General features: G+C 36.7%; 4 protein-coding genes across 4 annotated transcripts; all 4 read right to left on the bottom strand.

Moving 5' to 3' along the window:
• Positions 1–35959: 35959 nt before the first annotated feature.
• On the bottom strand, positions 35960–36547 carry LOC138387319 (interferon omega-1-like). Its single transcript, XM_069474261.1, has one exon. The coding sequence runs from the start codon at positions 36545–36547 to the stop codon at positions 35960–35962; it is 588 nt and encodes a 195-aa protein (XP_069330362.1).
• A 15987-nt stretch (positions 36548–52534) lies between these two features.
• Positions 52535–53104, bottom strand: LOC138387318 (interferon alpha-10-like). The gene has a single exon (XM_069474260.1). The coding sequence runs from the start codon at positions 53102–53104 to the stop codon at positions 52535–52537; it is 570 nt and encodes a 189-aa protein (XP_069330361.1).
• Positions 53105–60072: 6968 nt separating this feature from the next.
• LOC138387317 (interferon omega-1-like) lies at positions 60073–60660 on the bottom strand. The gene has a single exon (XM_069474259.1). It carries the CDS (start codon positions 60658–60660, stop codon positions 60073–60075), a length of 588 nt encoding a protein of 195 aa, XP_069330360.1.
• An 8040-nt stretch (positions 60661–68700) lies between these two features.
• Positions 68701–69270, bottom strand: LOC138387315 (interferon alpha-10-like). The gene has a single exon (XM_069474258.1). The coding sequence runs from the start codon at positions 69268–69270 to the stop codon at positions 68701–68703; it is 570 nt and encodes a 189-aa protein (XP_069330359.1).
• Positions 69271–72089: the final 2819 nt, after the last annotated feature.

The raw sequence follows: 72089 nt of genomic DNA, 5'->3' as shown, positions 1-72089 counted from the left end.
TTCGAATTCAGAATGCTTCCTTTTGGATGGGTTCTTTTGGAATTGTGAAGCAGAATGACCATTTAGAGGAATGTTTCGGGGGGGAGACATAATATGAACAAAGTAGGAGTAGTACGTGAGAGGGGTGATGAGGAGATGAGTCCAGACCCAAAGGGAAAGCCCTGTTGGTGAGTAGAAAATAAGGGTAGTGGTGTTGGAAGTTAGTATGGGGTCATAGATGGAGTACAGACTCTGAAGGATAACATGCTGAATTCTGAGTCTAATGTTTACTAGCAGAGTGATTTTGAATTAATCACTTAACCTTTCTGAGGGTCAGTTTTCTCGTGTATAAAATGGAAAAAAATATTCCTCAGGAGTGCTTTGATTTGGAGGTTGGGTTTAATAAAAGAGTAGATATAAAGTGGTTGACATTTAACGTATTCTAAATTCATCCTTTTTGGTTTAGGCTCTGGAAAATAGAGTATATGAATTTAATGTGTAACTGTACAAAGATTTTATTTTTTAAGATATGTGTGTGTCATCTATTTGTGCTGCTATAACAAAATAACACAGACTGGGCAATTTACAAAGAACAAAACTTTGTTTTTCGTATTTTTGAAGGCTGGGAGTAAAAGATCAAGGCGCTGGGAGATCTGGTGTCTTCTGAGGGCCAGGTTTCCACTTCAAAGTTGGCACCTGCTGCTGTCTCCTCCTGAGGGGATGGACACTGCGTTCTCACATGGTAGAGGGCAGGAGGGCATAAAAGTGCTGCCTTCAACCTGGAGTTCTTTTATAAGGATTCTAATCCCATTCATGAAGGCGGAACCCTTATGGCTTAATCACCTCCCAAAGGCCACACTTCTTAATATGGTTGCATTGGGGATTAAGTTTCTACGTGAATTTGGGAGGGGACACCTTCTTTCAGACCATAGCAGCGCTGTACTAGATCTTTAAGGGTGGTGGCTATATAGTGATGTAAACCTGCGGTCCCCAACTCCCAGGCTACGGACTGGTACTGGTCTGTGGCCCGTTAGGAACTGGGTCACAAAGCAGGAGGTGAGCAGTAAACAAGCGAGCGAAGCTTCATCTGTATTTACAGCCGTTCCCCGTGGCTGGCATCACCGCCTGAGCTCTGCCTCAACCCCCCCACCCCAGTCAGTGGAAAAGTTGTGTTCCATGAAACTGGTCCCTGGTGCCAAAAAAGGTTGGGCACTACTAATGTAAAGGTTGGGCTTTGGGAAGCCGCATATAAGTACTGGTAAGTCACTTAGCTTCTCCTGTGACTCATAATGGCCCCAAATTCTCTACATTTTTACTCACAAAAATATTGCTCACCCACTATCAGAATGCTTTGATTTCTTTCCAGAAGTGTGGATGGGTTTGCATGAATCTATCCCTAGTCTCTGACCACCCTGGTCCCTTTAAGGCCAACAGCACACACTTTTTAGGTGACTGACTGGGATGGAGGTGGCAGTCCCTGGCCGTGAAATCCAGAGACAGCAGAATGGCTCATACCCAAATAAAGAAATGGCCCCTATTGGCGAATAAACATTTGAATTAATTAATAAGGTACATGTTCTAAAGTCTGGTTCAAGTTTTAGGTCCATGGAAAATTTGTAAAGCAGGAAAGGATTGATCGTTAGTCTCTAAAACTGATTTTAAATGAGGCATGTACACTCTTTCATTCTTAATTTCCTTTGAAACTTCAGTATAAGTCAAGAAGTTTTCATAATGGGGCTGTATTTTGGCTTCTCATGAAGATCCAGCACAGCCTTCCTTCAGGTCACGTTAGCCACATAAGGAAAATGAACTTTTCTAGTGCAACAGGGTATGATTTAGTGTTCAAGGAACATCAGTCTTCAAATAAATTGATTCTCCCAATGGTGGCCTAGGACCAGGATTAACTCAAGATCTCTCTCATCATGGCTCTGCATTTTTAAAGTATTTCTCCTAGTCTAGAGTTCCCTATCTCAGTGAAAGTCACCACTGCCCATCCAGGGGCAGAGACTGGAAAGCTGGTTTTTTTCTTGCTTCCTCCATTTCTTTAGGCCGTCAAGCATCAAACAAATTTTCGTTTTGCCTCACAAAATATATCTTGAATCTGTGTACTTTTTTCTTGTAATCCAAGCTTATACCACCTCTGCGTGGACATCCTTGGTGGCTCCTAGCTGGTCTCTGTGCATCCATTCTGGCCCTTCCTCTCCATTCACCACTAAAAACCAGCCAGAGTGATCTTGACAGGCACAGATCTTGTCGTGTTTCTTCCTTGTGGCCCTTTGGTGGCTTCCCATTAATCATAGTAAAATAACCCCAATTCATAGTATCCTTTCATTCAGCAAATACTGATGGACCTTTCTGCTAAATGCCTTTTATCACATTATATCCTGGGGATGCAGAGATAAATGCCTCCTACCTTCAAGAAGATTAGTGCAGCAAAGCAGTACTTGATCAAAGTTTGCTTATTCATCCATAAATATTCATTGAAATCCTATCATTTACTAGCAGAGTGCCAGAGTAAACTTAGGAGTCGGTTGACTTCGTTGTGCCTGTAGTGAAATGGGTAGCTTGAACACACATGGTCTCTTTGCTGCTCTAGTGATAATTTTGAACTGGTTTGCCTAAATCCAGAGCACATGGTCTATGATTATGGCAGTTATTTTTCTACAATAATACTGCATAACAACCAACCAAAAGCCTCAAATGAGTTCAGCAGTGAGTGTTTATTGCTTACACATCAAGGTGGTCAGCTAAGCAGCCCTGTTAATTCTGGTTGGCTTGGCTTGCTGTGGACTGATCTGGGCTGGCCTTGGCTGAGGTGACCAGGGCGACTTGGCTGTGCTTCGTGTGTCTTATTCTTCAGTAGCGTAGTCTGCGTGTATTCTCATAGTGACGGCTAAGGCTTGAGAGAGCAGGCAGGCCCAGTCTCACAAGTGCTTTTTAAGCTCTGCTTGCCTCGTATCTTGCTAACATCACAAGTTGACCAAAGCAAATTATACAGCTGACTCCACAGTCTACAAAGTCACATGGCCAGGATGTCAATACAGGGAGAACTGAGGCCATCACTGTAATTTATCCCAATGCCATTTTTGTCCTAATTGTACTTTAAGGATAACTCAAATCATAGGATTTACCAAATTATGTGGAAATATATGCTGTGTTAAGCATTTACCACCTTTCCCAGTTTCCGCTGGGGAACCCACTATGGGCCGAGGCCCTATCTTCAGCACACTGCCTGGCATGTAATAGATGCCCAACAAATGTTAAAGTAATAGAAATATTAGTATGTTGGTGACCTGGGACTGTTTACTTGAGATAATTAAACTTTCTCAGTTTCAGCTTAGTCATTTGGAAATAGGGGATAATAATACCTATCACAGCCATTTTTCTGAGGGTTAACTAGGGGAAAAAATGTGAAAGTACGTACTGTTTATTCAAAAAAGATAGTTGCTTCTCCTTTCCACCCTCCACTTTCCTTTTTCATTGTGTTAATATAAATTGGGGAAAATAGGAAATGGTTTAATTTTGGCCTATTTTGGGCAAGAGGTTGTAGGAGAGAGATCTCCCTATTAAAAGTATCTTCCATATTATCAACTAATTTTGTTTTTAATTACTCATCTCCTAAAAACTTTGAGTCCCCTTGGAGGCTTAAGCTTATTAACCATATGTACTTTGTCTTGAATTCCTGTAATGAAAGGATACATTTCCTCTTTCTCATTCCTATACACAATATACGCAAAGAGGAAAAGGGAGTTTAGAATGGGGAAAGGAATGTAATTTTGGGAAATGGGGCATTTTAAGGGAGAACAAGCCTAGTAGATACCACAATGTATATGTGTTGGGATGGGGCTGGGGTGGAGGGTATTGGATGGCAGGGGAAGGAGTGTGAGGTCTTCCAGCAGACAAGATGGGCCTAGTGGGGAAGGGGGGGAACAAAACCTTAACTGTGTTTGCCAATTTTTTTTCTACTTCAGTAGTTGCAGACTGGGGATTGTTTCTGCCACTTGATACAGATTTCAGCTGTGTTTTATTTTCCTCAATTAAAAAGTTATATTCTATCTTTGGTATTTTTCTTACATGGAAAGAATTATATCAAAATTATATATGCCATATCTGTGTATATATATGTATACACACATGTATATATATGAATATACAGTCTTAAAAATGTAAAGACACTTTAAAAAGCCTCATGTCTATGAATCCCATTTCTTAGTCATTCTTATAAGTTGCCTTTTTTACTCTCAAAGTATCTGTGATTTTTTCAGTATTTCTCCTCAGTACTTTGGCTGAGTGTTTAGCACAAATAAATTGAAAATATTTTTGCAGTAATTATATTTTCCCTCATTGGTACATTTTTGTACTATATCTATGAAAAGTGACCAAGTGCACAATGAATGCCTTAATACATGGGGTTCTCCATGGGTTGTAAGCTCCTCCAATGGCAATAATGTTGTCTTTGCCAATTTATAAGAGATGGTATTTATTCATTTGGATTTTTAAATATAATTTTACTCCTTTCTTTCTTGCAACCCCCCAGATGTAGGACAAACACACATCTGGCTTCTATCAGCTAGAGAGTAGCTTTAAGCATGTCCTGTTAAATTGTCTGTTCCCAAAAGCAATACCAGCACGTTCAGTGAATGTTATTATTTTCCCCACAGTTATGTTCTTGATTGGACCACAAATTTTTCCATAATATTATACTTGGAAAATAGGATGTTCTAGCTCTTTATACATAATCAATCACCTCCCCCAGCCTTATTTAGAAAACTTTTTTTAAAAAAAATGAATCGTTAAGTAGATTGTATTCCAGCTGTGGAAAGACAGATTATTAGTTACACCATTTTTTAAATTTCTTTGATTAAGTTGTTCTCATTTATAAGTTAGCTGGTATAGCTGATTCCCGTTCCTGTCCCCCACGTGTCTGGGACATGCTAGATTTTCTGCACAAATAGTTTTAAATCAATTATTTACAAATGAAATCAGAGTATTAATTTTAAATGAATTTAAAGTTATTTAAAATAATTTGAAAAATTCTAGACTTTGAACTTTATTTTGTTAGTTACAGTACTAAAGGCTTGAGATGTAAAAAAGAAAAAAAAAAAGAAATCTTTTAGGAAAAAAATTATAAATGGGCCCTGTATTCTCTCCAGGGCATTTTATCGTCAATGTTTTTCAAGGTTTAACCTTAACTGATAAGGGCTATAATCAGGTACCCATAATATTTTTTCTGTTTTTCAGTTATAACAGTTCATTGTTAGGCTAGGTTTTTGCAAGAAATTTATTTGAAGTATATATGGTGAGGATAGGTATTTTGCCAGTGACCTCGTGGAACCCTGATGTATTTCTCTGGATGCATCAGAGAAATTTAAGGATCCAAGTTTCAACAGCAATAGCTTCTTTAATAGGGACAGGGTACAGTCTTATTCTAGACTTTTAAATTACAAATTGAGAACTTATTTGATAACAATTAAATTTTTTTCCACTTTTTAAATATGTAAGTACATAAGAGGAAGTTAGGGCATACTTTATTGTATTGTCCTATCATTTCCCTTCAAGTGCCCGTATGATTTCTTGGGTATCTGATACATCTGACTGGTAAATTATATAATTGCTAGTATTCAGTTTTCTTTGCAAAATTAATCTGAAATTTTTATGTGAAAAGTGAATCTGAAAAAGTCACAAGAAATGATTGCTTTCAATTATGTAGCATGTACCTGTACCTTCTAAAATGATGTAACCTGCACCTGCTTCTCAATTATGAATATCAGGTATTAGTAATATTTTTTAAAAAGAATGAGCTTTTTGGAGAAACTTTATTGAATTAAATCTTCTTGATTCAGCAATATATTTTGTTACTTAATCTGTATTGTATGTGCCATTGATTTTGATCCAATACTGTATACTTGATGAACCAAAAATTCTTAAATACCCTTACATTAATAAATCATATTATCAAGTTGAATTGTATTCTAAGAAGTCAGTCAGTACCTCTTCTACCAGTTACCGAGCCCCAGGACAAGACTTTTGTAGGATCTTGTGCAATAGAACACTCATAAGCTTCTGCCTCCCCCAAAAAGAAATACATACCACATACTGCACATGTGTGAGTGATTGCATGTGTGTATACCTAGTATCAGGCTTAGGAAATGCTGAATTTTTGGTTTCTGGCAAACACAATTGATGTTACAGTCATATTCAAGTAAGTATGCTTCTTCCTTGTCTGTACCTTGGTAGCACTATGTAACTGAATCTTTTCCCTTTACAGGCTATCTTATGCTCATTTTTTGGGTAAATAATAGTTTTTAAATAGAAACATATAAAACATGAAAATAAAAATGATTTGTAATCCTATCTAATTATTTTCAAAATGATCATTATTTAAAATAATAAATCACTCATGTAGCCTTTAAGAAAAAATTTATATGTATACCCCAGGATATGTGTGTATGTATACATTTTCATTTACAGAAAAGTTATCATACATAGTATCATTAGTGTTATGCCTTAATCTTTTGTAAGGACCACAATGCACTCTATTGTATGACTATATCATAATTTATGTGGCCAGTATCAATCATATTGATGATTCATTCAGGTTGTTTCCAGTCTTTTACTATTAAAAACAGTGTTGCAGTGAACATCCTTGAACATATAAGTTAGTGGTACTTTTGCAAATGTACTTGTGGAATAAATTCTTAGCTGGGAATTATTGGCTCAAAAGAGCATTATTTTTAAGTGCATATAAAGCAATGAACTAACTACACACTGAAGGACAACAGTTTGTTAGTGTTTAAGAATTAGTACATCTGAGTGGCAGAAATTGACCTAGTAGAGTTATTAGAGTAAACATAAATTGTATTGAGAATTACTGGGATGTGCTGTGGACTGTAAGTATGGTTGTACTGTCCTATAACTAATGTTCATCACTTTGGACTTTATTGACTTGAATTTTTTTCAGAATTTTCTCCCTTTGTTTCACAAGCAATCAATAAACATTCTCGGGATTCATTTTAGATCAAAGAACATTAAAAAATGGAACTACCCGTAACCTTCATGTGCTTAACTACATCTTCAGAATTGGACACTTCAAGGAAGACTGTTACATTCAGAAACAAGCTTCAGTTTTCAATTAATGAGTGTGTTTTCCCTCCCTCAGGTGAAAGGGAAGATGTTGGAAAAGTAAAACACTGAAGAGGCGTAGTATTGCTCCTGTAACTTGGAACTGGAGAGGAGGCAAGATGCTGGCATAGCTGTTGAACTGAGAACCTGCTATGCCAACATATTGCCATCTTTCCTGTCTGACAGCAGCCATGGCCGCCTGCATGCTAGACCTTCCACGTATTGCTACAGACGTGTGCCCTTCCTTGTATGTGGCTGTCCATGACATGGCTTTGCTCACCTCGCCGACCTCTTCTCCCACAATGTGCTGAATCATTCCCTCCATTCTAGACACACTGGCCTTCCTGGGTGTTCCTGGACACACCAGAAATGTTCCTGCCTCAGCTTGCCTGCCTTTTTCTCATCATTTGGGTCTGAGTGAGGACATCTCATCCTCAGAGAAGCCTGCCTTAACCATACTGTCTACAGTACCCTGGGACCCTAGTCATCCTTCATCTTATTACCCTGCTTTATTTTTTAAAAAAACATTGGTCACTACCTGAAACATTGTAACATTGTTTACTTAATGTCTTTTGTCTTGCACTAGCATGTAAGCTCCTTAGGGGTTAGAGACTTTGCTTGTCTTGTTTAACCACTGTATCCCCAGAGCCTGACACATGGGGGCTCTCAATACATATTTTTGAAACTCCACCTCTGAATTTTATCATGCAAGAGAGATGTCAAATAATTATATTTTTCCTATTATAAATAGCTTTATTGTCAGCTCACAACTGACAATAAAGAAATAAATCTATAACGTTGAGTTCTGGGCTCATAAATCTAACTCTTTAAAGCAGTCACAATAATGTAACATTGGGTCACAGACTCATGGAAGTTGGCATATTACTGTGGGAAAAGCCTGGGTTTCAAAATAAAACTTAAGTTCAGATCTCACCACTGGTGTTGCCTATCTGTGCGTTCTTAGACAAGCTCAGTTGTAAAGGGAGAATAATAGAATTCTTAAAGAAATAAGATATTTTAGCCAGATGATTCTTACCTCATGTCTAAAAATTTAGTGTCTATAAAATTCCTGCCATATGCGTATTAGTAGACACTCAACAAATTTTAATTATTTCACTACCAAGAAAAAAAAAGTTAATTTTTCTTTAGAGACAGGTAGTGTCTTACATGAAATGTGTGGAAATTCTATGCCAGCACTATTGAACAACTAAGGAGTTAATTATCAAGGATCTCAAATTCTTCTCTTCTCCTGGTTAGTTCACATTCCTCACCTTTTTTTTTTTTTTTTTTTTTAATTTCTGGAGTTATTCTTTGTAGATTTCTGTTAAAAGTGACTTTTACAGGTTCACTTTACAGAGTAAAAATATTTAATAAATCATGTTTAAGCATTGACATTTTAGTAAAAAGCTTTGCTTTTAATAAACCAAGTTTTATATTAATTTGATGTTTTTCCATGAAATAAAATAGCAAGCACTAGTCTTGATTGTCAGTATTTGATGTTACTCGGGATATTATAACTACAACACCTGAAAAGTCTCATTATACCTTTATTTCATTCCTCCTAGAGTATATTAATCTGAGCTGTTAACAAAATGTATAGCACAAAAGTGTGGCAATTTTAATCTACAACTTTGATAAGCATTCTGTTTACACAAGGATAATTAGTTTAAAGACATCATTTAAAACTCAATATAATAATTAAGTACCTTAAGCAATATTAATATTTTTTAATCTAATGTTACTATGGATTTATCATTTCAGTCTTAGTGGCTTATGTATTCATCTCCTTGTTGTTTCAATTTTCGAAGTCATCAGCCAGAAATAAATATATAGAACAGCAAGTACTAGCCATGGAGGGTCATTGTACAAGCTGATCTTGCCCATGAAGACTTTCAAGAATGCACATAACAATTACAGCTGAAAATTGAGATCCATATTGCCTTATTCATTCTTTATCTTCGTAGTAAAAATAATTTGTTATAGAATTAATAGGCCAGGACATACAGTTTATTATAAGAACTGGTGTTAATTTTTTAAATCTATAACTTAGTTTTAAAAACTTGTTTCATGAGTTTGTTTGGGCTTCTTTTGCCTTTTTCAGAGTTCCATGTACCCATACCCACATCAGTTACAAAGATATCCACTGCCCGCTTGACCTCAATGCATTTGATGAGCTGGATTCCAATTATGGAAGTGACTTTTGCTGTCTTACATCAATCCTTCTCATCTGAATGTGTGTTACTCTAATTGCTAAACATATGAAGCTTGTTTTTCCATTTCAAGTGAACAGTCATGGGGGGGAAGAAAACCCAAAACTTAGGACATAGGAACATCAAAGTGAGAGGCTAAGAAATTAATATTCTAAAGCTTACAATAACTTCTCCAAGTTAGTGGTTTTCAAGATTTAGTGTTGCATTATTAGCCACCTGGAGACCTTGTTTAAAAAGGCAGATTTCCAATACATCTCCTAGACATTCTGATTTAATAGGTCTTGATTGAGACTTAAGAATTTTCATTTTTAACAAGCACCCTATTGATTTTGATCCAATTAGACAAGGAACTATACTTTGAGAACACTTAAGTCCTAAGCAGAGGGAAGACTTTTAAAAACTTACACAATTTCCAATATAGAACTTGGGCATGGTCTTGAAAGCAGCCTGCCTTCCCACTGTATCTGTCCTTATGGGAAACTGGAATGATGTTTTATAATTGTGCTTTATACTCTGAGGTTTCTTACTTGAACAGCCCTTATAACTAGACAACAGGAGCACTGCACCATGGGCTGCTGATGTGCTTCTGCAGAGTTGTTTTTAACTTCAAGCATCTTTTTCCCACTGGTTCACATTACAGTTTCCAAGATGTTTTATTTTCTTTTCTGATTGATTTGATATTGACCCCAATCCTTCACCTCTATTCATTGTTTAGGATTTCTGTCATACTGTAAATGATATATGAGCTCCTTGAGGGTACAGACTAGATCTAATTATGCAGAAGGAGAATTTTCAAGATTTTTAGAACTCTTACATTAGTAAACTTTTCTGTAAACTAAAGGATCATGTCTTAATTGATCTATTAAGTTTAGATTTTTGTGGATTTTTTTAAAAATTGGAACATCTTTTTCTTTGTAAGAGTAGTGCGGTATAGTAGGAAGAGCTTCAGAATGAAATGCACAAAGATCTGGGTCCTAATTCTAACCCTGCCATTTTGTAGTACTATGCATCACTTTGGGCAGATCATTTCATCTATTTTCTTATTTGTAAATTGGGGATAACAGAAGAGATTATATGATATATTAGAACAAAAAGAGGGGGAAGAAAAATACAGCTATGGAAACTAAGCATGTGAGCAAATTGGAAGATAAACTACAAAAAGAAAATAGTTGGAGTTTTTATTATTTAAATTTGTTTCAAAGTCTTAATTCCTTTGTGTTGTTACTGTCTAACTTAAATATGAGAAAAAAAACAAAGAATTTTGGGTGGAAAGCAGATAACTTTTGTTTTCATCCAACCTGAACCACTTATTTGCTAATTAATTCCAGTCAAAAGAGAAGAAATGTGGTGTTTTAGTTAGTTTTAGATGGAAAACAGGTCCTGCTTCTCTTAAGCTGTTTAGAAACCTAGAAACGACAATGATTCTATGACTTATATGAGTATACTTGCTTTCTATCTCATTAGCTTACTATGAGATTCAAATTAGGTAAGGTGTATGAAGCTACTTGGAAAATGGTAAGAAGCTATACAAATAGAAGTGCTAAGGTTTTGTTCATAAATCCCTTCTAACCCTCCCTCTCTCCCTTTACGTCTACAAAAGTTTGTTTTTGAAATGATGGAAATTATTTTATTCTAATTTTATTTGAGTTACTTTATTCTAAGGATGGCTTTAATGTTTTAATTTCTAGAGTTCTAATTGTTTGCTATTATATTTATAGCAGCTGGAATGATAGGTGGTGTGTGTTGGCCCCATCTTGTTTCAGCTGTGCTTACCCAGGAATGCAGAAACAGAAGGGTGGGCAGGCTGGGGGCATCCACCGCAACGGATTACCTATTCCATCCACACGTGTCTCAAAACCACATTAAAACCAAAGTATTGCTTTTAGTTTTCACTGAAATGTAGATGCTGTTTTTATTTCTATATAAATATTTTATGTATTTAATATATATTAGAAAAATACACATTAGATGGAATTTCCTTTTAAAAGTAAATTTGTTTTAATGTTTCAAAAGTTAATTACTTAAAATGTTCAGACATTTATGGTAAATGAATATGACAAAAATTGTGAAAGTGCTGCTCAGATAGCCAGAACTTGGGAACCCTAACGGAAGTTTCTGTAAGCCACTGTGGAATGGCAGGAGAAAGCTTTGTGGAAAACATGTTGGGTGTTACCTAAAGTTTCTTCAATGCATGGTTCAGTTTGAGAAGTATGTGTATTTATTATTCTTGGATGACTAAACTTTTAGTTTTAAATGAGGATTAATGGACTTTGCCCATGAATTGCATATATGGCCATATTTAGTTATTGTCAAGGATTATTAATATTTCTCAGATATAGGGACATTACATCTTAGGTCTTTGAAAGCAAAGCCCAGCTGGTAAATGATAATGAAGTTTACTTTTAAGTTGGTTAGTCAATCCGAGTGTTTGAGTAAGTATCTGTAAGTAGGTGTGCGTCTCTTTTTAGAGACAAGATGTTCCTTACTGCCAAACTGTGGCAGTTTACATTGACAGAGCAGGCACCTAAATTTGCATATATGCAACCAAAGCAGAAACCCTTTCTTAAATTAAATTGTCTAGAAAACTTTCAAAGCCTCAGCATATATCAGACAATAACAGTGGGAGCATTTGCCTTACAATGCCTACATAATGCCATGAGACATACAAATTAAGAAAATGACAGCAAAGATGGTTTGCTAAATTTGAAATTCAAAATCTAGAAGTGCAAAAAGATCTGTAGTGAGAATGATCAGGTGTGCATGAGGAAACAAAATTGGGATGGCATTACAGAAAAAATGATGTAGCTAATAGGAAGCAAGCCACCTCTGTGGTTTGGGATACCTTGGAAATATGTTCTATCTGATTCTTTAACTTTACAGAAAAATGAATGATTTGACTTGCTGATCCCAAATTAATTACCTGGCCATTGAAAGAACTTACAGAGAGAATTCTTGAAATTTGTGTGACCCAGAAATTTGTCTGCCCATGTTTTCTAAACTGCCTTTCCACTTGCAAACCTTTCCTAATTTCTAAAACTTGTATAAGAGACCCATATACCAGACTTCAGAGACTTGTCATAAAAAAGAAACTGGGCTGAATCTATTGCTGAATCATGGAGACAGAGAGAAAGAATGATATCTTGGGAAGGAGATCCAGGTCTCCTTGAGAAGAATCAGCATTTGAGAAGAAAAAGAGGTAAAAACAAAGGAAGCAAATATAATTGTTGATAAGGTCACAAACTGAAAAATAAGAAAAAGCCCGTTTTATAAATTAAAATGATTAGATGACTATTTTCCCTCAGTTTAATGCATTCAATAATTATATAGTGCTTTTAATTATTTTGAATTATATAACTCCCTTGCATCATTACCTGAACTGAATATAAAAGCTCTATCAGTTTTTTAGAAAATACAGAAAATCCTTACCCAGCTTCCTATGTAATGGCCTAGATTTTTTAAAGTTATTATTAATTATTCAGTATTTCTTAAGCACTTCCCATATACAGCTACATAGTCAATACCTTCCCATGGTGTGTAGTCTAAGAAAAAAATAAGCAAGCCATTGCAAGTTTGATTATGATGGGGAAATATTTCTTTGTGTGTGGAAACATGACAAGGAAATTTAGACAAGAGACAGTAAAGGAACACCACTTCAAGGAAGAGGTGTTTTTTAAGTTTAGTCAGGCAAAAAGAAGGGGAAAGAGTATCCCAGACAGCATATGTGAGAGCCCTGAAGCTAGGAATTTTGGCACAACAACAACTGAAATGTCTGGGCTGTTGAGAGCAGTGAGGGAAAGAGTGGATGGGGGTGTGCAGCATGGGGATGGGGCGCAGCACAGGTCTCCTAAGGCTCGCTCAAGAGTGCGTGTAATATCGCAAGCGTAGTGAGGGGACATTGAAGGATTTGAAGTCACTGCTCCATAAAATGAATTTTTTTTTCTCGAATATTTACATTCTCTCCACAGGTTTTATTCACTTGTGCCCTCTTGCATGTCCTAAAAATTAAACTTCCACTGGCCCATCCTTTGCCTTCTTTTTGCAAAAAGGGCTAATACTTATAGCCTCTCCTTCTTCATGACCTACTAACTGCTTGACCCCTTGCAATCTGTCCTCTGTTCTCACAACTAGATGGGAACTACCCTTTCCAAGGGCACTCATAACTTACTTACCAAACCCAGCAGTCACTCTGACATTGTTCACCACTAGTTCCCCCATATCCACCTTTTCAGTGTCTGGGATACAGTACTTCTTATTCATCATGACTCTAACAGTTGTCTCTCAATCTTCTGCCTTCACCATTCACTCTTCTAAAAGCATCTTTTCAAGTGTTTTTCTCCTCTTTTTCATCTTAATTTCTCTTATTCCTGAGATATCTGTATTGCCACTTGGTATTTCTAAGGTACCAGATCTACCTTTTTAGTCCAGACCTCTCTGTTTTACTCCAGTTTTGCATTTTCAGTTGCCTCATATATCCCCAAATGGCTGTTCCATTGGTACCACAAACTCAACCCTTAGAAAACCAGCAACCCGTTCCAATCAAATGGCTTCTCCTCTTCTCTTGGTTGAAAGCGTCTCCACTAATCCAAGCTGGGAATCTGAATGTCATCTTCCATTTCTTTCTCACCTATCCTCGTACTTCCCCGCCTTTTAATCAGGTGTCAAATCCTGTTGATTCATTATACCTCAGCAATGCCTCTCACTACAGTCACTGCTTCCCATCCCTGCTCCCTTGCTGTGTTTACACCCAGCCTCTAACCAACCATTGTGAAATCTTCTGATGCATTTCCCAGCCTCTCTTTCTCACCCTTCTCCCAATCCAAATCTATTTTCTATTTCTGCTAGAGTTATTCTCCTAAAACATACATTTGGTGATCTCAGAGTCTTGCTAGTTTATTGAATAAAGCCACAACTCCTTAGCCTGATGGTTAATGTGCTCCACAGGTTTACACCAACCATCTTTTCTTTTTCATCTTCTAGGCACTTGTACCCCACCCACAGCAGACTGTTCTAAAAATCTCATGCACATCCACACCTTCATTCCTTTGTGTGTATTTTTCCATGTTTCTTTTTTTTTTATTGCAAAGCTGTTCACAATGCCCAGTGAAAATGACTTTTTTTATTATTATTTTTTGAGACAGAGTCTCACTGTGTTGCCCCGGCTAGAGTGCAGTGGCATCATCATAGCTCACTACAACCTCAGACTCCTAGACTCAGCGATCTTCCTGCCTCAGCCTCCTGAGTAGCTGGGACTGCAGGTGTGCACCACCACACTCAGCTATTTTTTTCTATCTTTAATAGAGACAGGGTCTTGCTCTTGCTCAGACTGGTCTCGAACTCCTGACCTTTGGTACTAGGTATCATGAAGATACAGATATACGAAGATGACAGACATGCACTCTACCCTCAAAAAGCACTTTTAGAAGGTGCTAACTCTCTCTTTACTGTAAAACAAGCTGAAGAATAAATTCTCTCCTTTACACACAGCAGGTGCACAATGATGTCTTACAGGAATAAATGCTTCATATGATCAAACCTCAGTGCTAGGATTATAGGCATGACCTACCACACCCTGCCGAAAATGACTTCTTTGATCAAATTTTCCCTGATCCACCCAAATAAAATTAATTCCTCTTTCCTATATGTTCCAAAAGTATTTTGTATGTGATACCTAGTACAAAACCTTGCACATTTACATGTAAGTATCTGTCATGTTGATTATCAATATTTCTGTTGGATATACAAAGTACTTCCAAGGAGTCAGCTTTTATTAAGGTATAATCTCTCTCTCTCTCTCTCTCTCTCTCTCTCTCTCACACACACACACACACACACACACACAAGAAATACAGTTGCTACAGTCCTTTTTGCTAAATAAGGACATATTTCCCTGCTCAGGCGTTCCAGGAGCACTTTATTATATAAGCTGCTTTTGTTAGCTCTATTTATTTTATGGATCAGAGGCTTGCTCAGGCTGCCTTGAAGAGAAGGGGTACAGTGTAAGAATTTATAAGGCCTGGAATGAGAAGATGTTAGGAACCAAAGCATCTTTATGGTGTTCTCTTCTCTGCACCTGTCATTTTCTGCATGACTATTGCTCATTGCTTCCCTACTCCCTTCTGAGCACCTACTCCATTGTCTTCTTCAGCTCACTTTCCCTCTTCTTACTCATTTTTCTCTTACAACAGCCTTGTCTTAGAGGGGCTTATATGGGTACCACCACCTACTTTTTGGACTCTGTCTCTATATCATTACCTTTCAGCTTCACCTCCCACTGTTAATTGCAGCAGACTCTCCATATATCCCAATTCCAGTTTCCTAAGAGAGAACCTGATGGGCCCAACTCTCCTTGGGGCCAGGCCACATGTTAGGTTTCTTGCATAGGCAATCCCTGGGTCATGTACTACTACCTCTAGCCCAGCCACCTCTGGCCTGCCCCAAAACATGGCTGCGTGGGTCATAGGAATTGTGAATGGGGCACTTCTTCATAAGTGGTGTGAGCCACATCTGCCTGTGCTCATCATTTATATATCCATGTACATTTAAAAGCTTAGAATTATTTTCCTACTCTCACATTAACAGAACTTCCACAAACACTAAAATTTAAAAATCATAACCCAAATACTTGCTTTTCCCTTTTCCTATTTTTCTTTTTCATAACATACTTTGTCATTCAAACCATACTCTTACAAGTTTTAGGATTGCTAATGTTCCAAAAATTCTTAAACTTTAGGGATTCCTTATCTCTCTTCTTCCTCACCTTATCTTAATAGTGCCCACATAAATTCCCATGTCTTGTGTTTGTCCTCTCTTCAACCTCCCTTACCTTATTCATCCCAAGAATTTTGGGTAAACTGTGTTTGGAAAAGATGTGAGGCTGTATCTCTTCATTTTGTGCTTGACTTTAGGACAGGTTCTTTTGACACTTAAGCCACAAATGAGTTTCATGTTCAGCGCTTTGCTGAGTGAAGAAGTTAAGAGAAGCCATGATAAAAACAGGAGCGATTTTTCTAGATTAAAGTCAGAGTCTAATATCCTGTGAAATTTCCAAGACTTTCAACTTTGTTTAATTCCTAAGTTATGTAATATTAAAAATATCAGTAAATCACATTATGCCCATAGCATAAATAGTCCCAGTTTCTAATTGAATCTCATTTTATGCATTTAATCATGTGTTCTTGAAGAGGTCTTTTTATGGTTGTAACCAGAATCAGAATTAAACATTCCTTTATCTTGGCCGCCTTTAATTTTTTTAAACATTAATGGACTTGGGTTTTAAAAATAGTAATCAAGCAGCATGATGATATGCAAAGTCTTCCATGGTATTTCTCTTGCCTTTAGCTAATATTTGTCATTCTTTGATGATGTGTTTTGGAATAGGTTTTATTCTCCAGCTCTTTGTAGGACATGGCAAAATTAGAAGAGAATCTGAAAGCTAATAATTTATTCTTCTCAGGAAACCCAAAAGGAGTGACAATTTAGGAAAAAAATGTAAAATTAAAACCAATCTCTAAAGAATCAACTGTGGAGTATCTAGATTTTACTGCTGTCATTGGTGGACACTAAGTAAATACTTGTTAAAATCACTGACAGAATTTTAATTAAGTGAATACAATGTCTGGTCATTTCAAATCTTCATGATCTAGATTTTTGTAATAAGTACTTAAAAATCAGGTTTCTTTTTGGAGGAACATAAAGAGTAACTGACAGCACTGCCTTCCAGAAAAATCTCAAAGTTAAGTGTGTATCACTCACTAGAGCTTCATCCTTTGAAAAGATGGCCAAAGACATCCATGTTGCCACATACGTAGTGCCCTACTTTTCTGAGAACCACGTCCAGTGTTCTCATTTTTGTTTGAGGCCCAGGGGACACTCGTCTGGTCTCTTCGCTCTTTATTTCACAGCTTGGAATTGCCCATCTGCCAGTAGATCAATGGTATTAGTCTATTGTTTTCTAACTTTTTTAAGGAAAAAAAGATCTTGGAGTCATGGTGATTTTAAATGAACACCATGAATTATTGCTATGACAACTTTAATTATATATCATGGGCAAATCAGATACCACCTTGAAAAGCCAAGATAAATCATTGCCTGCAATAATGGTTTAAAACAAGTCTATGAGGAAAATGCTTAAAATTTGGAAAGCTCTATCCATTAACTTATCTTTATATGAATTGGAAAATGCCTGCTATTATTTAATTTTAGCAGTAAATCATCTAGCTTCAACTTGACAAAATCTTTGTTCCATTGAATCTGAGAGCCAGTGGTCTTAATGATTTATGTCCTAATAATTAAAAAAATGACAAATAAGTCTAATGTAAAAATTTTAGACTTTCAGAAAGTTTATCACTGCTTTTCTTATTTTAAAAAATGTTGGTACTTGTATTTATATCTCAAATTATAAAATGCTTTGTACCCATTGTCCCTTCTGTAATGTCCTCAACTTCCTACCACTCTTCTCCTCTACCACATGCATGTGTACTTTTTATTCTCACATCAGTCTGTGATTTTCTAATTATGGCCAAATATGCAACTGAGAAATAGACATGAATTAGAGATGGAAAGGTTCAATTTTGCTCAAATTTAAACTTAAGCACTATGGTGTTCAGGCTCATACTTTCTTTAAAAAAAGAATCACTGTCCTCCTTTTACCTTCTGGGATTGTGATGTGAAATTCCAAAGGATGCTGTAGCCATGAGTTATGATTCAGAATTATACCTTTTTAAAAAGTCCATGTGATATCATCTCAAAATCTTGAAGCACTACAATACTTTGTATCTCAGCACTCAATCTCAAATAATAGCGGACTGGCAACCATTTCATAGTGTCTATTTTTGCCCTTCTATGATATAAATTATTTTCTTTAAAAATGGTATTTTCTTCTGCTTTATGCATAAATATGCATGCTGATGATTCACAACAAAAATTCTGAGGTCCTCAGGAACTGATGTAACTAAACCATCCTGAAAGTTATCAGTACACCTCCAGCCAGGAGTTGATTTGTTTCACGGTGATCTAAATCTTTTTCTGACCTTCAGAATGGATGAGATGAGTAGGAGGAAGCTTGGTTTATATTCTCAAGGCAAATGAATGGTTTCATTATGTGACCTGACTGTATCTACTGCACAGTCCCAGTAACAAAGAGGACGTTTGTTTCTGTGTGTAAAGATGTTTTTAAGAACCTTTATTCCTCTTCCCAAAAGGAAAACTTTCACCAAACAGGATGCTTATCAGAGACACTGACATCTTTCCAGCTTTCTCCACCCATGCGCCAATTGCTCCCTGTTTTGGGGTGTGTGTTACCGTCTTCTCTTTGACTTCAAGAGGAGCCACTCTGAGCAGCAGTCTCCTGGTTTCACAACTTTAGAATGACCTCTTTCATTTTGCATTTATATGTGACCAAAGGCAACACAGATTGGGTTTCCTGACTTCCTAGGTTAGCCAAAATGAAGTTTGACACTGATAGATGGGGTCAAGCTAGGGTGCCCTCAGGAAGTTAATCATGAAGATAAATTGGCCTGATGTTAATAAGTGTAATTAAGCCCAGAAAAACTTGAAATTTAATTTAAGGAAATCTGTTCAGCACTCTTCCCTCTTCATAGTCCAGGCACATATTGTCAGTCTGTAACGAGCTTTACAGATCTAATATTACATCTTTAATTAATATTTTTTTAAAGGCAGCAAAATCTTGTGTTAGTGTTTAGTTAGTTTATTTATTTATTTAGAAGCGTACCTTATTTAATTGAGACAGCCATTCTTATCTTAGCCCACAAGAGTAGTTTTAACTGGCACTCAGATGAACTGGGGTTCTTGGCATAGCAGTCTATAGGTCATTTGGACATTCTCCCATCTGGTCTTTTGATAACACTTGTACCAATCTCAGCATTTCCTGTAACCTTCTTAGGTGATAGCCTCCACACTAGTCATCCTTCCAGTTCTGGCTTCTCACTGCGCCAAGAAAAAATGTGTGACCAGGTAGTGAGACTTCGTTGCTCAGCAAACTCATTAATCTATGGACCAGGTCAGGCCCTAGTCTTCATATCTGATTTCCGGTGGTTACACAAGGTAAGCAGTATTGATTTTAGACAACTCCGTCATTTGGTAATTGCTTAGAGCCTTGAAAAATGTAGGCCAGATTAAGAAGGCAAAGGGCAAAGATTCCAGTTCTTTAATATTTTATAGTCTTCTAGTTTATTTTTCTCTTTGCTCTACCAAGGAGTAAAATCTACTGAGTTCTTTCTCAAAACTCAGATTAACGAATCCCAAATGTGACAAAGCCCTGTGAGGTTACAACTTCGCTGGTGTTTTTCTCTTTTAATCCCTCAAATGTTTCTTCAGGAAAGGAAGAGAGGATAAGCCTAAACTGAGAGAGTTGACATCAGAGGCCCAGTAGAATGGAATCTTACTTCAGTTCTCAGAAAACGAGGATTTCTTAGTATCAAGAAATAAAATAAACATGAGTTAGGGGCAAGGTGGCAGGAGGAGGACTCCAAAAGGGCAGAGAACAAATATTAAATTAATAATACCTTTACTAGACAATTTTTATGTTGTATTATTTAATCCTTATGTTAATAGTTACTTTGTAAGGTCATTATCACTATGCCTCTTTTATGAAAATAGAGCCTTATTAAAGTTAACTACCTCTCCAAGTACTATACATCTGGTAGGCTAGATTTCAGAGCCAGTACTAGTTAGTGTAAAATACTGACTCTTTCCAATACATCTTTTTGTTCCCAGGGAAAAACAGAGCATTAACTGCAATGTAAAGTTGACTGTCTGTGTTTCCTAAATTACATTGGCAGATCCTTTTCTGTGATGATTTCCACCTAGAATACCTGTTAAGTCTTTTAGATCAAAAGGGTAGCATTCCTCAAGACTTTTCATGCTATTCTGAGAGAAATATGTTCACTAACATCATCTGACCCACTAACTTTAAAAGTGGATAGAAGCTTGGTTCAGAAGTCTTCTTGGCACCCAGAACTCCCTCCCTACACACACACACACACACACACACACACACACACACCCCTCTTTTCCTGAGCATGGTTCAGGCCTTCCAATCAGTGATATTTATTTAGTTTCTTGAGCCTAGGTGAGAATTTTAGGGCTCTTCCCTATCACCTGTTGAAAAAGATTTATATGCCTTTGTGCCAAGCAGTGTGATAATACTTTCTACTTTCTTACCTGTAATCTCAATTATTTCTTTGTATGAGGTAGGCCTTTCTATCCTTATTTTTACAAATGAAGGAGTGAACTCAGAGTTTTCAAAGATCCGTGCAGGTTTACCTTAGTGATAAGTTACAGAGCTAGAATTTGAGCCTCTAACTGTCTTGATTCTAAACCATTCTCTTCCTTGTGTAATGTTTACATATGTCCTTTTACTCATGGTCATTCTGCTTGGTGATATTTATGACAAATAACTAACAAAGTTAGCTGTGGCTTTTCACAGAGCACTATAAAATAAGAAGTGCTCTGGGAAAATGATAGTACCTCTGTTCACTGGCTGATTATCTTTGTTGTGTTTGGCTATTGATCTAGTGACATTTTCGTATGTTGTATTTTTCAAATCTTGAATTTCTCTTTGGTTCATATTTATCATTTTTCATTTCTCTCTTCATTATGTTTATGCTTGATTTTCTCATGGTATTCCTAAACACATGGACTAGATTTATAATAGCTGTTTTAATATCTTTGTCTGCCAGATCTTTCATGTCTTGTTTGGTTTCTATTAACTAATTGTTCTCCTGATTATAGGTCATATTCTCTTATTTACTCATATGCCCAGTAGTTTTTTACTGAATGTCAGACATGGTGATTATGTTTCCTATGTGCTGGATTTTGTTTTATTTCTTTAAAGAGTGTTGGACTTCATTCTGGTAGGCTGCTATATTAGTTGTGGATTAATTTGATTCTTTAAAGTCTTGTTCTTATGCTCTTTTAAGACACAAGTGTAGAGTAGTCTTTAAGGCTAATTTCACCCCACATTTATGATTTGGCCCCTTGGGGGTCTTTACTAAATATCTTAGATAGTCAACAAAGTCTCTCCCCTGTGTCTGGTGGAAATTTGAACAATTTCTAACCTTGAATATGCTCTCAAATTGTTTGACTTAAATCTCCCCAGTAATTATTTTTCTTTGGAGATTATAATTGCCAGGCCTTGTGGGGCTTTACCTGATACATGTACAGATTAGTATTCACCAATCTATGTAACTAGATCTTCAATATTGTTCTCCTACACTATCCTACTCTCCAATGTTTCTCTCTTACCCTATCAGCCAATTTTCCCCTCACATTCCTGCTATCACAACCTTAAATTTTGTCTCTTCTATTTAAACCTAGAAACCTAGAACACCTTTCTCTCCTCTACTGAATAAATTTATTTATTCATCCAACATTCACTGAATATTGAGTAGCTACTATAGTCTGAGCTAGGAATGTAGTGTGCTAGGTCACGTGGTTGCAAATGTGAGCAAAACACAGACATGGTTGGTATCTTCTTAGGGAAGAGAGAGAAATTAATCAAATAGTCACAAATCTTATAAACATAGACTATGATGAGAGCGATGAATGGATCTATAAGTGCATGTCTAAGAGCATGTGAGCCAGAGGAAGAGGGATTGGATTGAGTGACAAGAGGAGCTTTCAAAGCAAAGGAAATAGCATGTACCAAGGCACATGTTAATCTCATAGATGGTCATTCAGAAGCTCTATCCTCCCACTTCACCAAGAAAATAAGTAGAAACCATCAAAGTGAAACTTTCAACTTCTTCTAAACCTGCACTCCAACCTGTATCTATCCTACTCTTTCCTCCTCCTTCCTGTTACAGACCAAGCCTGCCATGAGGCTTGGTTCCATTTCTTCTTCTCTCTCTCTACTGGTTTCTCCTAGTCAACAATAGCTCAGGCTTTGACTCCCAAAGTAGTCCTTCCCCCACAGATGCTCTACTCACTCTTCTCAGGCTCTGACACCCCATGCCAGGTTCTCTCTCCACAGGGATGCTTGCTGTACTCTGAACTCTGGCAATGTGGATTCCTGCCCTTCCAGCACAATGCTTACCTTGTTTTGCTCACCTGTTGACTTTAGGTGAATTCTTCAGGAAGGGAAAAGGAAGCAGAGATTACATGTCATTTAAGATCACCTCCAACTCCAGCATTCTATGGTAGGTAAATTAATATGGTTATATATTTGCAAGTTTATGCTCAGAAAATGGGGTAGAGAAGTGTTGAGATCATTGGGACAAATGACCATGTCTGAAATAATCACAGAAGCCAGGGTAACGTGAGACATTGAATAGTTTGGACAGGGGCTAGATGTGGCATACTGGAAAGTCTGGTCAGAGCACTAGGCCTAAGAGTGGGCAGAGCAATCAGGATATGTTTACCCACAGCCCCCCAAAAAGGGAGTAGAGATGGGGATGGCCAGAAAGCAACAAATGTCCATGAGAGTAGTCAAGGCAAAAAAGGGAACTATTTAACACTACAAACCAGCAAGTATCTTAATATGGGTTAGAGAGATTAGTGATGTTCCCATAACATTATGGGAACAGTTCATCTGGTCTAAGTAATAATGTATTGCTGATCACATGTTGTTACTGAGACTACTGGATACCGTGAACTTGTGATTGCTCTTGTCAACAGTGAAGGTGATGTTGTGCTGCCATCCTTTGGTCGAATGTAAAATGCCTTCCTTATTAACTAGAACTGCAATATTTTGGTATATTTTAAACACAAAGGGTATCATGATTTTAATGATAGTATTACATTTTATAGATTGAGAGTAATGATACATAAATAATTGATGCAAAATACTGAATAAGTAAAAATTTATACTTATGCAATAAATTTAAAAGTAATTGGAAAGCCCGTTCTAGTTAAAGATGGACTGCCACCATCAATCATTTAATTTTTTTCCAAAGACATTGTCATACTTAGTGATGCTTAAGACTTAGCCCTTTTTTTTTCATCATCATGACACTTTTCTGTTGTTTTTCTCTAAAGTGATGTAAGCATGCTGTGGATTCCCTTAATACCACCCTTAGATTTGGATGAGAGTGGCCCATGCTCTAGGTCTTGCCCTTTCGAGGACCCTGAATATCAGACATGACTGTCTGTTTGCAAACACATGTGTGCATGCATGCATACATACAAGTACATACACATACACACAATTTTTTGAAAGAACACCCAGTACCCATGGCACTTAGAATCTGGTACTCAGTGCTCACAAAGAATCTTATAACTAAATATCCATACTTGTTAGTAATTTCGTTCAGGCTCCAGGGAAACAATTCTTCATATCTCTTCCTTTCAGTCCCCAAAACAAAAAGTGACTGTGCCTGGTGAGGTGAAGGAGACATTGCCTTGGAATATGAGGGATTTGAGCTGCAGTGGCAAGAGAAAAGACACATTAATTGACTTGTAAATCCTTCCTCTGGGATAGCATGAATGCAATAGATTCTTGCATAATGAAGTGTCATTTCTCACTAGTACCACGTGTCTATTCCCTTGTTGGTGTTTATGTAACAATTAGTGATCCAGAAGATACTCATAAATTAGTATGGCTGTTTACAATAGTTGTACATGGAGACTGGAAAATATTAAACAATTTATTTTACTCTTAAATCTGAAGTTATGTTGTCTAGATATAACATGCTGGAAGTGTGGTAAAATTTTACATTGTCATCCAGATAAACCTTGAAAGGTAGAATTACACATAAATTTACTTTTAATAAAGAACTTTAATGTGTAATAATAAATAAAAGTTCCAAATTAAAATACTAAGTATAAGCCTTATTTAAATAATTTTGGTTAAAATTTGATATTCATTAATTATACTATGCATTTTACCTTTTAATTTTTGTAGATAATATTGAATATTTCATGTTTTTTGAAAAATAAAATAATTAACATCTTTAACATTTACTTTAGATTACATTTTTTATAAAATTATATTCAAAACTTCTAGATTTTGAATACAATTATATTTGATTTTTAATCTTTTATATCAGGGTTCTGCTAACCGTTTTCTGTAAAGGACCAGATAGTATATATGTTAGGTTTTACAGACCATATGGTTTCTGTCACAACTATTCAACTCTACTATTGTAGCATAAAAGTGCCATATGATACATAAAAAAATGAGCATTACTGTGTTCCAATAATACTTTACAAATACAGGTAGTGGGCCAGATTTAGCCCATAGGCTTAGTTTGCCAGCTCCTACTTTAGATCATTAATGTTGAGAGAACTTCCACTTCCAATCATGAGGGCTGACTGGATTTATCCTCTCCCTTTAAATAGCTAGGAAATAGAATAAAATATATGAAAAAAATAGTTTTCAGACATTGGATAACAGGCAGCATAAGATAATGATCCTGGAGAGAATGGAAAGAAATACAAGGAGTCCTACAATTGCTCCCACCTGCTCTGTGAAGAAAAGCTCTAGGCTGCAACATGAGGAGGAGGAAACCCAAACAGACCAGTGTTTTCACCGAGTTGATGACTCAGAGTTTGGAGTTCAAGGAGGCGGCAAAATATTGGAGAAGAGATTGCTGCCCAGAGAGAGAGAAAAAGAGACGTACAGAGATTCTTCAGGAGTCGTTAGCTAATTTGTGATCTGTGTATGTATGTAAAATAATTACCCAAGATTGGGAAATGAACTCCCAGGAAGGAGCAGGCAGACTATTCCCAGGGTGAACCTAGAACTGGGAATATTTCATTTTGCCACCAGCCAGAGTGCAAAGACTTCCCAATATAGGCAGCGTTAAGTAGAGTCCTTGCAAGGATATATCCTTGGTGTGAGATGAGTAAGTCATTTTACACATCTGCAAGTATTTTTATAGGATAAATTTCTAGGCTTAGAATTGATGGATCAAGACTATATGATTCTGTAATTTTAATAGATATTACCAAATTGACTCCATAATGATTGTACCAATTTCCAGTGCTTTGGAAAATTACAAGTACATCCTCAATGTCTTCAAAAGATTGGGTTCTCTTAAATCAAACTTTGGGCTCTTACCTATCTCTTAGTTACAAGTGGCACCTTTTTTTAGATGCACCTTAATGCATGCTTTATTAACTTTCTATTCAATACATTTAAGGTGTAATGATGTTTTGACATAAATATACATAGTGAAATGATTATCATAAGTAAGCAATTTAACATATCCATCACCTCACATGGTTACCTTTTCTCCGATAAGAGCCACAAAATCTATCCTCAGAAAATTTCCATTTTACAAGACAATATTATAGTCATCATGATGTACTTGTTAGAAAAAAATTTTAATGGATTTAGGGGATATAAGTTGAATTCTGTTACATGTATGTATTGTACAGTGGTAAAGTCTGGGCTTTTAGTGTACCCATCACCTGAATAGTATACATTGTACCCAATATCACCCCCTTCCATCCTCCATCCTCTTGAGTCTCCAATGTCCATTAGACCACTGTGTGTTTCCTTGTGTAGATAAATACATAGTGAAATGATTATCATAGGTAAGCAATTTAACATATCCATCACCTCACATGGTTACCTTTTCTCTGGTAAGAGCCACAAAATCCATCTATCTCATTTAAAGATGCATTTCAAGTACACTTTATTTTTGTAATTACTAATTACCCCTCAAATTTTATAGTATACCCAAATATTATTTAGTCGTGGGTGGGATGTTAAAAATTGCAGCCTCAAAGGAAGACTTCTCCCCAAAAACTGACTTCAGATATGGCCAAAGATAATAGGCAATTGATGATCTTCCTGAAGAACAGAGCCAGGCATTAAAAAGAAAAAGAAAAATGAAAAGGAGTTCCTCCCAGAGACCAAAGTAAGTAATCAAGGAAAATACTTTGCCCTTCCCAGTGCTTGCTCAGTAGTATGTAAACATGTGTTTCCCATCTATTCCTATTCTGAATGGAAGCCTTTGTTGTGACTATCCTATTTCCAGACTACACAGAGGCACATGCAGCCACTAGGGAGAGGACTCTCCATGACTGAAGATCTTGAACTTTGAGCTGGATGGAGTTACAGGACAATACTTTGGGCAAATGAGTATACTCCGCATGAGAGAGAAAGGGGAAAATGAATGTTTGATGACCGGAAGGGCACTCTGTAGCAGTCAATGCTATAATCTCAGCAAACCCATTTCCTTTCCATTCTGGAAATAAAGCTAATTTTTATTTCCCTCATAGACATTTGGGGCCAAATGGCTGAGTGTACACCAATACAGTATAGACTTGATGGATTCCACTCTTCGAATTGGCTCACATAAGCTTCCCATGTGTAATCCCTTTCTCTCATCTCTCTCTGTTGCAAACATGGAGATTACATGTGCAAGAATAAGGGTTCAGTAAATGGAAGGAGCTGAGCACCCCCATTGACTCTGTAGTGCCTACCCCTCCCTATCTGTAGGCCAACATGGAATCTGGGATGGAAATTGTCAGTTATAGAAGCTGGCATAACATAACGTGTATCTGTCTAATACCCATTGTATCCCAAACAATGTCCTGAAAATCCGAGTGTAAGACCTTCCTGCTCTTGAATTCATCTGGGATCTCCCTTGTCTGCAAGATTTCACCAGGGAAAGTAATAGGAAGCACTCTGCTATCTTGTGTCTTCCCTATTCTGTCTCTATTTGCCACTGAGTTCTACTTTCAGATCCAGAAATACTTTTAATCTTCTTTCTAATATTACAGAAACTCCCCCATTCCTATTTTCTACCTTTTTTATGTGCATTCAACTTTTCCTCCCCTGTCAGTGGGGTTAGGGGAAAAGAGGCAGAAGAACTACTGGGGAAAAATCAAATTTCAAAGCACAAAAAATACATTAAAATAAATTTCAAATATATTACCCCCAACTAAAGCACATATATTATAAAATCTGGGTACTTTAAAGCCCCAAAATATGGGGTGGTTTTTCAGATCATAAGGAGAGAAAAATGTTTCTACCAAACATATCTTTTTAAAAATTTGAATCAATGTATTAAAACTTATCAAATTGCATATTTAAGGTCTGTTCATTTTTTGTATGTAAATTTTATGTATATATGTAACCTACAAAAAAGCACAAATTATCTTGTTTTCTCACCTCTATTTTCTGAGTGCAAGCATAATACCTGGCATAAAAGTGCTCTACTTTATAATACCTTAAAATGAATGAATAAAGGGATTGTACCAGTGAATCTTCAGCTTATGTCATAAAAATCAGAATATGTTGGTTTTCATTACAAATGAAAATTAGTTTACAATAAAATATAATAAATGACAAGAGAATTAACTAATAAAACATTAAGATGAACATGTTATACTTAAAGATGAGCATGTTATTTTAATAGATATATTTTAAACACTATACAGACAACAATATGAATGGATTACTAAAAAATAAATGCCATCATGCTCATCAAAAAGGAATCATTCCTCCAGTCTTTTTTTTTTTTTTTTTTTGGAGACAGAGTCTCGCTTTGTTGCCCGGGCTAGAGTGAGTGCCGTGGCGTCAGCTTAGCTCACAGCAACCTCAGACTCCTCAGCTTAAGCGATCCTACTGCCTCAGCCTCCCGAGTAGCTGGGACTACAGGCATGCGCCACCATGCCCGGCTAATTTTTTTTGTATATATATATTTTAGTTGTCCATATAATTTCTTTCTATTTTTAGTAGAGACGGGGTCTTGCTCAGGCTGGTCTCGAACTCCTGACCTCGAGTGATCCACCCGCCTCGGCCTCCCAGAGTGCTAGGATTACAGGCGTGAGCCACCGCGCCTGGCCATTCCTCCAGTCTTGAAACTTTTTTCCACAAATATTTGCCTTATAACACTAAAAAAAGTCTGTTAAATTTAAGGCAATATATTTCACACCAAAGCAGACATATGTCTTTGAAGGGTGTGAACATTTCTTTTCAATTAAAGTTCTAGTCTCTTTCCTTACCTGCCATTTTTTAAAACAAGATTAATGATGAAGACAACCAGCTCTTGATTTCCACTCTGACACCTCATGGGCACGTTCACTCTATTCCTTCCCTTTCAAATAGAGATTGGTTCCTTGGAAGTACCTCTTCACAGCCAGTAAGAAGTACTCACCTGCTGCAAGGATTTCTTCTGATTCATTCTTCTGACCTGAATAGGTCCCAGCCTTCCAGCTTCTGACCAAGTCTAATGAGGAATCTCTCCAGGAGGGTTTTATTCAAGACAGCAGAGGAACCCTTTGTACTAAAGAGGCTGAAGTTTTGCTAGAGCACGTCAAGGAAGACAGCAGTGTCCCCAGTCTTCTGGATGTGGCTTTATCCAACTGTTCCCAGGAAACCTGACTTCATTCCTGTCCATCAAACAGGAAAAAAGGAATAGTCTCATTTGTCTCAGAAGCCTGAAGACTTCTCTATTAGTCAGACCTTGGCACTGAGGCAGTTCAAACCTTTAAAAGCATATGGGGGTGCTGAGGAGTATTACAGGGCCATCAGTACATGGATGGAAGAGGCCATTGAAAATCTTGTGAATGCTGCCAGCCTACCTAAGAAGTGTAACTGGGTCTTAGCCCCTAAGTTCTTTAAATCAGAAACACAGCAGCTTCCATCACCTGGAAGCCCTGCATATAGGACTTGTATACGGGATTGTAACACACATGGCTTTCTCTTTTCACTGTTTTCTTAATGGGCTTCAAAAACAACTCTTCGGTTGCTGCTAATAGTCCTAAGTGCAAATACTAGTTATTTTCAGGTGCAAGGAGTGTAAGAATTCAAATTCCAAAACCAATATTATTTTCATCCTATTCATAGCACCAACTCACCTCATGAGTAATTGTCACACATACAGCGATACCCTCTGCTCTGGAGTGACAGAGCATAACTTGTTCAGTAGGCACAGAGCCATGAGCCATGTGTCCTGAACTCTCACTCTGCCTGACTTGCTCCTGTTGTGCAGAGCATGGGTTAACTCACCTCAGTTGGATACCTTATGATATTCCTTTATTGGGTGGTTGCAATAGTCTCCAAAGTAATACACTGGCTTTCTTCTGCTTGCCTAAGCTCTTATCAAATTTGCCAGGTGTCAATGTGAATGATAAAATAGTGAGAAATGACCTTCCCTCCTCCGGATCCAGGTATCAGATAGTTTGATAGCCTATAGATGGCACCAGCAAACAGACACCTTCTATATATATGGGAAGAAATTGTCCATGGTATATATTTTTTGCCTTAAATAGCCAAATAACTTTTGTTTTGCCAAGTTTTCTTTTCTTATTCAACTCATTTCATTAGATTGTTGAACATTTATTAATTAGTATTACTTTTATTACTGTTTGTGATATGAAAAAATTTTCACCTTCTTTTTCCTCATATTTACAGGGCAAAGTTTCTACTGAATTTCTTCCTGTATCCTTTTAGTTTAATACAGAAACTAAAGAAAATTTTCCAATATTTCCTATAATCATCACAATATCAGATTTTTATTTTCTTTCTCAATTCAACATCCTAAATAAACCAAAGCTGTCCATCAATGCATCTGGATGTAAAGGAACAAAAGAAAACGCAATGCAAGTTGGAATGTGTTAAAAGTGATAGAAAGTGTGTAACTTCTCAGCTAACAAAATGAGAAAATATAATTTGGCTCAATTCACTGCAATAAGTTGGAGACTCGAGTCCATACCAAAGCTGGAGGGTGAAGGGCATAACAGAAGTAAAGAACAGGCAGCAAGCTGGCTGCCCCTGGCCGGGGCTCAAAGGAGAGTAATTCTGTACAATGGCCAGCCTTCAGCTTTGCAAGACCAGCCAGGCAATTATTCTTTCATTTTTTTCTCAGATGTAATCAGTTGAGGGGCAAGGAAAAAGGACTGTACCAATGAACTCACAAGAGACTCACTTTAAATAAGAACAATTTAATAACTATAACTAATTCTATCTGGCAGAACAATGAATGTTAGTCTTTGTCCCTGAGCACTTCACATGGTTAATTAATCCACTCAGAACCTGGATAATTTCAGAGAATATCATTCTTACTCAGTATAGCTAGATAATTATATGATAATATTAAAAATAAGAATGTTATTGAGCATCTATAGACTAAGCATATTAATACTTGCAATTTAATCTTCTGAATGCTCCGAGTATACATGAATTTGTGAACTATTATTTCTTGAACTCCTATGTGTGAAAGTCCTTGTTCTAGTTGCTTTGGTACTCGTCAGTTAACAAAACAAGCAGATGTCTCTCCTTTATATATCCCCGTGCTACAGAGCAGAAAATAGAGCCACAGAGAGTAACCTTCCCAAGGTCATAGCCTCATGTTGGAATCCAGGTCTTATGACCTCATGGCCTGGGAGCTTTATCACATTCTGGGAATATTACTGTCCATGAGAACCAGAGATGTTGCTAAGAATCTGATCGTCCTTTCTCCAGGACAGTCTTAGATAAATAATTGTAAGTATTTTCTATCCAATTCTCAGTTGTCTCAATCATAACTGGTACTATTCTCTCATGACAGACATTTTACAGTATAAAAAAATTGGTCATCACTTTCATTACACCTGTTACAAACCATTCTTGTCTTCTTGATTATATTTGTTAAATGCCTCCCTTGACCAATACAGTGTTTCCTAAAAGTTGAATTTGGGTGATATATGCCTGTTGCCTTGTATGAACGATTTATTTTCTGTCTTTATTGAATTTTCACTTTCACGCTCAGATTGGTTCCTCCAGCAATTGGTCATCCTGCAACTCAAACTGCCATATAGTGTAGCAGAAAACCATAATGTAGCAGCCCGCATGATCTTCACGAGTGAGGCCGGAAGACTTTCACCTTGGCCAAGTAACAATGCTTACATACAACAAACTTGACAACTATTTGATCTGTGTAAGCAAAAACCCAATATACCAAATTTGCCAAGTTTCTTGCATTCCAAGTTCTTTAGCTGCTCCTGGTATAGAACTTCACATTTCTCGATGCTCCTTTTCATTTATTGAGCAAACATGCATCAAGTGCCTGGTGTAGTGTCCTCCTAGGAGAATCAGAACTTAACCCCTGAACACCACTGCAATGAGCTCTTGGGTTTTGTCGCAACTTATTGGGTGTAGACAAGTGTTGGTGCTGTTCCACTGTGCCAGGTTGGTCCTCTGTGGGGACTTGTCCACTGCAGGGCAGGGTGTTGGCAGGGGGCCAGGCACAACCACATTCACACTTGGCCTCCCCCAGTGGACACTGCATAGTGATTCCCTTTAGATACTCCTAGGTATCCCCTGCCTCGTCCTCTACCCCAGAAGACCATATGCCTGTCAGGTGGCTAAGGCCCAGAACTACGGTGGGACTTGTGCCTGGCTGACAGGCTGTGCAGTGAGTCCCACCGCTGGCTTCCCCAATGCTTTCATAACTTCTGGGTATTAAACAGGACATGGATACAGAGATTTTCAGGTCAAAGTGACAGTATAGAGCTAGCTAGGAAAATCATTTCCCACCAAATATATAACACAGGATGAACAAAAAGTCATAGTACATAGGAGAATTTTTTTCACACTAAATATATAAAATAAGATGAACAGAAAGTAAATTATACATATATGTATAGGTGTACATGCATGTATGTGTATATATGTATATATTACACATATATGTGTCTGTATCTATCTCTATATATACATAACTTCTGCAATACCCCATGAATAGAGAGGATTGTAATATTTGAAATGTGTTAGGAAATCAAAGACAGAGAGACAGAGGAATTCAAGAATTGTCAAGCCCTTCCCCTGCTCCTCACCTGGTTCACTCATAAGCAATAGCAGAAGAAAGAAATAAAAAGGACAAAAATCTATTAAAATATTACCAGGACTGTCCCCACCCACAATTTATAGAGAAGCAAACTAAAGCATTGGCTAGGTTGTCTGAGGTAAAAAGAAACGCTCCCAAATTGACCTCCCGCCCTACTACCTGAACAATGCACACACCCACACCCACACACATACACACGACTCTTGATTAACGACAGTGTACAAATACAATATTGTGCAACTTACAGTAACACTTTCCAAATTCTACCAGCATCCACATACTTCAATGAAGAAGCCTCACTGGCTATCAGTTGGCAATACTGGAGTTCTCTAGCAGTTCTTAAAATACATCTGAACTCCCTATTTGACCATGTGGAAAGGCTGCCAATGTCATCATTCAATAATAAGTATTTTTTCCAATTATACAGGCAGGCATGATCTGATATTTGGAATGAATTTGTTAAATAGAATTTACTGATTGTTTTATTGCAGTGAAATAAACTAGAGAACAGTAATATTTCAGAATTAGGTCAATTCTTGCCAAGAAAGGATCTGTTGCTGCTTTTGGAGGCCAATCCCCAGGAGGGAACTGGACTTGTTCATAGAAAAGGAGCCTGCCCTCCACCAGTGTGGTCCCCGCCCTCTACCCCATGGCCAGCAGGGGGCGCACTTCCCCACGAGCGTTTTGTTCGTCCACGAGGTAAACTGGATTCAGCTGTTTTCTTTTACTTTCGGTGCCTGTTAATATCATTGTAACATGGACATTCCCTCAGGGCCCAACGGTATTCCTCAAGACACACACAGATACAAAACTTGCTTACCGCAGTTTTGAAAAACTTTAGAGTTCCTATTTGACTTTGTTTTCTTCCTGTGGCTTTCCACTGTTACACAAACCTCTAAGGGAGAAACCAGAGCAGAATCAGAGGCACCTGTGTGAATAGGCGGTAAGGTAGGGAGTGGTAAGAAAGTGCAGGGTGGAGAGAGTGAAGATACTGTGATAGGGAGTAATGGATTGGGGAAAGCAGAACCGGGATGGTTGTGGGAGGAAGCGTTCCAGGAGCCAGGACCAATAAATATGTGTCTTCCCCACTTCACTCTAGGGGAGGACTCCCTCTCTCAGATATTTACACTTGCCACTGGCTTGACCACTGAATACAGTGATAAAATCCCTAATTCAGAGTTACTCCTCTGAAATAAGTAGTGACAGTTTTTCCATCTTTTCCAGACCTTCTCCCAGAATTCCATGGAATTCCAGCTTTTGGCAGTCATTGTATTTAATAGACAAATATTAATACTGTTCTGACATAGGTCGATATTAAAAAAATAGGAAGTTGGTTACCAAATATTAAGAACTCACTCACTGGAAGGTACAGTGCTAAGTTTTATAAAATGTACATTTTTGTTTAATGCAACAGCTCTATAAATATTTTCACTCTACTTTACATTTGAGAAACTGAGGCCCAAAGGGTTTAGGTGAGTTGGCTGGGATCACACATACAAAATGGCAGATTGGGGGGATCAATGAAAATTCCTATATTGGGAGTATGGATGATTCCTAAGTTTTATATTATGGATTTCTGTTCATTATTTTAAGATTTAAATTACAGGATCGTTAAACTGTTTCTGCTTGGTCTTTCTTATTCTGGTGGCTATTGTACATATTGTACACCATTACTTTGTAGCTAATATTATTTCTTTGTATTTAATAATTTTTTTTTCTGTTAGCTTCTGTGAGAAAGATTCATCTAGTTTCTTTCATTTATTTTTATCATGCATCTCATTCTTTGATATACATTATAATTAGCCATTCTGGAATACACAAATACTTATGATTTTCATGAAACCAAAGCTCTCTACTGTGTACAATTCTAAAGTTAATTAGGAAATAGGGGAAGCAATAATATTAAAAGAAAAATTTTTGACCTTAGCTAGCTTAATCAGAAGAATTGAATGTTTTAAAGTAAAAAAAAAAAAAAAAGTATAGCAATGAGGAGAGGTTATTAATCATATTAACAAAGCAAATAATCTCAAAACTACTGTATTATCAGAGTAATTAGATTTATAGGAAAAAATGTATTAGATGATAATAAAGAAGGAAAGAAAATTGCAATAAAAAGTTCTAGGAATATTGCCTGGCACTCTAACAGAAAGGAATTTAGATTATCATCCCATATCATAGATAAAGTAAATCCTGGTGGAATGTAGAATCGAAAGTAAAAACAGATTTGCAGCTGAATGTGTGTAAAATCAAAAGAGGAATATGATTAGGGAAATGCTTGGTTCTTTGTCCTAGACATTCAATAATTTAGAGAAATAAAAAAAAGAAAATGTTCAGCCCTTTGTACACAGGTGAAGTTAAAAACAAGTGTCCATCAAAAGCATATGGCACAATTTATAGAAAATGAATAGGTCAATAATCAGAAATTATAAAATCATAAATAAATAATGTAAATGGCCAACATAAAAACTAGAGTAAATAATACAACAGAATAAAATGAAACTTTATTGGAAAATTTGATTTAAAAAAACAAATTAACAAGCAACTGTGTTACCATTGAAATTTACTATAAAGTAATATTAATTACAGCACTCATAAACTACTATTGTACCCAAATTATTTAAACCAAATATTAAAAATGTTCATATTTTGAAAGTGATTTTGGGAAAGTAGAATTGCAAAAACATAAAAAATATGCAAGATATATATCCACATTCTCCTCCAGGTCGATCTTATTTTATTCTTCCACTCAAGAAACAAACTTCCCCAAATAATTTTCTATACACAGTGTTCCTAATTCTGCTTCTTGTGTTTCCTCTTCAATCTACTCCCAAATGATGGTGTCTATTTTCAGGTCCACTGGGACAATTCATCTATCTTAAAATCGCCACTGTCTTTTGAAAACTCTTCTTCCTTTCATTCATGTCTCCCCTACTCTGCCCTATTTCTCCACCTCAGTGCCCTTTGCAGTCTCTCCTCCTCTGTCCTACCTTTGAAAGTGGAAGGTCTGCAGTACAAAATTTAGGTCCTCATCTCATTGTCCCATCTATTTATTAATATGAGTGGTCATGTCCATTCCTATGTCCTCATTACCAGACAGATATAAAAACTCTCAAATTAATACATTCACCTATGGCATTTGTTATTCATTCTTGACCCATATTCCCAACTGCTGATAAGATTTCTGCACCTTTACGTCTCTCAGGCACTTTAGAAAAGACATCTGCTTTTTTCCTCTTCCCAGCATCATTTGCCCCTAAAGTTTCTGGTGTGAGAATATCCTTTTCCTTTTCTTCTCTTTGTAGCATTTTTAGTACAACTTTTATGTTTCCTTTACTGTAAAACTAAAGGTTTCAATGCAGTAGGAACTGTGTTAGCTTCATTCACCTCTATTTCTTGAAGGAAATCCGACAATTGGCCACTTACTCAATTTATGTACATAATGGGAATGGAATTAATAAATAAGTAAGTAAATATTACCACCCATTCTTCAATTTGGTTAAGAATACTAGCACTTGGATTTTGTTTTTAGAAAAAAAATTCGAGAAAATTTCTTTGATGAGAATTTAATAAATAATAAAACAATATTTAATAAAATGTAAAGGTGATCATATTTTCTAATTTTAAAACAATGTAAAGGTGAACTCCAGTTATATAAAAATGTAAATATTATGAATATAATAAGGTGCCTAAATAAATATACAAACAATAAATAACATCACGGCTATCATCACTTAGGGACCAATGCCCCTAAAGCTGAATGTTTTTAACATATACTTGCTTAATATTCCGACAAAGTATTTGCTGAATTTAACTCAATATATTCAGTGACCAAATCACAAATGAGAATATTTTGCAATATCCAATATCTGCAAGTGTGATATGGCAGCTTAGTCAACGAGAACCATTTCAAGATGACCCCAGATCTCCATCCTTCCTTCTTAACTTTTCCTGCAAGTTTGTTGATGAAGAGAAGGAGCCCATGACTTCCACTCTGACAATTTCCCAGGCACAGTCACTGTAGTTCTTCTCTTGCAGGTAGAGACGAATTCTCCAGAAGTACCTCCTCAAGGCCAGGGTCGAGTTCTCCATCGCACTGGCAGAGTCTTCCTCCGCCGTCACCTGCACCAAGCAGGCCTCCAGGTGTTCCAGCTGCTGGTGAAGCCCAGTGCGCAGTCTGCCCAGGAGGGGCGGGGTCCAGGCAGCAGAGGAGCGCTCTGTGTGGAAGAGGTTGAAGATCTGTTGGAGCATCTCGTGGAGGACAGACACGGCCTGGGCCTTCTGCAGCTGGCTGCCATTCACCATCTCCCGGGGGAATCTGAAGTCGTTTCTGTCCTCCAGACACAAGGAAGTGGATACTCTCCTCATTTGGTCCAGAAGCTCCAAGGTCTTCCTGCTAAGCCGACCTTGGCTCTCAGGCAGGTCACAGCCCAGAGACCCAACAGGGCCACAGCTGCACATCACCAGGGCCGTCAGTAGGGGGAGCAAGAGGGCCATTGGGAAGTGAGGCTGCTGCTGTCCTGGCTGAGCTGGGGTCTGTGTGAGCCTTGGACTCTAGGTTCTCTGAAGACATCCTTTCTATGCATGGCTTTTAAATAGAGAACAAAACAATTTTCATTTTCTGAACATGTATCTACACTTTTACTTCCACTTTTTGTCTCCATATGGGCTAAGAAGTCTCACTTTAAACTCTTAATTTTTGCAAAAAAAAAGTTTAATTTTCCCAGTAAACTTCAGATGTGCTAATTCAAATAGATATTTCTCAACCAAAAGAGAAATGTGTTTGTTCTAAAGACTGAAGTGTATGTAGCTATGTAAGTGTATAAATACTCCTACATACACATATTTTTTGTCCTATGTAAATATTACTCTTCTTTGTTCTGGGAAAAAATTTTTAGCCTTAATCCTAAGCTCCATTTTTACGTTCCTTTACATAAGAAGTCAGGCTCCCTCAGCCCTATGGGTTTCTGTATTTGGTTAGGGATTTTCCAGACTATCTATGGCCAGTAAGCTCTTTGGAATTAATAACTGAGTTTTGTTCACTGTTTTATTCATGAAGAGACTGATGATTATTAGTGAATAAGCTTCTCCAATGTTTATCTTCCTTCTAAAATACATTCATGCAGGTCCATGTGTTTAGGCTTCACTGGGGCCATAAGGTCAAGATTAGTATAGACGTGATCCTTTCTTTTTCACCATTTTCCTACTGGATGTCTAAGTTATCCTCAGGCTGTGCCAATACTCCTAGCAGGTATCTTGGTTCTTTTCAGGTGCATATGGGTGTGAAGATTCTAATTCCAACATAATTTTATTTCCCTAGTACCAGCTTACTCACAAAATAGTTATCACATATAGTAATACTCTTTCCTCTACAGTAACAATGTCCTCAACTCAAATTCTTCCAGACTTATTTACTAAGGGTAGGCTCATCACATCCTGATGAGTTTAGAACTCTTTACTAGACAGGGGCTTTCTTTGCTGCCAAAATGGTACAACTTTCAAGATCCTTGCCCTGCCCCCAGAGTATGTGAAGGACTCTAGTTCTCAGTGGTGACCTTCTCATCTAACACATGTCCCCAGGTATCAAAAGTTTCAACAGTCATCAGATGCTGATAGCAAAAGTTTATTTTGTCTAACTAGGTGGCAGAATTATCTAATATGTAGTCATTTTACCTTCAGTAGTCAAATAATTTTGTCAGATATGGTTTTTATTGATCATCACTTTTTACCTAAACTATTGAATACTTGTTATGCTTAAAGTTTCTGAGGTAGGCACAGGGGATTCCGTGATGACATTATCACTAAGAAACATCTTATATTAGACAAAATAATGACTTTTGAATTGAATGACTTCAATTGTTCATCTACTCAGTGTAATTCTATTTAGGTTCTTGCTCCTCTGTCTCTGTCTCATTCTGACAAGGCAGAGAAGTTAGGTCCAGACTATTCTGTCAGGGAGAACTAGCCTTCTCTCCTTTACTTGTTTGTGATTTTTCATTTTACATTTTTGTCCCTTCTTTTCACATAGTGGTTTACTGGGCAAGGTTTGTCTTGCTGCTCCTGTATTACATTCTAATTAATGATGAAGGAAGACAAAGACAAGTAAAAGAAAGGCAAAGGGGTAGCAATGTTTTTTTTTTTCTATAATTTTTAACATTTCAGATTTTTTTGCTTCTCATTTCATCTTTCCTAGAAAGCAAAACCTGACAATTGTTTGTGAGCAAAAAGAAAACACATGTGATTCTGATTGTCTTGAAAGTGAAAGAAGAGAAGTGACTTTCTGCTGGAAAATTACAAAGTATAAGTTAGCAAAATTCAATGCAGCCAAGTCGGCACTAGGGGCTCTGGCAGAGAGAAGAATGAAGGCCAATGTTGAGGTGCACAAAGTCAGGGAAGTGGCTGCTTCTGCCAGAGGCTCAAAGAAGAGCAATTCCTGGGTCAATGGACTGACTGCCTTCAGCGTGGCAAGAAGACCCCCGACTATTCTTTCATGTAATTCACACTTTTTTTATTCCTTTGCAATTTATTACAGTATGTATCTTGAAAATTTTTATTGATACATAATATACACATTTATTAGGTATACATGCTATTTTGATACATACATAGAATGTATAATGCTCAAGTAAGGACATTTAAGATATCCATCGCCTCATGCATTTTTCATTTCTTTGTGTTGGGAACATTTGAAATCCTATCCGCTAGCTATTTTGAAATTTGTAATACATTGTTGTTAACTGTAGTCACCCTACTGTGCTATCTGTCATTGGAACTCATTCCTTCTATCCAACTATGTCCACATGTGATCAGTTCTGAGCAGAAAAGGAAGGAGTCACACCAACCACCTGCCACGAGAGACAGCCAGGCCCCAGTCACTAGAACACCAGCCCTCATTGGCAGGATAATGGATAGTAGCCTTACCTGAGCACTCTACCTAGTTAATAACCCACTCGGGCAATGACAAGATTCCCTTGAGAAACCTAGAATTAAAAGAAAGGAAGATAGATGACCCCAAATAATTCTGCTGTCAATCTAGATAATAGTCATGATATTAGAAAAAATAATGCTGAATTTTATTGCATGCTTCTTATGGTCTATCCACTGTTTTATGATCATCACAAATATTAACTCAATCTTTTCAACAATGCTGTTTGGATTACACTCACTTATATAACTCTAGGGAGAGAGATAAAATCTAGAGGGATGAACTGTTCTGAATATACCAACGATCCAAGTGTAACACCTTAGGGAGAGCGGAGATAATGGCTTGTCTGGAAGATCCCACTAAAACAAGTGAAGGAATAGAACTCGACCTGGGACTTATGAACCAAGCAGTGGCCACACGGTGAAATCAGCAGAGCAGAGAGGGTGAGATGACAAGGGATTCTGAGATTCACTTCAAATGCCACAGGGTTGCTGTCCATTGTTTTGTAGGGCAACAGGGAGTGTGGTGTAAGTGAACTGAACTGACTACCTTTAAGTACTAAGTAAAAGTAGACAAAATAGCTTTTAAATAGTATAAAGGAGTATATTTTTCTGCCAATTAAAAAATTTCTAAAATATATAATTTCTTCAAGAATATATTAAAACACCCTGAGTGCACATTTGGGAATAACACCAATTGAGTATCGGACAGAGGTCGGGGGTGGGTGGAAGGGATGGGTGTATACCTACTTGATGAGTGTGATGCGCACTGCCTGGGGAATGGTCATGCTTGAAGTTCGAACTGGGGGGGATGGGGTGGGGGGAGGGGATGGGTGCACACCTACATGATGAGTGTGATGTGCACTGTCTAGGGAATGGACACAATTGAAGCTCAGACTCGGGGGGATGGGGAGGCATGGGCAATGTATATAGCCTGAACTTTTGTACCCCCATAATGAGCTGAAAAAAAATAAAATAAAATATATCGAAAAAAAACAAATAAAAAAAATAAAAAATAAAATAAAATAAAAAAATAAAAAAATAAAAAAAAAAGAAGAAGAATATATTAAAACAGGCCAGGCGAGGTGGCTCACACCTGTAATCCTAGCACTCTGGGAGGCCGAAGTGGACAGATTGTTTGAGCTCCGGAGTTCGAGACCAGCCTGAGCAAGAGCGAGACCCCATCTCTACTAAAAATAGAAAGAAATTATGTGGACAGCTAAAAATATATATAGAAAAAATTAGCCAGGCATGGTGGCACATGCCTATAGTCCCAGCTACTCGAGAGCCTGAGGCAGGAGGATTGCTTGAGCTCAGGAGTTTGAGGTTGCTGTGAGCTAGGCTGACGCCACGACACTCTAGCCCGGGGCAACAGAGTGAGACTCTCCCTCAAAAAATAAAATAAAATAAAAATAAAAAAATAAAAAAATAAAAATAAAGATTATATTAAAACAACTTTATTCACACATCAAATACAGACTTCTGAAAGCCTATTTATTTTTAACTCTTGAGTTTTTTTGTGGGTTTAAGAATAAACAAAAAGCACCTAGCAATTTCCATTCTAAGAATATCCCAGTCATATGGGCTCTGACACTCTCCTTCAGGTCCCCACAGGTCCTCATTCCCAAGGATTGCAACATCCTTCTCACCTCCAGCCCATGGGAGACTTCATCTTGTGTACTGATAGAATCCAACCCAGAATCTCTTCTGCTCTTTATCTTTCTTTCCATCCAATGGTTGAGTTGTGAGTGCTGAAAAGACCTTCTGTATGACCAAGAAGGAAGAATGTTATGCACTTTTTTCCTTCTTAGTCATACAGAAAAAGTTAAGGCTTTTTAAGGGCTCCTTATCAAGGAGAGGAGAGTTTTAACTCCAAACATCCTGATTGCTTGATATTGTTGTCTTTATTTTTCCAGCCTCATCCTATTAAAAAACCATGAAGTAAAACTTCAGGATTGAAATAAATATGCCATTGAAATCAGCATTAATTGAAAAATTGATAAAAAGCATTATTTTTCTATCAGTTAAAGATGTTCTCTGCTTTTGTTCTTGTTGCTGCTGTTTGTTTTTTTGTGGACCCCAACTAATCCCCAAGAAGGGTTCCAAACTCTGCTTAGTACCATTCAAGGCAGAATGCACCAACTGGGAAAAAAAAAAAAAAAAAAAAACAGGATTGGTCCACCAAGTGTCCTGTTTTCAATTAACTAAATTAAATAAATGAATTTTGACAAAGGTCTTTGCTGCCATGAGAAATTATGATCTTTCAATATGAGCATTACTAACATTTGTCCTGCTGGCATTGCTCTGCCTAGCTTGTGACAAAATATATTCAAATTCCTAGCCACGACTGTTTGTTCAAGTATTGTTTTCTTTTCATATTGCTTGTTTTCAAAGAAGGCTGCATCATGACCGAAATTTAAGACATTCCTTGGATTGCACCGGCCCCCTTAATAATCTTCCCTATGCTGTGATGACTTGCTGGGTCCTAGAGAGGAAACACAAGATGCGACTGGCACTGGAATACACTTGTCCCCTCCAATACTCTACAGGCTGCTGTGGTATCCGTGTCACCCATGCTGAGGATACTGATGTTGGCCATATCTCTGTGGGAGAACTCTAGAGTTCAGCATCCACTTCAATCTTCTCTCGCCCTTTTCAGAATAATCTGAACAATTGACTCAATCCTACGCATTGATACCGTCTCATCTTCTAAGGACCCGTTGCTGTCCAATTGACACTTTCAGCAGTTCTGTTCTCCTTCCGAATCTTCAAGTTGCTGTTGGGTCTTTCTGTTTCATGTCAAGGATGTGCGCTTTGGTTTTTTGAACAAATGACAGCCATATGCCTGGTGCAGTCTCCTCCTAGGGGAATCAGAACGTGGAAACATCTAAACAGGGGCACAGATGACGTCGTGCATTTCTTACCCGCTCATTGGGTGTGGTGGTGTGGACAGGACTCCCTCTGTTTTCCTGTGTGTCTGTGCCCAGCGGGACATCTTTGACCTGGGCAGCATGGAGCTTGGCAGGCCGGGAGGGCAGAGGAGTGACCACGTTCGCACTCTAGCGCTCTGCTCGCCTCTCCGGTGGAGAAGCCCAGGGACCAGTTCCCCTCACTGCCAGCTCGGTCACCTCCTCACCTCTGTTCTCCAATACTGTTACTAACCTCTGGATAGGATCGGGATATGGTTACAAAGATTTTTCAGGATAAGGTGAGACTACAGAACCAAATCATACAACTTTTTGCCCACCAAACATAAAATAACAACAGTATAAAAATTACATTAAAGATATAAGTAGCATAAACAAAAAACCAAAAAAAAAAGAAAAAATGGAAGGATCCATAATATTTGAAAGGTGTTAAGCCATCACAAAGGGGATGGGGAGTAAACACTCCAGATAAATTAAAAATTTTAAATATGTACTTCTTTTGTCTGCTCCTAAACTAGGCCCCTCACAAGCTGTGGAGGAAAAAAGAAAAGCAAGAATAAAAATATTTTTTAAAACAAAAAATACTTGTACCCCCTAAAGCTATTGAAATTTCTAAAAAAAAAAAAAAAAAAAAAAAAAAAAAAATCATCATTAGAAAATACAAAAAAACTCCACAAAATATAACTTTGAGTTTCTCAACACCTTCCCTCCCTCCATCAGGAAGGAAGCCTGAGCAAAGTTTTGAGAGATCCCTCCTAAATTGAAACCCCTTCCTGCTAGTTGAGTAATTCGCACCCACTTCCTGATTAACTTTTACAGTGTTGCACAGGTTAATATTTCCTAAATTCTTCCCAAATAGATACCTATGCAGGTATTAGTTAGCAACAGCTGTATTCTCTGAAATGCCTTTTGCATATGTCCTCGCTGTCTCTTATTAGTTATGAGTCCAGTCAATATTCAAAGTGACAAAGAATTTTCTCTTAATTATAAAGTCAAGTGACACAATCTAATGAGTGAATTTGTAAAACTAGCAGCTTAATTTTAAGAAAGAATTAATGTACCATCAAACAGGAGATTTTTTCCTGATTTCCCTTGCAGTTCCGTACCCAGACAGGCCAGCCTCCTGGTTAGGCATAGACCATAGAGGGACTGATGAGTCAGGAGGCCCCAGAAGGCAGAGCATGCTGGGGGCAAGGGACACATTCTGATTCTTTCTCTCTCCATGTAGCTGCCCATTGTCCAAAGAGGACATGTTCCACATGAAGGTGGAAATATTTTCCCTCTCTAAGATATAAAATCTAAGAAAACGGGTTTCTTCCAAAATTGGGATCAGTTCTTTCCCAGAAAGAGCCTCTTGTACCTCTGGAGAAAAATCTGCAAGGAAACTGACCTCTGAATAGCACAAAAAATCCTGCTCTCCAGACTTGGCTGCTGTTGTCTGTCTTGGCCAGCAGGAGGCTCTCATCCTCTGTAAATATTTTAATAGCTCCAGCTACTGTTACATCATTGTAACAAGGACATTCTCTCATTTCCAAAAATATTCACTAAGAGAAAAGAAAAAAGGCCTCTCATATGGGAGCTTTTGAAAAACCAAAAACTTTCGCTCAACTTTTGCTTTCAATTGGTGATTGTGTGAACTTTAGAAAAAATTGACAGCCGGAAACCACAGTGGAAGAGGAAGCAGCTGCATGAATGGGCAGTGCAGGTTGACGAGGGTGAATGAGGGGAGGCCACTGGGGATTTCTACACTGGGGAGGAAGGAAACTATTGTGATGTGGGAGTGAAATAATGGGGTCCAGAGATCAGGGAGGAAGGGGGAATGTGGCAGTCATCATAATCAGCAAGAATGCTATAAATATGTAAGTATAGATACATATAAAATACATAGTATTGTATATTATATAATAAACTTCAGTTTAAGAGACTAGTCCTTGGTAAAAAGGAATGCAGAAGTGTGCCAGATATTAGAATCAGCGATGAAAATATGTATATATACACATACACACATATGTGTATATATATATCATATACTATAACACATACTGTCATGTATCATATACTACATAACATATATTATTCAAACACACACACACACTTTCAACTTCAGTTTAGGAGACTAATCCCTATACCACATATTTACAAACCATCAATTTCTGATTGAGTATTAATCAGAAGTATCTTCAATGTCAAATGTATCTAATTTTGAGACTTTTCCAAGACACTTCCCAATTCTTTTTCATAGACTGTCAGCGTTTTGCAGTAGTTACAGAGAGAGGAGTAGGAGCATTCACTATTCTCATATATATCTATACGAATAAATAAGAAAAAAGTCACCATCTGTTAAGCCCTCACTCAGTGGAAAATACTCTGCCAAGTGCTTTAAAATGTTGTTGTTTGTCTTATACTCTCAACAACTCTAGGAATATTTCTACCTTATTTTACATTTGAGAGAGCTGAGGCTCAGAGACCTTAAGTGAATTACCTAGGATCATAGTCATGTCCCAGAAGAGTCTAGATTTAATGCAGAATTCTATGTTGCATGTTATAAGTAATTAAGTTTCATATTTTGAAATTTGGATAAGAATTAATCCAAAAATTATACACTCTATTGCTCTCTGAATTTATTGATGGATAGTTTTGTATTACAGATTTTTTTTTTTTACTGGTTTTCATGTAATTTTGCTCTTTAGATGTTGGGAACAAGAAATTTTCTGATCCCGTTTCACTTTTCTATCTTATGAAGGAAGTGCTCAAGACCATCATACTCATTGCAAGGTAACTATTTGTTAATCCCTAAGAGTTTATGATTTTTATGCAATCATTGTCCTACATATAAGGTAAATCTTAATTTAGTCAGGAAGAAAGGACGTAACAGAGAATTCTTGGTACATCTAACTCTACGAGAAAATGAGGTGTATTTGTAACAACAGTAAAAACAATGTGACAAAGAGGAAAATTAGGTAACCAGATTATTGAAACACATAATTCTTAAAACTGTTGTATTATAGTGGTAATAGGATTCAGGATAAAGGATTAATCTCATTAGTACAGTGGAAGCAATTTTCAATAAAATGGTTCTAAGATGATTATTTGGCAAACTAGGCAAAAATCAACGTAAACTCTCAACTCATATGATAGATGAAAATAAAATCCTGATACAGAATTAATGTAAGATTAGATTTGATTTATTTATTTTTGAGACAGAGTCTTGCTCTGTTGCCCTGGGTAGAGTGCAGTGGTGTCATCATAGCTCACTGCGACCTCAAACTCCTGGGCTCAAGTGATCCTCTTGCCTCAACCTCCCAAGTAGCTGGGACTACAGACATGCCTCAGGACACCCGGCTAATTTTTCTACTTTTAGTAGAGACAGGATCTTGCTCTTGCTCAGGCTGGTCTGAACTCCAGAGCTCAAGTGATCCTTCTGCCTTGGCCTCCTAGAGTACTAGAATTACAGGCATGAGCCACCAAGCCTGGCCAAGCACCTCTTGTATTATCCTGGGTAGAGCTAGAACCCATTCTACTAAGTGAAATATCGCAAGAATGGAAAAACAAGCACCACATGTACTCACTATCAAATTGGTATTAACTGATCAACACTTAAGTGCACATACAGTAATAACAATTATCAGGTGTCAGGCAGGTGGGAGCAGGGAGGAGAGGATGGGTATATTCACACCTAATGGGTGCATGCGCACCGTCTGGGGGATGGACATGCTTGAAGCTCTAACTCGGGTGGGGCAAGGGCAATAAATGTAATGTAAACATTTGTACCCCTGTAGTATGCTGAAATAAAAAATAAGAATTAGCACAGTACATGTTTCAGTCCTAATGTATTAAAAAGGGCTGAGTGTGTCCTATTACCATTAACAACTAGAGAACTGGCAAAAATACATAGATGGAGCACCAGTTATAGATATTGAGCAGGTGACTCAGAGCTGTTAACCTGGGATAAAGAAAAAAGTCTCTTTGAGTTCAACAACTAATTTGAGTTTCTTCCCAGAGGTACAATGAACAGAAGAAATGAAAGACATAAATAAAAACTAACAAACTTTTAGAGGTAGAAAATATAATACCTGAAATGGAAATTTAAATATAAATGGAAAGGTCAGTAACTTTAAAAGCACAAAAATAGAGTCTGTCCAAAATGAAGCATAGAATGAGATAAGAGTCTCAGATTCTTGGAATGCCAGAAGACAAAAGTGAGAGGAGTCAACCAAAATATTAGACAAAATAATGGCAGATAATTTTCTGAATTAAATTAAAACAACAAACCTGTTGCTCCAAGAAGCTAAATGAATGGCAAGCAGCATAAACACAAATAAATAAAAAGTCACTGCAAAACACACCATTATAAAATTGCTGAGAATGTTATTAAAAAATGTTAAAAGCAATTATAAATGAAAAATACCTATAGAAACCATTTCACTATACGTATATCAAAACGTGTACACTTTGAACATATATAATAATAAATAAATAAATAAATGCCTTTGTTGGGTTAGAAGACATATATATTTATCTTATATAAACTTATATAAGATAAATAAATATATAAGATAAAAACATATATGAGATATCTATAAAATATGTATGTTATATATCATACAGAGAAAGATAAGAATGTTTTCAGGCATCTTATTAGAAATAATTCAAAGTTGATGCTAATTAAATGGCATCTTTAAAAGTTGAAGGAAAAAAAAAACACACCAAAGCTGTTAATCTTGAATTTTGTATTAAGAAAATATATCCTTCAAAAATACAAGTAAAATAATGACTCTCTCAGGTAAACAGGAGCTGAGAGAATTCATCATGACCAGACCTGTACTATAAGAATTGCTAACATTCCTCAAGCAGAAGGGAAAAAGATGTCAGATGGAAACTTGGAGCTACAGAAAACAATAAAAAAGAATTGAAATGTTTACTACAAAAATAATAAAAATGTATTCAGCAGTTTAAAACTCATGTACCAGTAATATTGTAATTTATTGGGCTGGTAATAACTGAAACATACTTGCTTAAGATTCTTACATTTAATGGAAAGCTACATAATATAAATGCAAGGCAGAATTTGATAATTTGATATATGGTAAACATTATAAGGAAAACTAAAATTAGAAAAAAAAAGAATAGCTAATAAGCCAATAGCGAAAATAAATTAGAATTATTAAAACGTTGTCAATTAGTCCAGCAGAAGGTAGGAAATAAAGAAAGAAAGGGACAAGAACCACAGGAACAAATAAAACAATAGCAAGATGGAAAGCATATGCCCAAACATGTCCATAATTAGGTAAAATATATATTGTCTAAACTTTCCAATTAAAAATCAGATATTACCTTACTGGGCAACAAACAAACAAATAAGATGCAATTTAAAAAACCTACTTTAAAAATAAAAACACAGACAGGATAAAATTAAAAGATGGAAAAAATTATAGCATGGACATACTACTTGCATTTTTTCAGTTTGTTCAGCATTTTTGTATTCATTGTTGTTGTGAGGATGGCAGTGATGGCCTTTAAAATGGTGATGTGTTGAACTGGAAACCAGAAGTCCCCCCAAATGTACGAATACATACCTAACATCAAAATAGCTATCTCTTAAGGAGGAATGCTCCTAGAGACAATCATTTTAACAACAGCATTTTAATAACTTTGAATAATTTAACTCACTGCATTCTTTGACTAAAGCATGACTAAGAGTCTTTAAAATGATTGAGCACATGGAGTGTAACTTGGTGTATTAGTTAAAGACAATAATTTCCAGATCCCTTTCCTTATTTCTTCATCTTTCTTGCAAATTTGATGATGAAGAGAATGATCTCACAACTTCCACTCTGACAGTTTGTCAGGCACAGTCATTATATTTCTGCTCTTTCAGATAGAGACATATTCCCTTGAAGTACCTGTTCACTTCTAGATTAAGGACCTCGCTTTCCAAAAGAAGCAAGTCTCTTCTGCATTAGGCAGGTGTCTAGGTGTTCCCGCTGCTGGTGAAGTCCGGTGTGCAGTTTCCACAGGAGGGTTGTGTTCCAGGCAAGAGAGGGGCGCTCTGTGCAAGAGGTTAATGATCTGCTGCAGCATCTCACGGAGGACACATACGGCCTGGCCTTCTGCCATCCGCCACCTCCCTGGGGGAATCTGAAGTCACTTTTGTCCTCCAGACACAAGAAAGGGGAGATTTTCCTCACTTGGCCCAGAAGCACTAAGGTCTTCCTGATGAGTAGGCCATGGTTCTGAGGCAGGTCACGTGGTTCTGCGGCAGCCCACCACGAGAGTCATCACAGGAGTGGGCAACTGGGGAGCTTGAGAAAACTGGTAGCCTAAATGAGATGTGTCTCGGTGTGTGTCTTGGCCCCTCGTTTCTTTGAAGACCTTTCCATGCATGTCTCTTAAATAGAGAACATAGGATTTTTCATTTTCCGAGTGTTCCTGTATACTATTTTTTTTTTTGCTTCCCTTTATGTTTCCTCTAAATAAAGGACATAAAAAATTTAAAGTACTCTACTCATTTTATCAAATAAAATTGAATTTGCCCTAAGAAACTTCAGATTTTCCAACATAAATAGATTCAAATCTTTCAAATGAGAACAGTTTTTATGTTAAAGTCAAACCTATATAAATAATGTTTTTCTTCTTGCTAATAAAATTTTATCTGTAACCTGGGCTCCTTTTTTTACCCTCTTTATTTTGTACACCAGCCTCTGCATTTGTCCTCTTGCAAAAGGATTTATTAGACCAGTTTGGCAGGTAACCTCCTTAGGAGAAAGGTCATCTTGCTTACTATATTATCATTATCACAAGGCTCGTAGTAATTGCTCAAAATACAGTTATTAACAAGTAATATTCTCAGATTTTCCTTTACAAATAAGACTTTCAAGTGTGGCCATTGCAGCTGTGCCTCATGTCAAGGAGTTTTCTACTTTTTCAGCACTTTCTTACTAATAATTCTCCAAGTTGTTGCCAAAATTACTGGCTATCTTATGTTTTTAAGTGCACTTGGTGTTCCAAATCTAATTCCAAGACCTACAACATTTTTTATCTTTCCCCAGCACCGCCTCACCTCTCAGGTTCAATAACACATCTTTAATATTACCCTCTCGCTCAATGTGCTCCCAGCCACACATTTTCCAATTTAACTCCCACTAACTCCTGAACAGGTTGGCATGATTCAGCTCATCACAATTTAGAAATTTTGGCACACCTTTATTGGAGGGTGATTGCTTATGTCCTCCAAACAGTGAACTGCCCAAGATTCCAGAGTGCTTCTATGATTGAACTAGGTCATCAACAGTGTCCACCTCTTCTTTGATCAGGTACAAAGTTGGTTCAAATGTTTCCATAGTCTCCAGATGACAGGAGCAAAAATTTATGCCCAATATGTGTATGAGTGGGCAGAGGTTGGGTAAATTATCTTATTTAAAAGATTTTTACATTAAATAGCAAAAGAAATTTTATTTCATCAAATGTTGATTTCTATGTTGAATTGTTAAATTGTTGAATACTTTTTGTGCTCTAAGCTTCTGAGCTGGCCACGGGGAATTCACTAATGATTTTCCTCCTCTCAGAAGATTATATTGAAGTAACTACTAACCATCCCTGCATTATTCAGTCATGTGTTACTACTGAGCTTCTTGGTTCATTATTCTCTGTCTCATCGTGAAAATGTAGGGTGGTGAGGCCAAACATATGATTCTAGGTAAAATTAGCCTGCTTTTCTTTACTGGTTTCAGAGCTTTATTTTTATACATTCTTTTTAATTTAGTATTTTTCTGGGAAAGTGCTGACTGGCTGTTTCTGAATTACTTTCTATCTCATCTTGAGGTAAATACCAAAACAGGGAAGTGCAAATGGAAACATAAAGAACCTGTACCATTATTTTCCATTGCTTTCAATACATCTTTTTTTCTTTCTCCATTCAACATTCTCAGAAAGCTGTCATTGCATTTGGATACACTGAAGCCAAAGGAAAACAAATGCAAGCCTGAATATGATGAAAGTGAAAGAAGGAAAGTGATTCTCCCCAGTCAAAAAATAACGGTGGAATTTCCTCTCTTCTCTTATTCACCCTTCCACCTACTCCAACATAGTTTCTGTTTATGAATTCTACCAAGCCAGCTTCACTAATGTTGCCAAATTCATCTATTTTCTCATTGTAGTAGATGGTTCAAGCCCACAGAGAAACCTACTGACATTCAACTTAGTGTTTATCATTTAATCATTGTACATAATTTAATATGCCATGATCTAATAAATAAAATATTAAACATATTAATATGATTTCCCAATACATCAAACTCATGAAATATGTCTAGAGAAATGTATATTTCCAAAAATGGAAAATGTGCAGATAAAAAGTAATTCACATCCTTTTCCAGGTCCTCCTTTATTTCTCTCCTCTACTTCACAAGTCAAATTTCATGAAATTATTTTCTATAATATTGTCAATAACTTCTCTTCTCTTATTCATTCTTCTACCTACTCCTATATGGTTTCTGCTGAGTAAGTCTACCAAACCAACTTCCACTAAGATCACCAAGGTCCTATGTAGTGGGCAATTTCAATCCACATTTTATATGAATGTATCAATTCCCCCTCTAAGCAGTTTTAGTCTTTTAAATGCACTCTTATCACCCTTCTGTCTTGTCCTTCTGTGTATGGCCATACCAAATGTATTTCCTTTGTGATTTTTCCTTCCTCTTAAAGTTGAAGTTTGGAGGAATCGATCTTAAGTCCTTCTCTGACTTTATAAACTCTTCCCACGTAACCACTTCTGTTCCCAGGCTATCAGACATGGCATTGCTTGAAAGTTGCAGCCTCAAATATGCAATTGCAGTGAACATCTGTATTTACATCTCTACCAGTCAACTGAAGAGGATATCTACTGATTTTGTTTTTATTTCCTGACCTTCCTCACTCCAGCTTCTGCGAAGAGAATTTTGTTTTTCTTTCTTATTATAGCCTTTATTTATCTTAACAGATGTTAATTATGATTATTGTTTTTAAGTTTCTTCACTACAGAAATCAAAGATACAAGAGGTCAGGAAGTTTATTTGTGTATTCACCTCTATATCCTGAGGACTGCATACAACCTGGCTTAAAGAAAGTCAATTTGTACTGTACTTAAAACTAGAATATAATAAAGATGAGTAAATGAACTATACCATAGCTATTTTTAAATTTTTATTTTATAGATTAAGAGGGTACAAATGTTTTTGTTTTTTTTTTTCTTGTTGCATGGATGAATTGTATAGTGGAGAAGTCTAGGCTTTTAGTGTACCTGTCACCTGAATAATGTACATTGTACCCAACAGGTTATTTTTCATCCTCTACCTTCCTCTGATTCCCCCCCTTCTGAGTCCCCAGTGTCTATTATATCTTTCTATGTGACCATAGCCACTGCTTAGCTCCTACTTGTGAGAACATGTGGTGTTTGGTGTTTTACTCCTGGGTTATTTCACTTAGGATAATGGCCTCCAATTCCATCCAAGTTGCCACAAAAGACATTATTTCATTCTTTTTCATGGCTACATAGTACTCAATTATATATACATATATACACATATACACATACAGATATATGGATACACATACTTATACACACACATTTGTATACACATACATCACATTTTCTTTATCTACTAATGGGTTGATAGGCACTTAAGTTGGTTCTATATCTTTGCAGTTGTGAACTTTGCTGAGATAAACATACGAGCGCAGGTGTCTTTTTATAAAATGACTTCTTTTCCTTTTGGGAGATCCCTAGTAGTGGGATTCCTCAATCAAATGGTATATCCACTTTTAGTTCTTTGAGATATCTCCACACTCTTTTCCATAGGGGTTATACTAATTTACATTCCCACCAACAGTGTGTAAACATTCCCTTTGCACCACATTTGCATCAGCATCTATTCCTTTTTGAATTTTTAATAATGGCCATTCTGACAGGGGAAAGGTGATATCTCATTTTAGTTTTAATTTGAATTCCCCTTATGATTAGTGATATTGAGATTCTTTTCACATGTTTTGTGGCCATTTGTATATCTTTTTTGGAAAAATGTCTATTTATGTCTTTTGCCCACATTTCAATGGGGTTGTTTTTTTGTTGTTGATTTGAGTTCCTTATAGATTCTGGATATTAGTCCTTTGTCAGATGTACAGCTTGCGAATATGTTCTCCCAATGCACAATATACCATAGATTATTAATCAGGTTGCACAATCAGGCTTGATGTTTCTTTTTAAAGAATATAGAAAGACAAGTTTTCTACAGTAAAAATTTAATAAATGAAATAAAATAATAAATTGATTAAATATAAAGAATGTGTTTTGTTATATTAACCACAATGTAAAGATGCACAGGATATTTTATGAACAAAAATAATTTAAATCTTATAAATAGTTTAATAAATAAATTTTTAAATAGACAAACAGATACATAAATATGGTCATCTGTAAGGGACTGGTGCCTTTAGAGTTGAACACGATGATGCTTAACAGTCCTGAAAATATATGACAAATTTGATTCAATTCATGTCATGAATATAGCAGAAATGAGAATCTTTGAAGTGGCAGAACTTGTGGAAGTGCAAGATGGTGTATTAGTCCATGAGACTTGTTTCCACGTTGGACCAGGTCTCATTCCTCTCTCCTTAATCTTTCTTGCAAGGTTGTTGATGAAGAGATACATTTCATGATTTCTGCCCTAACAACCTCCCAGGCACAAGGGCTGTATTTCTTCTCTTTCAGGTAGACAGTGATTCTTTGGAAATATTTCCTCACAGCCAGGATGGAGTCCTCATTCATCAGGGGAGTCTCTTCCACTCCCACGTCCTGCATCAGACAGGCTTCCAGCTCATCCAGCTGCTGATAGAGTCCAGTGCAGAATTTGTCTAGGAGGGTCTGATCCCAAGCATCAGATGAGTCCTTTGTGCTGAAGAGGTTGAAGATCTGCTGGACCAGCTCATGGAGGACAGAGATGGCTTGAGCCTTCTGGAACTGGTTGCCATGAAACTCCTCCTGGGGGAATCTGAAGTCATTTCTGTCCTCCAGGCAAGAGAAAGGAGAGATTATCCTCATTTGTACCAGGAGTCTCAGGGCCCTCCTGTTACCCAGGCCATGGGTCTGAGGCAGATCACAGCCCAGAGAGCAGATGGACATGCAGCTGAGCCCCAGCAGGGCCATCAGTACAGACAAGGGCAAGGCCATTGGGGATGTTGCAGAAGCTGCTGGGCTGGCTGAGGTGGGTGATCCTGAGCCTTGGTCTCTAGGTTCTCTGAAGACCTTGCTGTGTGCATAGTCCTTAAATAGAGAACATACTACTTTCCATTTTCTGAATGTCCCCACATTACTTTCTACTTCTGTTTTTGCTTTCTTTATGCACTCTCTGCATGGGTTTAGAGCAGTTTCTCAACCATTTTTTTTTTATTACCGTCTCCTTCCTACCTTGTCCCCAGAGTCTTTTTAGAAATTTATTTCTTAATTGAAACTCCCATTAAATTTTAATAACATATACTGTATATGTATTTATGTACCCTATGTATATCTCTATTTTATACATAAAAAGTGTAAAGTTTATTCTTTTTATTAATTGCGGAGTTAAGAATGGAAAAAACATGAAACTAAAAGTTAAATTTAAAAGCTATTGACATTTTACTTAACTCTATAAATTTGCAGAGCAACTTTTAATTAACTTTATTTACTTATATAAATTACAATGTATCAAATTATGTTGAAAATTAAAAATTTGTCAATATGTATGTAATAATACCAATGTAATGATATACTTAAAATCATTCTAAACTTTATTTTAAAGGAGAAAAATGAAATCATTTTCTCCACATTGATTTTTAATGTACTTAACTTTTAATTTTACTTCATATGAGAAACTAATTTTGCTTCATTACCGCTAGATACTCATTCAGAGGTTGTCAAGATTTTTTTCTTTTCAGCGCTTGACATAATTATTGATGTGTTGGAAAACTTCAGTAGAATTAAGTGATAAGATATAAAATATTTGCATTTAATTTTCAAAACCCACTTCACATTCAGAAGCACTGAGTCCCAAACATAAGCAACATCCAAAGGACAGTCAGTGACAGCCCATAAGTAAGCAAAGGCCACCTCTCACAATATGACTCTAAGATCAAGCAAACAAAGAGAAAATCCTCCAATAAGCCATCTATTCATCATAGCACTGATCTTGCATGTATTTTGTCTATCTTCCATGAATTCAATGTCAGTATTCTCATTTGATATACAAAAAAACCCAAAGAGAAAAATGAATACTAAGGAATAATATTATATTGAATAGGGTTGAACTTAGGAGGGCCACAGTCTATTGTAGTATATAAGATTTGTTCATATCCCAAGAATTAATTTTCACATCCTTGGGAGTAATAGCATCACCAGAAATACATCATTTAGAAAATATCATAAATTTGAAACTTTCTCTTTTTTTTTTTTTTGCATTAAAGTTCAAATTTTCCAAAGAATGTACATAGGTACCAAACCAAGTACATTTTATCAATCAGAATGAAAACGTTTTTGTCTTAAATTGATAACTGGATACATATTGAATATTACCCTGTGAAGCATTAGTTTACAGCTCCAATCCTGAAGTCTGGTTTTACTTTTTTATTTTGCACAGGAAATTAGGTTGCCTCAACCCTCTAGATTCCTACTGTTTAAATGGTAGGTATGGGACCATCTTCTGCAAATCAGCTCTTTAATAACTGGACTGTGTCCTATTCACTGTGTTATCTTCACCAGGCCTAGGATAATCACTTTAAAAATAATTTTTACTGAAGAAATTTCTCAGTTTTTCTCTTCCTGCTGAAGGCATTTATGAATAATCCAGCTATTTTGCTTCACTATGGCCATATTTGCTGGAATTATAGTAGACAATGGCTATATTTCCACTCTACTCTCTTATTGGTAATAATGCCTATTGAGTTTATTATTAAAACAACGGAAATTCTAGCTTCTTGAAGGTTTGTATGGTCTGGGGATCAAATCGCAAGGGCAGCATGATTTTTAGCCTTTCCCCAGCACTGTATTTAACTCACAAGTATGACCTCATCACTAATTTGCCCTCTATTTGTCAAAATAGAAAATAGCTAGCGTGGTGTCATATACAGAGCCACATATCTAACTCATTCTTACACATGCTACAATATGGATGAACCTTGAGGACATTCTGCTAAAATAAAATAAGCCAGTCACAAAAAAGAATTATAGTTGTCCCTTGGTTATGTGAGGGGGAATTGGTTCCAGGACCCTCTGTAGATACCAAAATCCCCAGATGCTCAAGTTCATTGTATAAAATGGCATAATATTTGCATATATCCTACGTACTTCTTCTCATATACTTTAAATCATCTCTAGATTACTTATAATACCAAATATAATACAATGTAAATTCTATGTATTGTACAGTATTATTTTTAATGTTTTTTACTGTTGTATTATTTTTATTTTTTTCAAATATTTTCAAATCTGAGGATACAGAGCCCATGTATATGAAGGACCAACTCTACTGTATGATTCTACTTATGTGAGGTATCCAAAGTAGACATATTCATAGAAACATGAATTGCCAGTGGCTGGGGTGTGGGAAGGGAGGGATGAATGGGGAGTCGTTGTTTAATATGTATAAAGTTTAGTTTTGTAAGATGCATTTCATTTTCTTATCTCATTAGTCTCCTCCAATCTGTAACACATCTTCAGTCTTTCCTTGTCTTTCATGACCTATAGACTTTTGAAGAATATTGGTGAGTTATTTTGTTGAATGTCTATCAGTTTGGATTTGATTGATGTTTACTCATGATTACACTGAGGTTATGGATTTAAGGGAAGAAAACCACAGAGTTAATCTGCTCATCAATCACATCACACCCATATCCAGTGTACATGACATCAATATGTCCTGTTTCTACTGATGTTAATCAGTTGGTTAAGATGGTGTCAGCCAGGTTTCCCCAGCACAAAGTTATTAATACTATTTTTCCTTTTCTATATGCTATATGGTTGAAGCATGTTGCTAATACCAGCCTACACTCAAGTCTCTGATCCAGCCTTTTTTTTCCACTCATTTTTATCTTATTTCTCATTCTTTGTTATGCAGTATAATTTGCCATTTGGGGATCTGCAAATGTTTATCATTTTATGAAGCCAGTGCTCTCTACTTTAGAATAATTCTAAAGTTCACTAGGAAATAATGCAAGCAATAATATTAAAATATAGGAAGGAATTCTTGGCTTTAGCTACCTCAAGCAGAAGAATTAAATGAGTTTTACAGTATCAGAAGTAAAATGCGTATAGCACTGAATAAAATTTAATAATTATATTACTAAAGCAAATTATCTCAAAAATAGTTGTAATATCAGAATGAATTATATTTATGGTAAAAATGTATGTGTTATAATAAGGAAGGAAATAAAATTTCATTGAAGGTTTCTAGGAAAATTGCCTGGCATTGACAAAAATCAATTTATATTTTCATATCACAGATAAAAACTATTCCCAATGAAATATAGAAATTAAAGGTTAAAAACAGATTTACAAGAAAAGGAACTGAATATTTGTAAAACCAAAAGGGAAATGTGGTTGGGGGAGGGATAGTTGTATATCCTAGAGGGTGCTTGGAAAGATATACAAGGAACTGTCCAGCTCTTGTACACAGGAGCACTTATGAAAAAAAAGTGCTCATTATTTATATCCAAAGAAAATGAATTCAGTATATCAAAGAGATACCTGCACTCTCATATCTATTGCAGCACTATTCACAATACCCAAAATATGGAATCAACCTAAATGTCCACCAATATATGAATGGATTTTTAAAAGTGTGGTATATTCCTGTGGAAAGCATTATGGAGATATCTTAAACAGATTCAAGTAGACCTACCATTTGATCCAGCAATCCCATTGTTGGGCATATACCCAAAGGAAAAAAGGTCATTCTATAACAAAGACACATGTACCTAAATGTTTATAGCAGCACAATTCACAATTGCAAAGATGTGGAAACAACCCAAATGCCCAGCAATACATGATTGGATTAGTAAACTGTGGTATATGTATACCATGGAATATTACTCAGCTATAAGAAATAACGGTGATATAGAATCCCTTTTGTTCTCCTGGAGAGAGTTGAAACCCATTATATTAAGTGAAGTATCCCAAGAATGGAAAAACAAGCATCACATGTACTCACCAGAAAATTGGTTTCCCTGATCATCACCTAAATACACATCTGGGAATGATACCAATCGGATATCAGACTGAGGTGGGGGGTGGGGGCAGCGGATGGGTGTATGCCTACATAATGAGTGCATTGCGCACCGTTTGGGGAATGGTAACGCTTGAAGGTGCTGACTCGGGGAGGGGGGCTGGGGAGGGAATGGATATATACCTACATGATGGGTGCAACGCGCACTGTCTGGGGAACGGACACGCCTGGAGCTTTGACTTGGGGGGACAGGCGGTACATGGGCAACGTATGTAACCTGAAATTCTGTATCCCCCATAATAAGATGAAATAAAAAAAATTATCCTGAAATTAAAAAGACAAAAAAATAAATAAATAAATAAATAAATAAAAATCCTTATTTCGAGAAAAAAATAAAAATAAAAAAAATAAAAAATAAAAATAAAAAATAAAAGTGTGGTATATATGTGCAATGAAATACTATTCAGCCATAAAAAAGAATGAAGTCCTATTATTTGCAACAACATGGATGAACCTAGAGGACATTATGTTAAGTGAAATAAGCCAAGCACAGAAGGACAAATTTTACATTATCTCACTCATATGTGGAATCTATAGTGGTTACCAGAGTGTTGTGGGGAGAGGGAGATGGGAAGAGGTTGGACAACAGGTACAAAGTTGCAGTTAGATAGAAGGAATAAGTTCTGGTGTTCTATTGCACAATAGGGTGACTGTAGTTAACAATAATGTATTTTATATTTCAAAATAGCTAGAAAAGAGGATTTTGAATGTTCTTACCACAAAGAAATGATAAATGTTTGAGGTGACAGATGTGCTAATTATCCTGATTTGATTATCACACAATGTATACATGTATCAAAACATCACACTGCTCCCCATACTGTGTACAATTATGTCAATTAAAAACAAAACAAAACTTAAAAAATAAAATAAATTTTAAAAATCCCACAAGTGTCCATCAAAAAAATATGGCTAGAATTTATAGAAAATGTTTATTATAATGATTAGAAGTTACAAAATTATACATATATATAATGTAAATGACCAACATAAAAACTGGAGTAAATGAAGTCACAGATAAAATAAAATGAAACAATTGTAAACTTGGTTGAAAAAAGAATTACAATTAGCAAGGAAATGGATTATCATTGAAATTTACCATAAGTAATATTAATTAGAATAATGATAACATAATTTTAATAAATAAATTATTATTTTCAAATAAATAAGCAAATCTTCAAATCAAATTTTTAAATAGGTAATAGTTTATATCAAATAAATCAAATACATAAAATGTTCAGTATAGCATGGTAAATATATTTAATAAGAATGTACTGTATACTTGAAATTTGCTAAGGGAGTTGATCTTAAGTATTCTCATCATACACACATAAAAATAGTAACTATGTCAGGTGATGGAAGTGTTAATTAGCTTGGTTGTGGGAATCATTACAGAAGGTATATACGAGTATACATATTAAATACCAAAACACCATGTTTTACACTTTAAACAATATGTAATTTTTTATATGTCGATCTCACCAATAAAAAATGTTCAGAAGGCTTATTCCAATTCATCCATTCTTTGAAAATGATCTCAGAAAACATGAAAAAATGCATAGAGATGTTAATAACATTTTCCTCCAGGTATCACCTTATTTCTCAACTCCACTTCACAAACAAGCTTCCGCAGATGTTTTTCTATATACAGTGTACTTAATTCCCCTTTTTGTGTTTCCTCTTCAACCTACTCTCATCTGGTTTCTGTTCCATTAATTCTACTAAATCAGATCCTCCTAAGATAATCAATGGCATCTATTGTCAGGTCCCCTAGGACAGTTCAGCCCTGATTTTCCCTGAAAGCACCATTGTCTTCTCCTCTTTTGTCTCTATTTGTCCTTCTAACTGCACTGGCCACTCTGCCTCAGTGTCTTTGCAGACTCTCCTTCTTTGCTTTTCTTTCACTGCTGAGGGTCTGCAAGATGAAGGTTAGGTTCTCATCTCAGTGTCCCCATTGCCCCCTCTTTTTATATGTGACCACATCCATTCCCATGTCCTCACTACCAGACATACAATAAGGCATCCCAAATTAATACCTTTACTCATAGCATTTCTTGATCATTCCGGACCCATATTTTCAACTGCCAAAGACTTCTGCACTTTCATGTCTCCCAGGCACCTTAAGAAGGATATCTAATGTTTTTTTCCCCTTCCCAGCATCATTTGTACCTAAAGCTTCAGGTCAGTGAACATTATTTTCCTTTACTTCTCTTTGCAGCATTTAATATAATTCAAATAACATAAGCATTAATACTGTTTTTATGTCTCCTTCCCTGTAAGGTCTGAGAATTCCAATACAGCAGGAATTTTTTGTGCTTTATTCACATATATTTCTTTAAGGAAATTCCAAAATCTTCCACTTACTCAACTTACACATATGATATGGCTGGAATGAATGAGTTAATGTATTGTGCCATACTTTCTTCAATTTGATTTACAAAAAGAGAATGTAGACTTGGTTTTCAGAATAAACAAATGCAAAGAGTTTTCTTTGGTAAGAATTTAATAAATAATACAAAATGCAAATTTAAAAACATGAAAATGTAGATATTTAATAAATTTTACTACAATGTAAAGCTGAACATGTTATATTAAAATATCTAAATATTATACAAAATAAATAAATAAATAAATATTATACATACAATACATGCAAGAAGAATGGATATAAATAAGTAAATAAATAAATACTATCAGGGCAGTCATCTCTGAGGAACTGATGCCCCTAGACTCAAATGTTTTTAACATATACTTAATACTATCGATGAAGTATTTACTAAATCTAATTCAATAACTTCTAACTAAAGCAGAAATGAAAGCCGTTTGTAACATACAAAGACACATGTGCAAGGGTGATATAGCAGATAAGTCAACGAGAACCATTTCAAGATGACCCCAGGTCTCCATCCTTCCTTCTTAACTTTTCCTGCAAGTTTGTTGATGAAGAGAAGGAGCCCATGACTTCCACTCTGACAATTTCCCAGGCACAGTCACTGTAGTTCTTCTCTTGCAGGTAGAGACGAATTCTCCAGAAGTACCTCCTCAAGGCCAGGGTCGAGTTCTCCATCGCACTGGCAGAGTCTTCCTCCGCCGTCACCTGCACCAAGCAGGCCTCCAGGTGTTCCAGCTGCTGGTGAAGCCCAGTGCGCAGTCTGCCCAGGAGGGTCGGGGTCCAGGCAGCAGAGGAGCGCTCTGTGTGGAAGAGGTTGAAGATCTGCTGGAGCATCTCGTGGAGGACAGACACGGCCTGGGCCTTCTGCAGCTGGCTGCCATTCACCATCTCCCGGGGGAATCTGAAGTCGTTTCTGTCCTCCAGACACAAGGAAGTGGATACTCTCCTCATTTGGTCCAGAAGCCCCAAGGTCTTCCTGCTAAGCTGACCTTGGCTCTCAGGCAGGTCGCAGCCCAGAGCCCCAACAGGGCCACAGCTGCACATCACCAGGGCCGTCAGTAGGGGGAGCAAGAGGGCCATTGGGAAGTGAGGCTGCTGCTGTCCTGGCTGAGCTGGGGTCGGGGTGAACCTTGGACTCTAGCTAGGTTCTCTGAAGACATCCTTTCTATGCATGGCTTTTAAATAGGGAACAAAACAATTTTCATTTTCTGAACATGTCTCTACACTTTTACTTCTACTTTTTATTTTCATTTATGTATTCTTCATCTGGCCTAAGAAGATAACATCAGGCTAAACTATTAATTTTTCATTAGAAGTTTAATTTTCCCAGTAAACTTCAGATGTGTCAATCCAAATGGATACTTATCAATCAAATGAGAAACATCTTTGTGCTAAAGCTAGAAGTGTATATATGCATGTAAATAATCACACACATACATACTCTCACACACACTTTTTTTTATACATAAATATTGCTCTTCTCTGTTCTAGGAACAAATTTTAAGCCCTGATCCTAGGGTCCATTTTTATCCTCCGTACTCTACATAGGAAGTCAAGCTCCTACTGCCCTATAGGTTTTTGTGTTTAGTTAGGGATGTACCAGATCATCTTTGTCAATTAAACTTTTTGTGACTGAGTTTGTTTGCTGTTTTATTTACCACAGAGGTTGATGGTTGTTAAAGATTGAACTTATCTGATGTTTCCCTTCCTTCTACAATATATTCATTCAGGTTTATGTGGTTATGCTTCACTGGAGTCATAATGTTAGAATCATGTAGACATTGCCCTTTTTTTTTTTTTTACCTTTTTTTTTTTTTTTTTTTTTTTTTTTACTGGAGGTCTATACTGCTCCTCAGGTTGTGCTAATACTCCTAGTAGGAATCTGGGATTCTTTTCAGGAGCATATGGGTGTGGAGAGTCTAATTCCATGATGATGCTATTTCCTTAGCACCACCTCCCTCACAAAGTAGGTATCACATCCGGAAACACCCTCCGCGATAGCGTGATAAAGTATCTTCAATGCGAACTCTCCCACACCCATTTCTTTTTATTTATTTATTTAATTCTTTTTTCAGCATATTGTGGGGGTACAAAAGTTTAGGTTACGTATATTGTCCTTCCCCCCCGACCCCCCCCACCCCCGAGTCAGAGCTTCAAACGTGTCTATCCCCTAGACAGTGCGCATTGCATTAGTTCAAACGTGTCCACCCCCTAGACAGTGCGCATCACACTCATTATGTATGTATACACCCATCCCCTCCCCCCACACACATCTGCCCGACACCCGATCAATGTTATTCCTAGATGTGTTCTTAGGTGATGATCAGTGAAACCAATTTGATGGTGACCACACCCATTTCTTGAGGTCAAGCTCACTACATCCTGATGACTTGAGAACTCCTGTGCTGAGGAGGGGCTTGTTTCTTTGTTGCAGAAATAATAAATCCTCCAAAATCTTTGCCGTTGCCCCTAGAGTATTTGTGTAAAGGGCCCTAGATCTCAGTGGTGATTTTCTTTTCCCCTGAAACATGCCTGTCAAAAGTGTCAACAGCCTTTGAATGCTGATAGATAAAGTTTGTTTTGTCTAAGTAGGTGGAGGAATTATCCAAACGTAATCATTTTATCTTCAGTACTCAATTTTTACTTTGCCAAGCACAATTTTCATTCTTCAACTCTTTTACTTAAACTGTCGAACACTTGTTATGCTTGAAGTTTCTGAGCTGGGCACAAGAGATTCAAAGCAGATGTTGTCACTCATTAGAAGCTTATGACGTTTACAGATACTAATGTCCCTAAGTTGTTCATCAATTCACCGTGGTTCTCTTGAAGTTCTTTGTTCCTCTGCCTCTGACAGTGCAAGTCAGTGAGTACCATGCTGTCATGTCAAAGAGTAATAGCCTTCTTTCCTTTACTCATTTGTGATTTTTTTTTTATTTTAGATTTAAAAATCAACAACAAAAGAATTTTGAGAATATTTTTACATAGTGGTTTACTGGGCAAGGTTTGTCTTGCTCCTTTTGCCTTATGTTCTAATTCATGATGAAGTATCACAAAGAGAAGTAAAAGTAAGGCAAAGGGGCCACATCATTTTTCTCCTTAATTTTCAAGATTTCAGATTTTTTGATTCTCATTTCAATTTTCCTAGAAAGCAAAACTTGACAGTTGTTTGTGGGCAGCAAAAAACAAAAGTAATTCATATTGTCATGAAAGTGAAAGAAGGGAAGTGATTTTCTGCTAACAAGTTGCAAAGTGTAAGTTAGCAAAGTTCAGTCCAGCAAAGTCAGGGACCAGGGGCTCTGGCAGAAGGAAGAATGAAGGCCAATGTTGAGGTGCAGAAAGTCAGGGAAGTGGCTGCTTCTACCAGAGGCTCAAAGAAGAGCAATTCCTGGGTCAATAAAGTGCCCTCAGCTTTGTAATAACAGGCAACTGACTTTCTTTTATTTAATCCACATGTGATCAGCTCTGAGCAGAGAAGGGATAAGTCACACTAACCAACCCTCAAGAGACTAGCAACCAGTCCCCAGTTGCTTAAACATTATCTCTGGCAGCATAATAGATGTTAGCCTTGCCTGGGCACAGTATCAAGTTAATAAATTCACCAAGCAATGAAAAGATTGCCTGGAGAAACCTAGAATTAACAGAAGGGAAATTATAGATGATCCCAAAAGATTCTGCTCTTAATCTAGATAATAATGATGAAGAAAATGATAACACCAAAATTTATTACATGCTAAATACGGACTACTCACTATTCTAAGACATTTGAAAATATTAACTCAGTCCTCTCAATAACACTATTTGTATTATACTAATTTATATAACTGTTTGGTGAGAAATATAAATACCGAGAGATAGGCCAAAGGTCCAAGGTCAAAACCTTAGGTAGAGTTGAGATAATGGCTTGTCTGGAAGGCTCTGTGAAAATAAGTGAAGAATAGAACTGGACATAGGATTTATGAAGCAAGGAAACATTAAGTAAAGGGACGTGTAACAAAACCAATTTTACCATAGGCTAATTGATACAAAGAAGAGTGAAATTCCTACAGCATATTTCTGGTCACAAAAACATCACCAAACTTCTAAGTAAATACTCAAAACATTTCTAATATTAAACACTGAAATAAGTGTGAGCTATACATACATTTAAGAAAGATTAATAAAAACAAGTACGATAATTATTTTCTGATGAATCATTGAGTGACAGCAGTCAAAGTGGATGCTGGTTTAAATCAAGAAATAAGTGTTTGCAAAGCAAAAATTGTAAGAAGCACCTCCTAACACCAGCAGTTCAGAGCAAACCGTAACACATATGGTGTACTTGCTGATTGCTTTCCTACTGCATCCTTCATTGTCATGCATTTGTATGATTATCATATACTTTATGAATTCTTATTTTATAACAATTGACATTCATTCATTCATGCATTTCCAACCCACTTATCTCGGTTCAGTTTTGAGCAAATGTGAATCCTATACCTAGTGCATTCTCCTCCTGTGGAATCAGAACATGGACTGGAACTGGTCCTATCCCAGCAGGGCAGGGTGCAAAACAGGAACCAACCCTGGGCAGGACACAACTCCATGGAATCGAGAATTGACAGGAATATTAGGTTTTTTTAAAGGGGGAAGAAGCCCATGGTAACATGATAAACTTATAAGCATAGCAAAACCACAAAAGAAATGGTGGGGTTTTCTAAATATGTACAAATTTATGACTTCTTTATATGAAACAGATCATGGCTACAGAGGCTTTCCAAGCAACGTGATGTGATGGAGCCTGATCTCAGGATTTCTTCCCCCAGAAACCAAAAAGATCAGGAAAATTAAGTAAAATGTATAAAACACATAGCCATTAAGGACGGAAGAGAAATAGTATTTGAAAAGTGCTAGGACATCAACTAGGGAGTCTCAGTGTGATAGTTAATTTTATGTTCCAACTTAGCTGATCCAGGGTACTCAGATACTTGTTCAAACATTATTCTAGGTATTTCTGTGATTTTATGTTTTAGATAAGATTGATATTTAAATAAGTGGACTTTGAGTAAAACAAATTATCTTCTATAGTGTAAGTAAGCTTCTTCCAGTCAGCTGAGGGCCTTGATAGAAAAAGAATGACCTCCCCAGAAGAAGAGGAAATTCTGCCAGCTGACCACACGTGGACTTGAACTGCAACTCTTCCCTATTTTTGACTTGCCAAGCTTCCACAATTATGTGAGCCAATTCCTCAAAATCAATCTCTTTCTCTCGCTCTCTCCCCCTTCTGTGTGTGTGTGTGTGTGTGTGTGTGTGTGTTGATATATTAATATATGCATTCTGTTGGTTCTGTTTCTCTGGAGAACCCTGATAATAGGCTGAGAAGCCAAATCTTATCCACCTGTTAAATTTCTCCATCCTTTCTTCTGTAGGAGAGGAGAAGACTGCCCGGGACAAAATTTGTGAAATTTATCCAAGACCCTGATCAAACTCAAGTTTGAGAACAGTAAATCAAATGTTGAGTGTGTAGCCGGAGAAGTTTCAAGAGACTCCTCTGCACTTGCAGGCCCAACTTGCTAACTCAGCAATTTACACATATTCCCTCAATGAAAATATGATGCTGACCATAGGAATGCCTCTCAAATTATACCAAAATTGATATATTTGAATAAATAAACCTCACTAGACCTCAAGTAACAATGGCATTATTCATTCACATTCCTCAGCTGTTGTGGGACTTCTCTCTTTTGCTACACAGGCAGAGTTTTTGCTATTGAGGGGAAGAGGTGTCAACATCATTGGTCAAAGTGACCACAAGAATATTCTTCTATTTGTTAATATTTGAAGACTGATATTAGGAATGAATCTGTGAAACTAAGATTGTACTGTTAAGAATTAGGGCATTATTAAACATGAGGTTTATCTGAATACTTTTGAGTCACAATCCAGATTGGCAGCTCTACCTGCCTCCATGGATCCCCATAGTGTGTGGAGGGGGTGATCCTAGGGAGGGTACACTGGTCGGCACAGCAGAATACATCTCTCTGTCCCTACAACAGGCAATCCCAAGGGGTCCATGACCTGCCTGAATCCGGAGACCCCTTCTCTTTGTAACAGACCAAGGGTAAGGAAACAGGCTTATGACATCACAGAACATGTTCTTGCCAAGAAGTAGCCTTTTTGCAGCAGGAAGAGAAATCCCCAGGAAGTGGTAAGGTTTCTGCATAGGTCTGAAAACAGCTCTCCAGTCTTGGTCACTGCCCTTGTCACACGTGGCCACCAAGGCGCTGTCTTCCCCAGGCAGGTGTTCAGGAGCCCACACACAACTTGGATCCCGCTTTCTCTTTCCTTTTAGTTACAGCTACTATTATGTCATACGCAACGGAAATCCAGGAAAAGCTCTTCTGCGGATGTTTCTGTAAAACCTAGAAATGTTATGTAACTTCTGCTTTCTACCTGTGGTGCTCTGCTCTTTGGGGAAACCACAAAGCCTGAATGACAACACAACAGAAAGCAGCTCTGTGAATGGCCAGGAAGGTGAAGGGAGTGAATGACCAGGATACTATGGGGAGTCTACCTTGAGAGGAAGGAAACCCAGGTGATATGGGAGTATATTCTGGAATGCTGAGAGTGAGGAAGGAAATGTGCCAGGTGCTGGCATCAGTAAATAAACACGACATGTTTGGCACTTTGACCTAAATGCTTATTCTCCTCTCTCAGGTATTTATACAAGCCACCATTTTCTGAGTGAGTATAAATAGGACACTACTTTGAAGTGAGGAGTGACAATTTTTCAGCCTCTCTAGAATTCATGACAGAACACTGTTTTTCTAGGCTGCCTCCTTTGAAGGTTGGTCACTGAAAGGTAGGACACAGTTCCTAAGAACTTTACAAAAAGACAAATAATATTCTCATCTATAGCTGTATGAAGAAAAAATAGGAAAATACCTACCATCTTTTAACTCCTTACTCAGTGGAGGATACTATGATAAGTGTTTTAAAATATATGTGTGCATTTAAGATTCACAACAACTATATAAATATCTTGAAACCATTTTATTTATGAGAAAAATGAAGCTCACAGAGATTAAGTGGGTTTCTCAACATCACACATACATCCAAGCAGAATGAAATTTAAATGTAAAATTCTTTATTGTTAGTTACACCTGATGTAAATTTTGTGTTCTGGATTTCTCTAATAATTGTTAAATCTTTTTTTGACTCCTAAATTGTACACAACTCTCTTGCTATTTCCTTGATTCATGTTGTATTTTCAGCTAGTTTTGTCCCCTTTTTTTCCTTTAAGTATTGAGAAAGAGATTCTCTGATCTAGTTTCCCAATTTTATTTTGTGAAGAAAGTTTGTCAGTCTTTACCGATATTCAACATAGTATTAATCAAAATAGTGATAAATTATTATCATAAATAATTTAATGCTATGATTTAAAATAAATATTAACTATATTAATATGATTTGCCAATACATCAAATCCATGAAATCTATCTACAGACATATATATTTTCAAAAAAGGAAAAGCTATGCAGATAAAAAATAGTCCATATTACCTTTAAGGTTCAACACTATTTCTCCCCTCCATTTCAAAGGTAAACCTCTTGAAACTAGTTTCTACATAAATGATCTCTGATTTCTCTTCTCTGATTCACTCTTCCACTTACTGCAATATGGTTTCTGCTGATTAATACTAGGAAGCCAGCTCTCACTGAGATCACCATTCCAGTCTGTCTTCCTGATGTCGTGGGCAGTTTCAATCCACATTTTCTGTAAGTCCATTGATTATTCTTCTAAGCACATTTATTTTCTTAAATATACTTTTATCATCATCTCTCTCATACCTCAAATGCAAGGTATTCCACCTCTGTTTCCTTGTTTGTTCTTCTCTCCTCTCCTTTCAAAGGTGGAAGGTCCTCAGAAGCAAGTTTGAGTCCTTTTCTCCCTCTACTGTCTCTCCCCACATGACCCTTTATTTGGGGGTTCTCAGTTGCCAGTCATGAACCTCCAGGCCTTATATTCCTTATAAATTGCAAAGTCATGTATTCAACTGGCAATGAATATTTACACTTAGGCGTTTACCAATTTATAGAAAATATCTCTGCATTTATTTTTATTTCCTCACATGCCTCAGTTTACCATCTGCTGAGAGAATTTCGTTAGTTTTTCTTTCTTCTCATTATAGCATTTAACATAATTGATATTAATTTAGTGTGATTATTGTTTTTTGGTTTCTTTCCCTATAATAATCAAAGATGCAAGACAGCAGGAACTGTATTTGTTATATTCACCTCTGTGTAATGAAGGCAACAGACAACATGGCCTAGATTAAATTAGTTTTTACTTACATCTTGAATATAACAATGATGGGTAAAAGAATTGTACCATCTGTTCTTTCATCAGGTTGTATAGTCAGGTTTGATGTTTCTCTCTCTCTCTCTCTCTCTCTTTTTTTTTTTTTTTTTTTTTTTGAGGCAAAGTCTAGCTCTGTTACCCAGGCTAGAGTGGTATCATCATAGCTCCCTGCAACCTCAAACTCCTGGGTTCAAGTGATCCTCCTGCCTCAGTCTCCCAAGTAGCTGGGACTACAGGCACATGCCACCATGCCCGGCTAATTTTTCTACTTTTTGTAGAGACAGGTTCTTGCTCTTGCTTAGGCTGGTCCCCTACTCTTGGCTTCAAGCAAGCCTCTGCCTCAGCCTCCCAAAATGCTAGGATTACAAGCATGATCCACCACACCTGGTCTGATGTTTCCTTTTAAAGAATAAACAACACAAAAATTTTCTACAGTAAAACTTTAATAAACAAAAAAATTAAATAGATTAAAAATAAAGAATACATTTTGTTATGTTAACCACAATGTAAATGTGCCCATATTTTATGAACAAAAATAATTTAAATCTTATAAATAATTTAATAAATATTTAAATAAATAGATACATTAGTATGGTCATCTGTAAGGAACTAATGCCTATAGAGTTGAACATGATGTTGCTTCATACTCCTGAGAACATCTGACAGATTTGATTCAATTCATGTGATGATTATAGCAGAAATGAGAGTTTTGAAATGGCAGAACTCACGAAAGCGTGAGATCATGTTTTAGTCAATGAGACTTCTTTCCTTGTTGGACTAGTCTCATTCCTCTCTCCTTAATCTTTCTTGCAAGGTTGTTGATGAAGACAAGGATTTCATGATTTCTGCTCTGACAATCTCCCAGGCACAAGGGCTGTATTTCTTCTCTTTCAGGTAGACAGTGATTCTTTGGAAGTATTTCCTCACAGCCAGGATGGAGTCCTCATTCATCAGGGGAGTCTCTTCCACTCCCACGTCCTGCATCAGACAGGCTTCCAGCTCATCCAGCTGCTGATAGAGTCCAGTGCAGAATTTGTCTAGGAGGGTCTGATCCCAAGCATCAGATGAGTCCTTTGTGCTGAAGAGGTTGAAGATCTGCTGGACCAGCTCATGGAGGACAGAGATGGCTTGAGCCTTTTGGAACTGGTTGTCATCAAACTCCTCCTGGGGGAATCTGAAGTCATTTCTGTCCTCCAGGCAAGAGAAAGGAGAGATTATCCTCATTTGTGCCAGGAGTCTCAGGGCCCTCCTGTTACCCAGGCCATGGGTCTGAGGCAGATCACAGCCCAGAGAGCAGATGGACATGCAGCTGAGCCCCAGCAGGGCCATCAGTACAGACAAGGGCGAGGCCATTGGGGATGTTGCAGATGCTGCTGGGCTGGCTGAGGTGGGCAACCCTGAGCCTTGGTCTCTAGGTTCTCTGAAGACCTTGCTGTGTGCATAGGCCTTAAATAGGGAACATACTACTTTCCATTTTCTGAATGTCCCCACATTAATTTCTACTTCTGTTTTTGCTTTCTTTATGCACTCTCTGCATGGGTTTGAGCATTTTCTTAAAAGTTATTTTTTCATTATTGTTTCCAACCTCCCTTGCTGCCAAAGCCTTAAGATTTTTTTTCTAATTGAACCCCTGATGAAAATTTACTCACACTGATATATTATATTTTTATGTAATATATGTGTATCTCTACACATAAAAGTGTAAAGTTTATCTTTTTCTTCAACATAGGGTTAAGTATGACAAACATTTTAAGCTAAAAGTTAAAAGTTAAATTTCAAATCTCTTGTCATTTAACTTCATAACTAAATTTGTGTAGTGACTTTAATTTATTTATTTATATAAATTGTAATGTATCAAATTACATAACCAAATTAACAAATTATAAAAATACATAATAATACCTAATGTAATGAAATACTCAAAAATCATTCAAAACTGCTAAAGAATATTAAATATTTTAATTATTTTCTTACTCTTTATTTTTAGTATACTTTTAATTTGCTTCATATGAGAAAATTTTTAACTTCACTAGCTGCTAGAGATATTCACTTAGATATTGTCAACTTTTTTCTCTTCAGTATTTGACATAATTTTTGATGTGTTGAACAACTTTAGTAGAATTAAATAATAAAATATAAAGTATTTATTTTAATTCTCAAAGCCCACAACACAGTCAGAAGTGCTAAGGATCAAACATAAGCACCATCTACAAGACAGGTAATGACAGCACATATGTATGCAGAGGCCACTTCTCATGATGTGACTTTGAGATCTTATAAACCTCGGAAAGTCCTCCAATCCTCACTGTCTATTTGCCATAGGTTTGTAGAGCTGGCCTTTATACATTTTGTATATCTCCCATGAACTCCATGTCAATGCTTCTCATGTGATACACAAGAAAACCCAAAGGAAAAAAAATACTGAGGAATGAGGTTTTCTCAAATTGGTTTGAACTTTGATGGTTCATAAACCATTGTAATATTTAAGATTAGTTCTCACCTCCAAGAACTAACTTTTACATCCTTGGGAGCCATATAGTACCCAATGAGAATACACAGTTGAGAAAATATCATCAATTTAATTTTAAAAATTTTTTGTACTAAAGTTCAAATTTCCAGTGAATCTTCAAAGGTTCCAATCCTAGTTGATTTTATCAAATTAAAGGAAACCATCTTTGTCCTAAATGTCCATAATAGGATGTCAACATGATAAAGTAAATGGGCTGTATAGTTGTTCTACATAGCAGCTTTTAATACAGCAAAGACAATCTGGGATTTATATCCAACAAGAGAATGAGGGGGTCAATGGATGGAAAATCACTAAGAGATGACATCAAGGGAAAGAGGATCCTTGCTAAATCAACTTAGCAGAATTCTTGATAAAGGCAGGCCAGGGAAATCAGATATCAAGGATTAGGGTGAGGAATTTTATCAGATATCAAGAGTGATCAGATATCCAGGGTCAGGGATGAGGAATTTGATCAGATGTCAAGGGTCAGGGATGAGGAATTTGATCAGATATCAAAGGTGATCAGATATTAAGGGTGTGAGGGATTTTCATAAAACTGACTTAGTAAGATTCTTGCTACAACTAGATGAGGCAGACCAACGACAGGGCCCAAAGACATGACCTGCTCAAGAAGAAGGCTAACTAAAGTTTGCCCAAGAAGAAAGTTTTGTCAGAACCTTAAGGGCTAAGGAATAAGAGAACAATCTTCTAGCAGTTACACAGGAGATACAATTTTATGTCTTTTGGAAAAAAAATTGAAATTTAACAAATGATTTCAATCAATGAAATGTATTTTTTAAAATTTTAATCACTAATGTTAAGAATTTTGGAAGTCTATTTATTTCTTTTATTTTGAAACAATTTTAGATGTTCAGAGAGTTGCAAAGATAGTTTCTCTGTTCCCTTTATCCCACTTCTTTGAATGTTAACAACTTATATAACCATGGCATGATTATCAAAATGAGGAAATTAAGATTGCTGTATTATTATTAACTAAATTTCAGACTTCATTCAGAATTTTTTCACTGATATTCATTTTCTGTTCCGAGAATAGATCCAAGTTCCCACGTTACATTTCATTGTCATAGCTCTTTAGTCTCCTGCAGTCTATAACACATGCTGAGTCTGTTCTGAGTTTCATGACCTGGAGAAGTTTGAAGAATATTGGTTAATTATTTTTTCTTTTTAAATTTTATTTACTTCTTTATTTATTTGAGACAGAGTCTTGCTCTGTCACCCTGGGTAGAGTGTAGTGGCACCATCATATCTCACTGCAACCTTAAACTACTGGGTTCAAGGGATCCTCCTGCCTCAGCCTCCCAGAGTGCTAGGATTACAGGCATGAGCCACTGCACCTGGCCTATTGGTCAGTTATTATGTCAAATGTCCATCAATTTGGATGTATGTGGTATTTTCTCATGATTAGATTGAAGTTATAGATTTAAGGATAAATACAATAGAGTTGATCTGCTCATCCTATCACATAATATAAGGGATACATGATAGCATATGTCTTATTACTGCTGATATTAAACTTAATAACTTGGTTAAATTGATGTCTTCCAGGTTTCTCCAACATAAGAGAAAGTTTTTACAAACTCTGTTAGAAACATGTCACTAATATGAGCCCACACTCAAAGGGAGAGAAATTAAGCTTCACTCC

This window comes from Eulemur rufifrons, chromosome 7 (genome assembly GCF_041146395.1).
Source record: "Eulemur rufifrons isolate Redbay chromosome 7, OSU_ERuf_1, whole genome shotgun sequence".
NCBI lineage: Eukaryota > Metazoa > Chordata > Mammalia > Primates > Lemuridae > Eulemur > Eulemur rufifrons.
This window is presented reverse-complemented; position numbering and strand designations above follow the sequence as displayed.

What these genes read in the sequence shown, in the direction of transcription:
- LOC138387319 (XM_069474261.1), bottom strand. Translation starts at nt 36,547, where the DNA reads ATGGCCCTCTTGCTCCCCCTACTGACGGCCCTGGTGATGTGCAGCTGT.
- LOC138387318 (XM_069474260.1), bottom strand. Translation starts at nt 53,104, where the DNA reads ATGGCCTTGCCCTTGTCTGTACTGATGGCCCTGCTGGGGCTCAGCTGC.
- LOC138387317 (XM_069474259.1), bottom strand. Translation starts at nt 60,660, where the DNA reads ATGGCCCTCTTGCTCCCCCTACTGACGGCCCTGGTGATGTGCAGCTGT.
- LOC138387315 (XM_069474258.1), bottom strand. Translation starts at nt 69,270, where the DNA reads ATGGCCTCGCCCTTGTCTGTACTGATGGCCCTGCTGGGGCTCAGCTGC.